Below are 72,089 nucleotides of genomic sequence, written 5' to 3' on the forward strand. Positions count from 1 at the left end.
CCCGAGCTACCCGTTTCAGTTACACTTTCCACTCTCTATAAATCCTCTGCACCAATCATTGCCGAAGAGGGAATAATTTTTCACACAATCACAATCATTACATAAATCACATTCAATTAGAACCTAACAGAAATCTCAGAGTCTCTAAATTTCTCTCACTCTGCACTCATCTCCCACTCTCATTGAATTCTCTCTCAAATTCATTCCTTTCAATCTCTCAAATTTTCTGCAAGTCACTCATATACACGAGCAAAAAGAAAAACCATGCACAAAGCTCAAGCATTGCCTACAAACTACTTGGAGGAGAAGAAGAAGTAGATCACTGAAGAAAAATCAAAGATCAAAGTAATCAAAGTCAAATCTTTCAGGTTGTGTCACGTACACATCCTCAAGAAGATTCCCATTAAGGAAAGCAGTTTTGACATCCATCTGCCATATTTCATAATCATGATATGCAGCGATAGCAAGTAAAATCCGAACAGATTTAAGCATTGCAACTGGTGAAAAGGTTTCATCATAGTCAACCCCATGAATTTGTTTATATCCTTTTGCAACCAGTCTTGCCTTATAGTTATGTACCTTACCATCCATGTCAGTCTTCTTTTTGAAGACCCACTTGCATCCTATAGGGTTAACTCCTATAGGAGGTTCTACCAAGGTCCAAACTTGGTTTGTGTACATGGAATCCATTTTAGATTTCATGGCTTCTAGCCACTTCTTAGACTCGGGACCAATTATGGCCTCTTGGTAGGTCACAGGCTCATCTTGATCCATGAGTAATACATCACCTTGATCAGTTATGAGATATCCATATCTCTCAGGTAGGTGACGTATCCTGCTTGACCTACGATGCTCTTGTTCTACTTGAGCAGGTTGCTCTTCCGCAACTACTTGTGTTTCCTGCTCTAATTCCTCCATAGGTGTATCGATGCTTTGTGATTCTTGAATTTCTTCAAGCTCTACTTTCCTCCCACTAATTCCTTTGGAAATGAAATCCTTGTGAAATAAGGAAAGGAAAAAAGGTTTAAAATTAGTATGCTTATCGAGGATTTGAATCCTCTGTTGGTGTAAGACCTAGAGGCCAATACTTTTGGTACTTGTATCAAATTATTTATTAATAATAAAAGGCTTTTTCTTTATTATGTTTGTCTAATAAAGTTCCTAGAATAGATAGTCCGTTTAATGTATCAAGTGTGACTTAATCATGAGATTACATTAAACATAAGGACACTATTCTTAAAATATCCATAGTCGAGCTTTATTGTGAAGTGGGATAACATTAAAGCATTAAGACTATTCTGTATATAGACTGATGATCACATATCATGGATCATGGATAAGGAGTTATCAAGTCTTAAACATAGGTATGAATATTAAGAGTAATATTTATACTGGATTGACCCGCTATGAGAATGCTATATAGAATGTTATGCAAAGTGTCATAAGTTATTCTCATGGTGATAATGGTGTATACCGCCCTTCGACCTGAAACCACTATGGACTCTAGATGTGGAGTCGAGTGCCTTATTGTTGATCAAACATTGTCCGTAACTGGATAACCATAAAGACAGTTGATGGGTACTCCACGAAGCGTGCTAAGGGACATGAGTGTGTTGGTGTAAGCCCTATAGGCCAATACTTTTGGTACTTGTATCGAATTATTTATTAATAATAAAAGGCTTTTTCTTTATTATGGTTGTTTAATAAAGGCCCTAGAATAGATAGTCCGTTTAATGTATTAAGTGTGACTTGATCATGAGAACACATTAAACATAAGGACACTATTCTTAAAGTATCCGTAGTCGAGCTTTAGTGTGAAGTGGGATAACATTAAAGCATTAAGACTATTATGTTTGTAGACTGATGATCACATCTCATGGATCATGGATAAAGAGTTATCAAGTCTTAAACATAGGTATGGATATTAGGAGTAATATTTATACCGGATTGACCCGCTATGAGAATACTATATAGAAAATTATGCAAAGTGTCATAAGTTATTCTCATGGTGATAATGGTGTATACCACTCTTCGACCTGAAACCACTATGGACCCTAGATGTGGAGTCGAGTGCTTTATTGCTGATCCAACGTTGTCCGTAACTGGATAACCATAAAGACAGTTGATGGGTACTCCACGAAGCATGCTGAGGGACATGAGTGACCTAGATGGAATTTGCCCATCCTGCATAACAGGATAAATGTCTATGGGCCCAATATTGAACTGGACAAGGATGACACGGTCTATGCCTTGTGTTCAATATAGACATAAGGGCAAAAAAGTAATTATACACATAAGTATTATCACAGAAGGAATTGTCAGATCACATGACATTTTCGTGTCTTGGGTAGCAGTGATTGAAGGAGAATTGCGGTCCAAAACGCAGCGGAAATTAAAATTTTCTCCTTTAGAGATCCTTACGAATGGTCATGATCAGTGATAGAATATTTACCTCTTGTGACGATTGAAACCTTTAGTGCAGATCTCTTGTGACGATCAAAACCTTTGATGCGATCCACGGAGCGATCACGAACGTTGAACGATGACAACGTCTCTACTCAGTCCACACGAACGGGTTCCTTCGATCTCAGTGCTAGCTGGTACGAATGAAGACTTTGAGTGAGAGAGAGAGTGAGAGAGAAAACGAAAATAATGCAACCGCAATGAATGCTTCTGCACAAGGGTTCTATTTATAGAACCACTTGTGTGGGCTTCAAGCTAAAAGCCCACTTAAGTGTATTTTGGCCCATATCTTATAATATGCCCAAAATCACTTAAGCCCATGGTACCTTACCATATTTCGTATTCTACTCAAGTACACCGTACCTTACGATGTTCTATAATTCACTTAAGGGCACCGTACCTTACGGTATTCCTTAGTTACTCTATCTCTCATCAATCCGTCCTTTGTGTGTGACCCTGTAGGTTTTCGCGACGTTGGCAATTATATTAAATCACGCATTTAATATAATAAACAGTGAGCGGTATCTAACAACACATCACTGCTACCCAAAACACGAAAATGTCATGTGATCTGACAAAACCATCTGTGATAATAATTATGTGTATAATCACCCTTTTGCCCTTATGTCTATATTGAACACAAGGCATAGACCGTGTCATCCTTGTCCAGTTCAATATTGGGCCCATAGACATTTATCCTGTTATGCAGGATGGGAAAATTCCATCTAGGTCACTCATGTCCCTCAGCATGCTTCGTGGAGTACCCATCAACTGTCTTTATGGTTATCCAGTTACGGACAATGTTGGATCAGCAATAAAGCACTCGACTCCATATCTAGGGTCCATAGTGGTTTCAGGTCGAAGAGTGGTATACACCATTATCACCATGAGAATAACTTATGACACTTTGCATAACTTTCTATATAGTATTCTCATAGCGGGTCAATCCGGTATAAATATTACTCCTAATATTCATACCTATGTTTAAGACTTGATAACTCTTTATCCATGATCCATGAGATGTGATCATCAGTCTACAAACATAATAGTTTTAATGCTTTAATGTTATCCCACTTCACACTAAAGCTCGACTACGGATACTTTAAGAATAGTGTCCTTATGTTTAATGTGTTCTCATGATTAAGTCACACTTAATACATTAAACGGACTATCTATTCCAGGGACTTTATTAATCAACCATAATAAAGAAAATGCCTTTTATTATTAATAAATAATTCGATAAAAGTACCAAAAAGTATTGGCCTCTAGGGCTTACACCAACAGTGATGTGTTGCTAGATACCGCTCACTGTTTATTATGTTAAATGCGTGATTTAATATAATTGCCAACGTCACGAAAACCTACAGGGTCACACACAAAGGACGGATTGATGAGAGATAGAGTAACTAAGGAATACCGTAAGGTACGGTGCCCTTAAGTGAATTATAGAACATCGTAAGGTACGGTGTACTTGAGTAGAATACGAAATATGGTAAGGTACCATGGGCTTAAGTGATTTTGGGCATATTATAAGATATGGGCCAAAATACACTTAAGTGGGCCTTTTAGCTTGAAGCCCACACAAGTGGTTCTATAAATAGAACCCTTGTGCAGAAGCATTCATTGCGGTTGCATTATTTTCGTTTTCTCTCTCTCTCTCTCTCTCTCTCTCTCTCTCTCTCTCTCTCTCTCCCTCTCTCTCTCTCTCATTCAAAGTCTTCATTCGTACCAGCTAGCACTGAGACTGAAGGAATCCGTTCGTGTGGACTGAGTAGAGACGTTGTCATCGTTCAACGTTCGTGATCGCTTCGTGGATCTGCATCAAAGGTTTTGATCGTCACAAGAGATCTGCACCAAAGGTTTCAATCGTCACAAGAGGTAAATATTCTATCGCTGGTCATGACCATTCGTAAGGATCTCTAAAGGAGAAAATTTTAATTTCCGCTGCGTTTTGGACCGCAATTCTCCTTCAGAGTGACCTAGATGGAATTTGTCCATCCTGCGTAACAGGATAAATGTCTATGGGCCCAATATTGAACTGGACAAGGATGACGCGGTCAATGCCTTGTGTTCAATATAGACATAAGGACAAAAGGGTAATTATATATATAAGTATTATCACAAAAGGATTTGTCAGATCACATGACATTTTCGTGTCTTGGGTAGCAGTGATGTGTTGCTAGATACCACTCACTGTTTATTATGTTAAATACGTGATTTAATATAATTGTCAATGCCGCGAAAACCTACAGGGTCACACACAAAAGGACGGATTGATGAGAGATAGAGTAACTAAGGAATACCGTAATGTACAGTGCCCTTAAGTGAATTGTATAACATCGTAAGGTACGGTGTACTTAAGTAGAATACGAAATATGGTAAGGTACCACACACTTAAGTGATTTTGGCATATTATAAGATATGGGCCACATACACTTAAGTGGGCTTTTTAGCTTATAGCCCACATAAGTGGTTCTATAAATAGAACCCTTGTGCAGAAGCATTGGAGAAGTTGCAATTTCGTTTCTCTCTCTCTCTCTCTCTCTCTCTCTCTCTCTCTCTCTCTCTCTCTCTCTCTCTCTCACTCACTCAAAGCCTTCATTCGTAGCAGCTAACACTGAGATTGAAGGAATCCGTTCGTGTGGACTGAGTAGAGGCGTTGTCATCGTTCAACGTTCGTGATCGCTCCGTAGATCTGCATCAAAGGTTTTAATCATCACAAGAGGTAACAATTCTATCACTGATCATGCCCATTTGTAAGGATCACTAAAGGAGAAAATTTTAAATTCCGCTGTGTTTTGGATCGCTATTCTCCTTCAGTGAGGGGTGCTGATACCTCCCCCTTGCATAACCGACTTCCTTACCCTTTTCTCTTCCCCTAAGTTTTATCGATACTTTCCTTTTCCTTCGAGAATAAATAAAGTTCAATGGCGACTCTATTGTATCTTCAAGCGTGCGATGCGCTCAAGTATTTTTTGCGATGCGATACATAGACACTTATTAATTTATTTTATAAGCATTTAATATAAAACTCCCGATTTATCAATGAAAAGTGATAAAAGCACATGTTAGGACTTTTTACTTGCACATTTACCAAAAAGCAGGTGAAAAGGAATGAAAAACCACCAAGCAACACACAAAGACCTTGCTAAGACCTTCAAAGGTGTGTGGTGCACATAGCGAGCTAGGGCGGCTAGAGCTAGTTGCAGGGTGAATTGACATTGCTTAATAAGGAATTGAGTAGGCGCGTTAGGAAAAGATGATTGGTATGCCTAGCGAGCCCACCTTTATCAAGCCTATAAATAGAAGGACCTAACTCAAGTCAAAGAGAGCTTTTAGTTGGTTCAAGGTAGTACAGAAAGTTAGTAGGTTCGCCTTGGTCTCAACAGGATATATGAGAGGAAGATTAAAGGCGGAAGCACTGCTCGAGAGATAGGAGTATATCACATTCCATGTTTGTTTTCTCTGGATTACCTGTACAACTACGATGAGTAAGTGTGGTTAGAGATCTCTTTGTTGGGGGTAAATGTAGTTATTATATACTCATGTTTAATTACAGTCATGACGTTTTATGTAATTCTACTTAAGTCTTGATACTTATGATTCTTAGTTTTTAATACTTTTTTAGATTAGCTATATAAAACATATTTTCATGGTATTACTTGACATATGAGAGATGTTGGTCATTACTAGATCCAAGTATCCATCTATCGGATGCTAATGCCTAGAGAAACAATTATGTTTAATATCCACAAAATAGTGATAATTGATATAAATGTCTTTAATTCACCATTGGAACTTAGTGTTGTTGTATTTATTAGAGCGAGGGGTAGTCTATTATATAGTATAACTAATATCACACAGTTGAGTCAGATATGAGATACAATAAGAGCAACAAGCGGTATTACTAATAGTTGAGTAGAAGTACATATTATTGACTAATGTTTATTCATGAGAATAAATGATGACAAAATCTATCCTAACAAGTTTTCTCATTGTTAATACCAAAATGTCTTTTTTTTTCTGTCATTTAATTTTCCGCTATCAAACAACTATAAACAACCCTTACTTAGAACCATAAAAATTGATGAACCAATCTTTAAATGCAACCAGCCTCTGTGGATACGATAATATTACACTTGCTATTTTCACTGCAACATAAAACACCCATGCTACCTGATATGGTTTTTAAATTGACTACTTAGAAACATGATGTATGATTTATGTATTTGATTCAACAAACTTGCATGAAGTAATCAAATATTTGTCTAAAGCTAGATTTTAAGATCGATCTTATGGTTATTCTTGAATACAAGCCGAATTATGAATTTGTTTCTTTTTCAAAGTATATTCACATTGAAATTGTGAAATTGGTTAAATCATTCATTTTAATATATAAAGTCAAAATTGGTGTGATTGTGTGAATTTTTCATTGTAATTGAAATATGTGTGAAACCATCACATCATGTTCTGATGTTATTTTAATTGATTATGTTGATTTTTTTACTTGTTTGAAAATAATGGAAAAGATCAAGGGATTGTTTTATTATTGGGAGAAAGCCACTTGACTTATAAAGCTAATACATGATAGAATGGTCTCTCATATCCCCTTTAAGTTAAGTGTTGGAAATTGTTTCTTTTTGAAAAATTACAACATTAAACCTGAAAACAAACAAACAAATGATGTGCTATGTCTTTAGGATTAAGAGAGCAATCATTACACAATAACGTTGTAAGCAAGTTGGAAAGAAGTATGATGAATAAGTCAAAGTGTGAGAAAATGAAAAATGAAAACTGATGCAAGAATGAAACATAACAAAATTAGAAAAGAAAAAGCAAATGAAAAATGAGAAGAATGTCAAGAATATATAAAACATTAGAATAAAAAGAAAATAATATGGTAGAAAGGAAATTAAAAAAAAATGAAAAGAGAATGTCTAACAAATGATGAATAATCGCTCTCTTGAATCTAAAGGCTCTTTAAATCAAAGAAAAACAAATGATTTATTATAAGCCCAACCACATTATAATATAAGAAAGACCTTTGTGATTCATGGTTTGATAATTTATTTTCATTAATATAGATGATAATCAATATGATTGAAATGAAAGAAGGTCTATGCCAAGAGAGAAACACTCGTCCTTATGACAGAAACACTTCTAATAGATAAATGGATGACTGGTTGTCATTTGAATGAAATATATGATCGTATCCTTTGTTTTATAACAACTCATTCATAAACATGCTTTATTTTGAATGCTATTATGATTGTATTTAATTTAGATACTGACAAAATCATGCAGATTATTGAAAAAACATGTTAGATTAAAATTTTGAGTTATGTATGAATGTAATGATGAAATCATGTTTGAATGTTTGTCTTAGTTTTGTCCGAGGACACAAAAAAATCAAAGTTTAGAAGAACTGATAGGTGTGTAATTTACCTAATTGTCACTATCATTTTTACACACTTATCAACTTAGACAAAATGTAATGCCAAAAATCCTTAACCCGTGCTTAATTAAGAACTGTCCTAATAAATACGTATTGATCATGTTTAATATCTTTTTGATGATTTTAGGTTGAAAGATGGAAAAGTAAGGGAAAAGGATCAATTGTCAAGTCAGATAAAACATCTGAACCAAAACCTATAAGCCAGAGCCAAGACAAATTCACTATGTGAATTTGGGCTCAAGTTAAAAAGAAGCATGGGTAAAACTTAAGAATAATTGTTGAGAGAATTGAAGTTCGACTAGCAATTATGAGGCAAAATGAAAAGACTTATAAACAATGACAAATTCTATAGTCAAATCTTCACTACGCCTATCAAATTTATGGTAATTAATCAAATCAATTTTTTTAAGAAGACTTTGGCGTGAATTAACTTTAAAAGTAAGATTCGTTGGAGGGATTATATCTCGTCCAACAAATGAGACAAAATTTTAAAAAATCTATAATAAAGAGTTATATTAGTTATTTTCACATGTAAGTTTTATGAAATTTTAGTTAATTTAGTTAGACCAACCAAGAAATACCATATTATCTAAGAGAAATTCTAGAATTTTTTTTAAAAATAACCATGATTTTGAAATTAAATACGATAATAACCGGGTTTTCAAAATATTTTCCAAAATAACCATGTTTTTTAAGGGATGCGCCGGAGGAGTGGGCGCATCCCTTAAAAATTTAAGGAGCCTTAAAGGCAGGCGGCAAAGGGGCAGGCGCCTTAGTTAGAGCCCCCTTAAGGGAGGCGCCCCTAGGGTTGGCGCCCTTGTGTGTGCCCTTAAGGGAGGCGCCCCTAGGGTTGGCGCCTTAGCCTCCCACTAAGGGAGGCGCCCCTAAGGCTGGCGCCTGTGCCCTTTTAATTTTTTTTTTTAATTTTTTTTTAATTATAATTATTTATAGTATATTTTTTTTTAATATTTCATATTAATTATTTAATACGTAATAAATAAAAATAAAAATAAAATGACTTCATTAAATATATAAAAAATGATTACATTAGAATGACCAAAACCCTAATGACCCGCCCGATTATAACGTCCCCCGGTTCCACATCCCGGTGCGTTAGGTTGTCTCCGAGGTCTCCCACGATTTTCTTGAGGTGTTTGTGGTCTTTGGGTGCTGACCTGATCGAGTGATGGCTGGTTGGAAGGTCCGGCAGAGGTTCCGGCGGTATTCGAAAGATGTGTCATCATTTGCTCCCAATACCCGGAGGGGATGTGGCCAATGGCGCTTCCGTAATGGAGTTCGGTGCCCATGTCATCGTAGTTAGGGCGTTGGGGTTGGGTGGATTGGGTGAATTGGGGACGGTATAGTTGCCCAAATTGGGTCATTGAGTCGTTTTGAAAACGAAGCAATGGTTCTTGGGGCGTACTATAGTTAAACAGTGGTTGGGTGTTAAATGGTGGGGGGCTAGGATGACGTGACCCATATGAATCATCGGTGGTATAGACGGTTGTGGTTGCGGGGTTTGGTTCTTGGTTTTGTGTTTGGGTGGGTGGTATGAAGGGATTGCGACGTTGGATGGTTCGTTGTTGGGTGGTTGGCATGAACGGGTTGCGATGTTGGGTGTTTGGTTGGTTTGAGTATGTGGTCGGTTGATGTTGTGTGGTTGGTTGTTGGGTTTGGGTGGGTTCACATTGGTGTTGGGTGGGGAATTGTTGTGGGACGTACGATGACGAAGCAAGTTGGCGCGGATCCATCAAATACCGCGGCTCAGATATGAATTGCTGAGTTGTTACAGACCTAAACCATGCCATATATTGTTGAGTCGGTCTTACACCTTGGATGACTGGTTCGTTGAGGATGTGTTGTCGTCGATTTCTCCATTGACGACACATGTCTTTTGCAAAGTCTCTCCAGTCCGAAAAATCCCACTGTGCATCGACCCTTTTTTGATGCCAAATTCCCAAACATGTGGGAGACTCTGGGATATGTTGTACCATTCCGAACTGCAGTTTGACCCTGTCACTTTGGTGCATTTCAACTGTAGTGAATCGGATAATTGGAGTTTTCGCTGTCCAAACTGCAGCATCGTCATGGTTCACATCATGATCCAGACCCAGATATGGCCTCCATACAAACTGGAAAAAAATAAGAAATCGTTAGATGAGAAATAATTTAATAACTATTTTAAGATTAACTATAGTTTGGTAGGAGTATTACATCGTCATGTCCAATGTGATCCAATAGATTTCGATAGACTACAATAGCGTGTTTCGGACACCTATTGTAGTTCATTCCCCTTACTGGCCACCTAAGATAAAAAAAAAGGAGTGAAAAATATTATTTACTGTTAATTTAAATAATAGATATAATTAACAAAATGGTAAATAGTAAAGTGGTAGACTTACTTGGTTGCAAAGGGGAACGCGAATGGACGTTCATTTTCTGGGGCGAGCGACGGCATCCTAGACCACCCCCAAGCTTGAAGCAAATAAGCACATGAAAAAAAAGTACAGGTATTCTTTTTTGCATTTTTACACAATGCACTATATAGATGGGCCAACACAGCTGAACCCCAACTATAAGTGTTTACCTTATTGATGTTGCGTAATAAAGGTAAATACATTATATTCACAGAATTACCTGTACTTTCTGGAAACAAAAAGTTACCAAATAAAATCATAATATAACACCGAGTTTTTATTATCTTCTCATACTCGGTTGAATCTTCAGACAGTACTATACTGTTATAATATTGTCTAAGGTATTTTAAATTTATACCTTGCCCCCTTGCTTGACTAGATGTGTCTCCCTCAGGTTCGTCGTCTAACAAAGGGGCACCCAGTAATTCATTGCATATGTCGTTGACATGGTTAACTTTCCCATTGACTGCCTTTCCATCTATACGAAGGCCCAACAGCATGTACACGTCCTCAAGTGTGACGGTACACTCACCAATCGGAAGGTGAAATGTGTGGGTCTCGGGTCTCCACCTCTCCAACAAAGCTAGGATGAACTTGTAGTCCACCGAGTACGAAACAATGTTTAGCAGATTTCCAAATCCACATCCTCTAATATATGGTTCTATTAAAGGATCGTGGGGTACATATTCATGTACACGACATCTAAACCGCTTCGGATCCTAATAACAAAAAAACAAAAATACAATTAGTAGAAGAAATACATTCTAAAGAAATATGTACAACATGTAATCCATAAATAGAAACTAAAAAGAAAGAGATTTGTTTGAAAGGTATAACACAAAGAACACAGAGATATTACAAGTAATCCATAAATAGTAACTAAAAGAGAGAGATAACATACAAATGTCGAGATATTCTCGATTGTGCCTCTGTGTTCATCGCCCATAGTTAACAAAGACATGATTCGAGATGACAAAGCTTAAGTTTGTTAGATGAAAGAAATGTGATAGAAGGAAAGAGTGTGATGAAGATGGTTTGATAATGTTGATATGAGAGGGTATTTATAGATGAATAAATGAGTAGGTTTAGAAACTATAATGAATTACTATTGGTTGCATGCAACGGCATAAGAGGTTAAAAACCTAGTGAATGACAAAAGAGGAAAAATCAATGACACAAAGTGAAAGGGAATCTAGCATAGCATGTGTGAATGACAAAACTAGCATAAGGGAATCTAGTAGGCGCATGTGAAGAAATCACATGCAATAGGAGGAGGAGCCTTTCCTAATGGCGCCTACATGTGATTTTTCACATGCAAGAGGTGGCGCCCTTCCTCTAGGCGCCTAAGTGTAAGCCTTAGGAAGAGGCGCCCAAACCATTGGCGCGTATGCATTATTTAAGGAGGAGGCGCCCAAACCATTGGCGCCTATGTTTTTGCCAAGGGAATGGGCGCCTATGTTTAGTGTTAGGTCACTGAATAAATTAGGGCACAGAGATTCCTGATTCCCTCTGTATTGAGTATTCTTTTCACTCTTCCGTCTTCAATCTTTTCACTCTTCCCTCTTTATGTTCAGTCTTTCCTTTGCGTGCAAGTATAGTCAAGTCTGTACAGACTATTATGAATTTATTAATGCATTGGCCAAGTATTTATATTTTGCGTTTGAACAAGATTTACAAATCAGTTAGTTCAATTCCATTCAACACAATGTCTTCCACACAACAATATATGATCAATGCACATGTTGACGGTGAAATATTTGATCATCAGTTGTTCGGTTTTTGTTTTCGAGACACACAAGTGACTCGTTTTACAATAAATCGGCGATCAAATTTTTCACACCTAAAACAAAGAATAGAAAAGAAGTTGCAGTCCAATAATGTCGGTCAGATCATCTATAAAAATCCATTTTGTTTTGCAGATAACCAGGTAAAATTCTATCAAAGGAAGATTCGAGATGATGATGATGTTCAACATATGTTTGGCAGTCACGAACAATCCGGTTATAACGATATAGAGTTGTATATAGCGGCGTGCTCAAAGGTTCGAAGAGATCCATCCTACTTGCTATCTGAAGTTTACAAAGTCGCCAGCCTTTCAAATGTTTATAAAATTAGTTTTTCAGTAGTGGCAAATGAGGATTATTGGCCAGAATATCAAGGGGACATCATCTGGCACAACGAAGTTATGCGAAGGAAGAAAAAGGGTCGCCCTAACAGCACCCGAATTCGAACCGAAATGGATACGGCGAACAAAATGGTTAGACTATGTAGTTCATGCCGTCAACCAGGTCACAATCGTAATAACTGTCCTAGTGTTAGAACTAGCACAACCAGATAAATTCAGATGTACGTCTATTGCTATATATGGAAACTTAAATTTATTTCAAAGTACCTCTGTTGCAATATATGGAAAATTAATTTTACTTCATAGTAGACGGCTTTGACGAAAAGACAGTTGTTCATAAAAAATAACACAAACAATTAAAACAACTAGAATACAAAAACTATGCGATTACAACCATCAAAATAATTTTGAACATGTACTGCATCATCCTACGAGCGTCTTGGTCGGTCTTAATATCCACCCATTCACGCACTTCTCCGCTTTGGTTGAACGTGGACACAAGCCATTGTATTCTTCTAATCCGTTCACCCTCTCCAATTTCGCCCTCTAACCAACTATACAACGTCCGATTAAGACGTTCAAACGTATCTGTGTTCCAAAGTCGAACCTGTATCGGAGCCGCAACGGCAGAAAATATTACATCAGCATTTCGTTTTTGAATATATCTAGACATTGTTAAAACAAAGAAAATCAAAAATGATGGTTGCACTAGACTAGAAGATGAGTTTGAGTGAAAATATAAACTGAGAGATGAATTTGACTGAAAATTTGTATGCAAGGTGATCGTATTTATAGAGGCGATAAATCAGACACAGAAGACACACAGAAGGGCCCCTAAAAAAGACACACAAAAGAAACTAAAAAACCCTAGCGCACACACACACAGGCGCCAGCCTTAGGGGCGCCTCCCTTAGTGGGAGGCTAAGGCGCCAACCCTTGGGGCGCCTCCCTTAAGGGCACACAAGGGCGCCAACCCTAGGGGCGCCTCCCTTAAGGGCACACACAAGGGCGCCAACCCTAGGGGCGCCTCCCTTAAGGGGGCTCTAACTAAGGCGCCTGCCCCTTTGGCGCCTGCCTTTAAGGCTCCTTAAATTTTTAAGGGATGCGCCCACTCCTCCGGCGCATCCCTTAAAAAACATGGTTATTTTGGAAAATATTTTGAAAACCCGGTTATTATCGTATTTAATTTCAAAATCATGGTTATTTTAAAAAAAAATTCGAAATTCTACTTTTACATCTTTCATCTAACTACTGATGTTTTGAGTAGCCAAATTCTCTCTTAAGCGAGGTAGACTTAGAATTGTACTTTATTATATATTTAATTTAATGTATTTGATGTAATCATGATATTGTGTCCAAATTAATTTTAAACAAAAAGTAGAATTTTTTATTGTTAATATTTATTATATTTGTATTATGTTTGTGTATGCCTTGAATTCTCCGAAAGAGTCTCATAAATCTAAACCAATGCTAACCCGTGGTTATGCCTTGAATTCTATCATGCATCATGTGCGACACATTCCTCAATTTTTACTTACGTGGACCCTATAAAATTCCTGTAACACGTCATACTCATAAACACAATGTTCATTGTTTTTTCCACTTAGTGCACAATTAATATAAAAATTTCATGAAATATAAGAAAAATTGTTGGTTTCCTCCTTTTATTCATTTCTTTTGTTAGTTCTATTCTTGTCATCATAACTTTTACGAGAATACTACTACCATACGGTGCGTTTGGAAGCAAGGACATTTAAGTCATTACAACTTATCTGAATAAGCACGTTTTTAATCTATGAAGGACAAGAACACAAACGAAAGAATTGCTGTTTTGACATCACACTTCACTCATTCAACTTCAATGGCTTCTGAGAAAGAAGCTGCCCTTTCTGCCATTCCTCCTGATTCCGATTCCCCCACCATGTATGCTCCAATCTTCTCTTTTTGTTGTTTCTGTTTTCATGGGTATTTCAATTTCTCATAAAGTTTCGATTTTTTTGCGGTTTGATTATTTGGGTTTTTAGTTTGTAGATACAGAAACCCTAAAAAGGTTATATTGCAATTAGGGTTATTGGGTACAGAAAGTTTTTAGTGAGTCAATCTTAATATTGGGAAAAATGAATTTTTTGAAATTGTGTGCTTGATTGATAGGACCCACATTTGAAAACTGGTTGTTTGTTTAATTTTACTTGGATCTGCTTTTGATGGGATTTTGATTAGGGTTTTTGATGTGGTGATGGTGGATACACACATACACCCAAATTTGTTCGTGTTATGATTCTTGATATTATGGAGAATTGCGGTCACATGAGGCCTCAGTTGTGGTTGCAATGCGGTGTCGGCAATACAGAAACCGCAATGTCGCGACCAAGATTGAATACCGTTTTGTTTAGAACCCTAGGTTTTGCCTCCTTGTGTTGGATGTAGAAGATGATATTTTAGTTGTTTTGAGATCTTTAAAGTGCCTATGATTATTATGCTAAATGTTATATTTTGTGATGCACAGATTTGACAAGATCATCAACAAGGAGATTCCTTCTACTGTTGTTTATGAGGATGATAAGGTACTTCATGATGTGTGATTACAAATAGTGGATGCTGTGTTTGGTGTTTTCTTGAAGAACTTAATTTACCGATCCGTTGTGAAAACATTACAAATATAGATTATGTTGAAATTCCTTTGTTTGTATTGTTGTGTTATGTATGCTTATTAATCTCCTGTTTTTTTCAGTTCAATGGAAGTTCTTTATCGTCTAGAGTTAGATTTTGTGTAAACATGCAAACTGTTCAAAAGATTTTCAAGTGCATAATCACATTCAAATGTTAATTAGTTGAAATTATGCTTCAAATCCTTGTTCATTTTGTAGAGAAGTTCACTTTGACGAAGCCTTATCTTACCTAAGTAATGTAGTAACGAATGAGTGCTGAATCGTAAGATCTTAAGTGCTAAGGATGCCTACGAGTGCTACGATAAGAGAAAGATCATTTACGTCGCAGGCGTGGTCAAGGTCAAGCTTTTTGAAGCACGATCGTAAAAAAAAACGTGCTCAGTCTTTTTTTTTGGGCTTGTATTATGATTTTCATGTTTTTGTCTATGTGTATATATATATGTATGCAATTACCCTTTTTCCTTTCGGTAGGATCTTACACGTTGTGCTAACGATTTGAGTTTTACGATCTTTCACAAGCCGATTGATCCTACTTAAGATCTCCTGCTTGACTACATTGTACCTAAGTCTTGAGAATAATTTATATTTTTACCTTTTCTTGTTGTGTTTTTATTAATGTAACTTGATTTTCCCGAATTTCTAAGGTGCTTGCCTTTAGGGACATAAATCCTCAAGCTCCCGTGCACATTCTAATCATTCCTAAAGTCAGAGACGGATTGACTGGTATCTCTAAGGTAATATTTTCCCACTCTTTCATTTTAAAACAAATCTTGCAAATGATTATGCAACTATGCCTACTGTCATCAAGCACAAAAGTTGTTATCCTCTTTAATTTCATTGATATAAGTTTCTATGTAAATTTGTCCTTTCTTGCCTGGAATATGAAGAAAATCATAGATTTTGTTTAGTACAGTTTGTCGAAACTGTTAAAAGTTGTTTGGATACAAAGATTGTTCGGCTTGTCTCATCCTGCAAGAACAGTGATGCCTTTTGAACTTTGAAGTGTTATTCTCAAGCTCATTTTATGTGCAATGTTTCTTCAGGCTGAGGAGAGGCACTTCGACATTCTTGGCCGACTTCTCTACACTGCAAAGCTGGTTGCGAAGCAAGAAGGTCTTGACGAAGGCTACCGGGTTGTAATTAACGACGGGCCACAAGGATGTAAGTGTTATTATCCATACAAGAACTTGAACTTTGATGAATAGCATCACTTTTTTTTAGAGTTGTTGATTCTTGAGTGATTTTGATTTTAACAGGCCAATCGGTTTACCACATTCATGTGCACGTTATTGGTGGTCGTCAGTTGAACTGGCCACCGGGCTAAAATGAAGGAAACGATTTGCGGCGAGCCGTCAGGAATGGTAGGCAATAATACTCTGATTGTTGTGCTGTGTTTCAACAATGGTTTAAGTGACTAATAATTTGATTTGATACCTGACATTTGAAGCTACTATGGTTCTTTATTACTTTATATATGTTATTGAATGTGTTTAAACTGATGTTGAATTTAGGTTAAAAGTGAGTTGCAAAGTTGTTTTTACAGACTTTGATTGCTGTTGGTTGATTGTTAAAGGGCTCATTTGTTATGGATTATTAGAAAAAAATTGATTATCAAAGCAACTTATTTGAAATAAGTTAATTTCTTATTATTTTTTGTTTTAATTTTTTATCATTGGGCCATTGTGTTTGCATTCTAATGGAGTGGAAGTCAATACCTACTAAACGACTATTACAATTTACTTGTATTCAAGAGTACCAATTTCTCACATTTTAAGCTAGTTAAATGACTCATAGTCCAAAACATGTTGCCTAATAAATGAGAGGGGACACCAAGTTACTAAAAATAATAAGTTAATAATTGATGTTGATTCTTTGGTAAGTGTTTGTTGAGCAATCCATGTTTTTTTTTTATAAAAAAGATTAATATTTTCTTGGATATTTTTGTATTTAAATAGTTTTAAAGTTTTAACAATTGACATAATTACATTGAATTAGCTTACAAATTTGATTAATTGAATACAATTATTTCTCCCAAACTAAAAAGAAAGTGAAAGCATAAGTTTGATTAATTTTAAAGGATTTTTTAATACACCCATATTTTCTTAAGCATCATACCAAAATATTAAAATGTTTTTAATTTTTGGAGCATCTCATGACATATTTCAATACATGTGCTTTTAGGTACGGGTGGCAAAACGGGTTTGGCCCGTTGGGCATGCCCGTTTTGCCGCAACTTTTGTGTGGGGTGGGCCAAGGATTTAGGCCCTCACCCTCAAATGTGTCTGCCCCGTCCCACTCCGTTTTTTTCGCGGGCTTTTGCGGGTACGTGTATTTACATAATTTTTTGCATTTTTAGGCTTAAATAGTGTAGTGCCCGCGGGCTTTCCCCGCCCCGTCCTCACTTTTTTGCGGGGCGGGTCTAAGTTTTAGGCCCACATCCTCAACTATGACGGTCCCGCCCCGCCCCATTTTTTTGCGGACTTTTGCGGGGCGGACCTAAATGGGGTGGGCATGCCCGTTTGCCACCCCTACTTTTAGGGATGTATCTGGGTTGAGTTGAATTGGATTTGGTTTAACATGTGTTTTTAGGGATGTATGCGGGTTGAGTTGGATTGGATTTGGTTTAACCCGTTATCCAACCCGTTCAAATTTTAATGGATTGAGTTTGTCGTCCAATCCGAACCAACCCGTTCATTAATGGGTTGAGTTGGATTGAGTTCGTGGGTTGTATTTTAAATTTAAAATATATTTTTTATGATTCTTTTTGTCGATTTAAAAAAAATACAACTCCATACAATCATATTCATTTATAATACTCAAATTCAATGAAACATATCATATAATATTTAATAAAATTCATCTATACGATATAACATTTTATAATAGTATAAAATTAAAAAAAACACGTTATTTCCATAAAATATATAATTTAAAAATATATAAAATAAAATAAAAAATAATATTTAATTTTAGAATTACGTAACTTCATTGGTCTAATAGTATTATCGGTGGAGAATAATTTTATTTTGAAAAATTATAGTTATTAGTGAGATATTAATTATATATTTTTATTTAAAGTAATAATAAAAATAATAATAAATTATTAACGCCACAAAAATGAGTTGAATCAACGGATTGCAAAAATCAAATCCGATACCCGAACCAAAACTATGCGGATTGTTATGGATTTGATTGAGTATATCCAGAAATGAATGAGTTCGAATAATTTATAGGTTAAATTAGTTTGAATCATTCGTGAGTCGATCCACATCCATAAATACCCTTTATGCTTCATTCGATTTTCGACTTCATATTTCAATTTTATGAATACATTTATTTTGAAATGTACATTCGAAAATTATTTGAAATGTATTTTTAGAGTCTATTAAACTTAACTAAGTACGTCCCTAAAAAAAGTTGAATTAGTACTACACATCTATCAACATGTCCCAATTAAAAAAAGTTGAATTAATATCCATCAATATTTTCGAAAATACATTTTTGAAATAAATTTATTCGAGTGTGATTCAAAAACGAATGAAGTGTATATATTAGATATTTCTGGAGATGCATCTTCGGGATTTGAAGAGTATTTTTGAATTTCCACATAGTGCCTAAGTAATATATAATATGGTACATTAAAAGATCCCCTATTTTTATTATGAGGAAAATAATATTAAGATGAATGATCATAACTTAAGTTGAAGGAATGACTGTGTTTCAGGATGCAAATGTCCAATCACAAGAGTCTAATCCAGAAAGTCACCACAAAAGACAAGGAAACAAAATAAGTAAATAGGGAGAGCATCGTAAAAGAGTCAGACACCTGATCCAAATGCTACATTGGCTGGCAATCCTCTGTATTAGAAGAAGATAATTTTAACTACATATCATATTGTTAGCTTAGAAATTTCAAAAGGAATTCGACAAGGAAGTCAGTTGGAATTTTGTTAAGTGTAGGGTAAAATCAAATTGTTTTTCGACCGAAGGATTTGTCACAGGAGCAATAGGAGTTGAAGAGCCAGGCTAAGGACTTAGAAAAATTATAAAGAAGTTCAATGAGGTGTGAAGTTTGAAAATCGTTTCTCTCTTATGTGCACGTACTTTGAGTATAATCGAAGTTTACAATGTTTTTGCCATCCCTTGATCCTAATGCTAGAATCTCTATTATAATGTTATAAACTAACTATCTTCCATCGGTCAAATGATCCTCCGTCCAACACGTCATTGTTGAGTGTAACTGTCGCTCGATTCGATCTCCACGTGTCTCTGCTAATTTGGATAAGACCAAAAAACAGTTACTTCAGTTTGAGTATAGTTAGTTTATAGCATTATAAATAGGGATTCTAGCATTAGGATCAAGGAGTGGCAAAAACATTGTAAACTTCGATTATACTCAAAGTTCACACACGTAAGAGAGAAATGATTTTCCTGAAAAAAAATGTACTTGTCTACCACTTTTATAGCTATGCAAATATACCTTTTTTCCATTTAAATTTCTTTATTGTTTGTTTATCTCTTAGCATTCAAAGACTAAGTTCGACATAGTCGAAATCAACATGTCAGTTATATTTCATAAGCATAGTTATTTTATTGAAAATACTCAATATTCCTTGCAAGAAATCCAACAAAATCGAATACATACTTCCTTTTCTTAGAAACTTAACACGAACTTTCCCTAGGATTTACTAGTTTGGTTCTTCAAGTAATTAACTCAAAATTAAGTGATTATTTACCAAGAACACGAATGAACAAATTGGCATGTCCAGTGGGACCTGTTTGTGCAAAAGTTGAGTTTAATTTAAAAAGTGTTTGTCTTTCGTATTTGTTGAAATCTTTCTTTCATATTTAAAAATGATTTATGCATCCGAATTTGTATGCGTTTGAGGAGTGATAAAACTCTAGTTGAAATGGTCCATCCTAGAAACAACCTGCTTCCCTAAAACAATGCTCCAAGAAATGAAAACTTGTCTCTTTGACGGTTGAAACAACATAGAAAACTAATCCCATAACGATTAATCAACCTGTTATTGACCGGTAGTAAGTATGACACCAATGCCAGGGGTGATGGTTGTTTTTCCCGCAACAACAAGTATGTTGACTACTCCAAGGCCAACAAGTATTCCCTTGTTTGACCCTAGGCCTTCGTACATATCAAATTTCACGATGCCACAAGTGTAGAGAGATTTTTCCTATGGTATGCCAACTGTAGTGATGCGATGTTACAAAGCAACACTTAGACATTTGCGGATAATAACGTGAAAATGGCGTCCCCTTCGAATAAATACATGGCTTTGGGGTTTGCCATTAGTCACCCTAGTCGAGCAATGCATCAGGGAGAGATTACATTTGCGCCCTTGAATGTGTCTACTCTTACGATAAACTCCATCTTGTTAATAAGAAAACAAATGGATGAGAGTAACCACGAGATAGTTAATATGCTAACTTAACAAATTGGTACGGTGTTCAACCCTCTAATTCAAAGTTAATATGTGAAGTGTTGACTGCTTATTCAAAATGAACAAATATCACGTATGATTGAAAAGTGTTTTATATAAGGAAATCAATACACAATGGTTTAAATCTATCGAATATTATGGTACCAAAATCCTTCACAAATAAGTCCTACGGGCTTAGCCATATCCTAATTATCTATGTGTTGTGCTTAAAATAGAAAGTTGGGAGGAAAGTAATTAGTTTGCACCATAATTTGCACCATTTGAGTGATAACTTGCCACTACAAAAATTTAATTGGTAAACAATATAAGTTAACATATTAATGAAAGATTCAAATACCAATCATCACAAGTACTTTACCATTTCTTTAACGGTCTCTTGTCTAGGGATTATAGTTCTTTTATCAAAGCCAAGATCCAAATGATCTAAAATATGGTCTTGGACAGAGGAAAATTTTACTTCATACCCCTACGTTTAGTCTCATACTCCTACAATTTTTAAAAATACTAATTTTACCCTTAACTGATTTTAATCAATTTACCATTTCATTTTTACCATTCAGTTGATACTTCCAAAAATTACACATTCCACCCTCGCACCGGAACTCTTGAAAAAAGACTTCTGGTATGTATTTTTTCCAAACCGGAAGACTTCACAAAAGACATCCGGAACACACCAAGTAGTAAACCGGAAGACTTCAAGAAAGAGTTCCGGTTCTTTAATAAAAAAGAAATGTTCCAGAACACTTATTGAAAGAATTCTGGTAAACAAAGTGACACATACCAGAACTCTTTGAAGAAGTCTTCCGGTTTGTTTTTTATGTATTCCGGAACTCTTCTTTGAAGACTTTCGGTTTGCAATTTTTTTAAATTTTTTTTATTGTGCAGGAATGGAAAATCTTCCCCAAATATGTGTAGATACTTCTGATGCGTTTATAACGACTGAAAGATTTGGTACGCGAGAATAGGTGATCAGATGGATTAAAGAGGTTGGAATCGATAATAAAGTATGTTATTATCAGTCATTCAGATACTGAAACAAGCAAGAGAGGGAGAAGTAACAAATTAATATTTGGTTGTGATAAAGGTGGGAAACACAAGAGTACTGATAGTGGAACCCAAAGTGCGTCCAAGAAATGTGGATACCCATTTAAAATCAGGTCGACTCTGGCGAAAGATGGGTCTGGTTGGAAGATTGATGTAAAATGTGGGTTACATAATCATGGTTTACCTGATAGATTAGAAGGTCATTCCTTTATTGGTAGGTTGACCACAGATGAGAAGCAACATGTCGCTGATTTGACAAAGAAACATGTACCACCTAGATACATATTGTTTTCCTTGCAAGACCGAGATCCTGAAAATGTCACTTGGATTACACAAGTATACAAACATAAGAGTGTGATACAAAAAGAGATAAGAGGTCCTAGAAGTGAGATACAACATTTGTTTAAGCTTATTGATGATGCAGGCTATGTGTATTGGAGTAGAAAAAAGGATGACTCGGAAGTTGTGAGAGAGATATTTTGGGCCCATCCTGATTCAGTTAAGTTGTTGAATATTTTTTCGATTGTGTTAGTTATGGATATCACCTACAAGACAAAAAATATAGACAACCTTTGTTTGAAATTGTTGGCATGACATCAACCAAGTTGACTTTTGCTGTTGCATTTGCGTATATGGAGTATGAGCAGACAGAGAATTTTTGCTGGGTATTAGAGAAACTAAAAGAATTATTTGTGAAGAAAGATTTGTGTCCACAAGTGATTTTGACAGATAAAGATCTTGCTTTGATGAAAGAAATTGAAATTGTGTTTCCCAGATCGATTAATTTGTTATGTAGATTTCACATTAACAAAAACGTTGGTGCCAAATGCAAACAACATGTGGTGAATGACCTGCAAAAGACGATAAATACATTATGGATGGAAGTTGTTTGGGCTAGTGATGAGGTTGAGTATGGTCAACGGTTGCATCAACTTGAGCAAGCATGTGTTGATTATAGTGGATTTATTAATTATGTGAAAGACACATGGTTGACTCCACATAGACATAGATTTGTTGGAGCATGGATTAATCGAGTTCTACATTTAGGTAACACAACGACTAATCAGTACGTGTTATAATTTTTTATGTGTTATTTTTATATGTGATATTTTTTCTATGTGTTATTTTCAATATTTGTAGGGTTGAATCTGCTCATTGGAAGTTAAAGCAGATGTTAGGAAACAGTATATGTGACATGGTCAAATGTTGGGAAACTATGAATAACAACTTGAGGTTACAACTGAGAAACATTAGAGCTTCTTTTCAAAAGAGTTTTTACGAAATTGAGCACGCGCACATAAGTCCCTTTTATGGTTATTTGCGTGGTTCCGTATCTCGAGTTTCTTTGAGACGTATTGCTGAAGAGTTATTGAGAGTTGATCATGTTGAAATTAACAGGCAAATATGTGGTTGTACTCTTAGAACATCTTATGGGTTACCTTGTGCTTGTGAGTTAGGAAGATACGCACTAGGTGGTATACCGATATCCATAGATGTTGTTCATGTTCATTGGAGGAAACTAACTATGGAAGTTGAGTTAGAGGTAGGTGCAAATGAAAGAGGGGTTTCCGTTGCCACCTGCCATATTAGATTGGAAGAAGTTTCGTTCTCATACAACAACGTCTTGGATGTTAGGATTTGCAGGACGTCTACAACATTGGCAATTACTTACACCTATATTAGCATGAATATGTACTCAAAACATGAATATGTAATAAAAACATGAATTTTATATTATGTCTATTATATTCAGTTCTAAAACTTAATACATAAATCAGTGTGAACGAGACATGTGATTGTGCCTCACCCTGTGAATAAATCGTATAACCACTCCAATTTATAATATGAACCCCTGCAACTACGAACATGTGATTGTGCCTCACCCTGTGACACTCATAAGTAGTCAACAACAAGTTCAACATCAACCTCTTCCGTGACATCCTGAGGACTCCAGAAGACACCCCTGATGGGCAAGTGAAGCAGACATGAGACGTCATCCAAAGTAATGCTCATTTCACCAAACGACATGTGAAATGAAGATGTCTCTAGATGCCATCTTTCCACAAATGCAGAGACCAGATTTGTGTCTATCTTGTTCAGACTAGTTCTCTGAAGTGAAGATAAACCAGATCTAGATACCTAACTCTCCACCTGTTGTGGAAGAGCTAGTGGAACCCTAGATGTCAGCTTTAGTCTGTGTCCAACAACCTTTAACTCTTTCTTTGGACCTCTTTCCTAAAAACAATTAAAACACATATTAGAAAACACAATATAAAATATTCAAATATTATTCATTTTCAAATATATCCCGTTTATTTACCTCACCAAACCATAAATGACGAGCAACATGATGCTCATACTTCACCAAAAGAGACGTATCGTACGACCCTCTTGGATATCCAGCCGGCTTTGCTGCAGATGAAGATGTGCCCCAACCTAAACTGCGGTCTGGAATCCTACCATCTGCACCTCGTCTTCGAACCACTACAAAAAAATATTATAACAAAATAATAAAAAATACAAAAAATTAAAAAAATTAAAAATTAAAAAAAAATTAAAAAAAATGCACCGGAACACTTCAAAGAAGAGTTCCGGTGTGGAAAAAAACAAGGTTGACTACCGGAACACTTCTTAAAAGAGTTTCGGTTTAGTTCATCCAAACCGGAAGTCTTTAAGAAAGAGTTCCGGTACACAGACTTACAAACCGGAAGACATTCTAAAAGACTTCCGGTTCAATGCCCAAAAATACAGCGAACCAGAAGACTTTGGATAAGTGTTCCGGTATACATTTTCTGAACCGGAAGACTTACTCTTAGTATTCCGGTTTACGATGTCAAAAAATGCCAAAATATTCTCTTCCGGAAGTCTTCTAGCGCAAATGAAAAAACTTCCATTTCTGAAAAATATATCCTATTTATATGAGGATATTTTGATAAAAAAGATTTATTTGTAAGGATATAGATACAATTGTAGAGATACGAGATAAAATTTTCTGACCAACACAATCCTCAATTGATAGATAAATCTAACAAAATTAAAGTACTAGTAAGAAAGTCAAATGGCTTTAGAGTCTATTTAGAGTAAATTTAATACTTTATGTTACCAAACTCATACATGCTTTAGTATTTTTGACCTATATGACATTTTTGTTTATATATATAAATCAAATTTGTAATATAATTTATGTAAAAAAATATGAAATTAATAGAGTTTTTCTTAAAAATTAGTTAAATATATTTTCTCTCTCTTCTTCATCTTCAACTTTATATACTAAATTAGAGAAGTGATCATATAGATGAGAATGCAACATTCCTCTCGATCAATCCAAGCTGTCTTAAGAGACATGATGTGAATGATCTACGATCAATTAACAAAATTATTTCATGAATGCAAATAATTATTTTAAAATTTTGATAAGGCTGCAATAATTTAAAGTACCTCAGTGTCAATTATCCTTCCCGGACACAGTTTGAAAATTCTTTCTTAAGCATGTTAGAGTTTCAATCTTGAACAATTCCTCACTAAATGCATAAAAAATATTAAAATATGTATAGGTTGGTGTCATTAAATGTTACTCTCGAATTAAAAAATGATTACTTTTTCAAAAATAATACTTGGGATCATTCTTAGCATGAAAAACATAATATGATAATATGAAACATGTTCTTCTATAGGTTGGAGTTTACCAAGTTTTCTTGGATATTTTTGTATTTAAATAATTTTAAAGTTTTAACAATTGACATAATTACATTCATATTAAAATAAGTTTGATTAATTTTAGACAATTTTTTAATACACCCGTATTAAAATAAGTTTCAGTATAATAGAATCTCTATTTAAGTTGCAGAAAAATAAGGGAAGTTGGATGCAATGGATATGGTGGATTAATGGATATTACCGTAACAAAAATATATATAAATAAATGTAGGATTATAAATATATAATGAATGATATGATAGCACATTGGTTGGCATAACATCTAGAATTCTAGAGGGATAGTGTTCAAACCTTATGGCTTTCTGATCTGATATATATATTTTTTGAAATTATATTTTAATTAATTTATGGCTAACATTTTTGTTTTTATCTTTTTTTATAATTATATTTTAATTAATTTTTTCACCCTGAATTAATTCTTATAAATCGTGATTTTTATAATATATATGTCTTGAACTCCACTCTGGATTATTTTTTTTATAATAATTTTTTAATAAAATTTAAATTATTATATCATATTTTGATAAAGATAGACTAAATTCGATTCAAAAATACTAATTTCATTGACTTAGATGTCCAGTCTTACCTAATTACATCGAGTACAATTTAAAAATTAAGAATTTCATAATTCATAGGTTCAATTTTACTAAATTATATTTAGTAAAAGAATTTCAATTTGGATGGTCCATGTGTCAACGGTTATCTAACTAGAGTGTCACTAAAGAATTTTATTTTGATTATACATATGTTAAGTCTTACCTAATTAGAGAAATTATTGCTTAAGAATTATAATCAGAAAGATTTAGATATCCAATATTATCTATTTAGATTAAGTAGAATTTAAGAATTTTAATTTCAACTATTCATATGATTATTGTTACCTAATTAGACTAAGTACAATTTAATAATCCTAATTATGATGATTTCTATGTCAAATCTTACCTAATTAGACAAAGTAGGTCTTATAAGTTGACAATTATGATTTGATGGTCCATATATCAAGTCTGACCTAACAGTCCAATCTTGCATAATTGGACTGAATAGGTCTTATGAATTGTGATTTTGATGATACATATGTTTCGGACTCCGTCCTGAATTATTTTTGTACAATTTTTTCATAAAATTAACAATAAATGTATTATATTTTGATAAATATAAACTAATTCGATTCAAGAGTACTAATTTCAATGACTTAGATGTTCACTCTTACCTAATTAGACCAAGTACAGTTTAAGAATTAAGAATTTCATAATTCATATGTCAATTTTATTTAATAATATTTAGTAAAAGAATTTCAATTTTGATGATCCATATGTCACGGTTTATCTAACTTAAGTACCACTAAAAAATTATAATTTTGAGAGGTTTAATTTTACCTAGTTAGACTAAATATGACTTTAGAATTTTGATTTTGATGATACATATGTAAAGTTTTACCTAATTAGACAATTTACGGCTTAATAACTATAATTAGAATGATTAATGTAACACCCTTCTAAAATACCCCAAATATTTAATGAAAAATAATAAACATATAACAATTCAGAGTAATTATGCCATTCAAGGGTGTCACACAATTATTCACACCATTCAACAATATAACGGTCATGCTCTTTTATTAATTCAAACATAAACATTTGCATAAAACGCAACGGATAGAGATCTCCTCAATCATGTAAAACATGTAACATTCACATGTAAAATATTCAACAAGGTAAATATCCCATCCCGATGTTACATCTATCAGAGCACGACCCACTAAGGAGACTACACTAGACTCCAAGCATTCGCTTCTACTCAACTCATTTCTCGTTACCTGAAAAATAGTTGTAAGGGTGAGTTCCTCAATCAATATAATAAGCATTATAAAATATCATGCAATGTTAAGTAATTTAACACATTAATCACCCTAATCACAACATACAATCAGTGACAGCACATCAGCTCACATCATACTCAACATTCCATAACACACAAGTATAACCTCAAATCATACTCTACAACAACACAAACACACGTATCATATTGGAATACATCCATTCATATTATACGCCATACATACATTATGCAATGAGACTCCACACATGCGGTACCGACTATTCTTGAACATATAGTTCAAGCTCACCGATCCCCCAGATACGGCTACTAAGCTCACTAGTCCCACTCATTTGAGACCTAGTGACTCACTCACTAATTCCTCACCATGGGAATTAGCTACAGCCCCGAAGGCTAGACTATGCACACTAATCATCTAGCATGCAAACATCAACAACAAACCCACAATGGTTCACTCACTAATTCCTCACCATGGGAATTAGCTACAGCCCCACAGGCTATGCTATGCACGCTAATCATCTAGCAATGCAGCATCAACAACAATTCACAACGGACATATGCTCACACTCTAAGCCATACAACAGTCCATTCACACATACATGCATAATACATACATTCACATCATTATGCATACCATCATACATCATCAACACATGTATCAACACATCATTATCATGTAAATCAATTAAACACAGTATTAGCACGCTCTACTAATACCTATACTGCTCAAAACAGCGGGAAATAATCCCTATTACATCATACGCTAACATAGGCCAACTCTCAATTATGTACACAACATTAAAAAGCCAATTTTTCCACTCTGTAACAGTGTTAACCGGTTAACGCCCTGGGTTAACCGGTTAACGCAGGCAAAACACGTTTTCTGGCAAAACGCAACAGTGTTAACCGGTTAACGCCCTGGGTTAACCGGTTAACGCAGGCAAAACAGTACATTTTCACAATTCAAAACAGTGTTAACCGGTTAACACCCTGGGTTAACCGGTTAACGCAGACAAAACAGCAGTTCCTGCGCTAACACAAGGCAGAATGCAGAATTCTCCGCATTTTCCGCCGTTGGAGGACTTCCGGACCTCCGATTCCGATTCCGTAAAAAGCTATACGTTCGGAATTTCACAACTAACCCAAACACAGATTCAATTACAGCCTAAACACAGTTTCATCCAACGAAATTTTCCAGCATTCATAATCCCAATTAGGGTCAATTCAACGGCTTATCACTACCCATGACATGTTAATCTATAATACCCATTAAAGGACGATAAACCCCCCTTACCTGATTAATCCGGCAAATCTTTGAGCTCCAAGCTTTTCTCTCTTCAACCTTCAGCCCTTGCTCTGTCTCTTTGCCCTTTTCCTCTTTCACGATCGTTCCTCTGTTTTCACGTGAAACTTTCTTTTTACCAAATGGGATTCTTTCTCTTATTTCCAACATATATATATTTTCCGAATAATAATAATAATCCAAAAATAATAATAATAAAATTTCCAATTATTTAATTAAATTAATAAATAAATTATTAACTCAATTTAAATAATTATTTTATTATTATCGGGGTGTTACAACTCTCCCCCACTAAAAGAGTTTTCGTCCTCGAAAACATACCTCAAGCGAACAACTCTGGGTAAGACTCCTTCATCTTACTCTCCAGTTCCCAAGTCACGTTGCCACCTGCTGGTCCTCCCCAAGCTACTTTCACCAAGGCAATCTCTTTACCCCGCAACTGCTTCAACTCTCGATCCTCAATCCTCATAGGTGATGTTTCAACAGTCAGGTTATCTCTCACCTGTACATCATCTACTTGGACTACATGCGACGGATCATGGATGTACCTCCTCAACTGAGACACATGAAAAACCTCATGCAAATTCGCAAGCGACGGCGGTAAAGCGACACGATAGGCTACCTCCCCTATCCTCTCCAAAATCTGATAAGGACCAATAAATCGAGGTGTCAACTTCTTCGACTTCAAAGCTCGACCAACACCAGTTATCGGAGTAACACGAAGGAACACATGATCTCCCTCTTGGAACTCAAGTGACTTCCTCCTCTTATCATGATAACTCTTCTGACGACTCTGAGCAATTCTCATCTTCTCCTGAATCATCTTAATCTTTTCTGTAGTCTGTTGAACAATCTCCGGTCCAACCACAACACTCTCACCGGACTCATACCAACATAAAGGTGTCCGACATCTCCTACCATACAAAGCTTCAAACGGTGCCATACCAATGCTTGAATGAAAACTATTATTGTAGGTAAACTCAATCAAAGGCAAATAACAATCCCAAGCGCCTCCCTTTTCCAAAACACAAGCTCTCAAAAGATCCTCTAATGACTGAATGGTCCTCTCAGTCTGACCATCAGTCTGCGGATGATATGCAGAACTCAATCTCAGCTTAGTTCCCAAAGCTCTCTGCAAACCTTCCCAGAACTTCGATGTAAATCTAGGATCTCTGTCCGAAACAATACTCGACGGAATACCATGCAAACTTACAACCTTCTCAATATACAACTCAGCTAATCTCTCTAACGGATAATCCATTCTGATCGGAATAAAATGAGCCGATTTTGTCAGTCTGTCAACAATCACCCAAATAGCTTCAAAATTCTTATTTGTCCTCGGCAACCCAGAAACAAAATCCATACTGATACTATCCCACTTCCACTCTGGAATAGCCAACGGTTGCATTAGCCCAGACGGCCTCTGATGTTCAATCTTTGACTTCTGACAAGTCAAACAGGAATAAACAAAACTCGCAATTTCTCTTTTCATTCCCGGCCACCAAAATAACTTCTTCAAATCATGATACATCTTCGTAGCTCCAGGATGAATACTCAAGCCACTACGATGTCCTTCTTCAAGGATACTCTTCTTAAGTTCGGTAACATCCGGAATACACACCCGATTACCAAACTTCAAAACACCATTCTCATCAACTCTAAATTCACCACCTTGACCTTGATTCACTAAAGTCAACTTATCAACCAAAACACATCGGATTTCTGACCCGCTCTGATCTCATCCAGAATACCACTCGTTAATTTCAACATTCCCAGTTTAACACTATTGTGAGTACTCTCACACACCAAACTCAAATCTCTAAACTGCTCAATTAAATCCAATTCCCTAACCATTAACATAGACATATGCAATGATTTCCGACTCAACGCATCAGCCACTACGTTTGCTTTACCCGGATGGTAATTCAAACCAAAGTCATAATCCTTCAGAAACTCTAACCATCTTCTCTGTCTCATATTCAGCTCTTTCTGATCAAACAAATACTTTAAACTTTTATGGTCACTGAAAACCTCAAATCTTGACCCATACAAGTAATGCCTCCATAACTTCAGAACAAACACCACAGCTGCCAACTCTAAATCGTGTGTCGGATAGTTCCTCTCATGAACCCTTAGCTGTCTTGAAGCATAAGCTATAACCTGCTTATTCTGCATCAACACACCACCCAAACCCAACAATGAAGCATCACAGTAAACCTCAAATGGTTCTGACGGACTCGGTAATATCAGAATAGGAGCACTAGTTAACCTTCTCTTTAACTCTTGGAAACCTTCTTCACATTTTGAGTCCCAAACCAACGCTTGCCCCTTTCTAGTCAACATCGTCAACGGTAACGCCAACTTAGAAAATCCCTCAATGAACTTCCTATAATAACCAGCCAAACCAAGAAAACTTCGAATCTCAGCAACAGACTTCGGAGCTTCCCACTTAGATACCGCTTCTATCTTAGAAGGATCAACAGCAACACCACCTCTTGAAATCACATGACCAAGAAAACTAACCTCTTCTAACCAGAATTCACACTTGGATAGTTTAGCAAATAACTTCTTTTCTCGGAGAACTTCTAAAACCACTCTCAAATGCTCAGCATGCTCTTCTTCAGATTTCGAATACACCAAAATGTCATCAATGAACACCACAACAAACTTATCTAGGAACGGATGGAAAATCCTATTCATGTACTCCATAAATACTCCAGGCGCATTAGTCACACCAAAAGGCATTACAGAATACTCATAATGTCAATACCTCGTTCTGAAAGCAGTCTTCTGAATATCCTCAGTTTTCACACGTATCTGATGATACCCAGATCTCAAATCTATCTTGCTGAACACACTCGCACCAACCAACTGATCCATCAAATCATCAATCCTCGGCAAAGGATACCGATTCTTGATCGTCACTTTATTCAGTTGCCTGTAGTCCACACACAACCTCATAGTACCTTCTTTCTTCTTAACCAATAACACTGGTGCACCCCACGGTGACACACTCGGACGAATAAACTTCTTATCCAACAGATCTTCCAGCTGACTCTTCAATTCAGCTAACTCAACAGCAGACATACGATACGGAGCCATCGATATCGGTCTAGTACCAGGTACCAAATCAATCGAGAACTCAACTTCACGCTCTGGCGGTAATTCATTCACTTCTTCTGGAAACACATCAGGAAAATCACACACCACTGCTAGATCGCCAATTACCAGTTTATCTTTAGCCTCCAAAGTCGCTAACAGCATAAACAACTCTGCCCCATCTGCGACTTCCTCATTCACCTGTCTGGCTGATAGAAACAAACTCTTTCCTTCTTCAATCTCAGGAAATATCACAGTCTTATCAAAACAATTGATAGAAACTCGGTTAAACACCAACCAGTTCATACCCAAGATAACGTCAATCTGCACTAGTGGAAGACACACAAGGTCTATCCCAAAATCTCTACCAAAAATACTCAAGGGACAATTCAAACAAACTGAAGTAGTAGTCACTGAACCCTTCGCAGGAGTATCAATCAACATACTTCCAAGCATTTCAGATATCTCTAACTTAAGTTTCACAGCACAATCCAAAGATATAAAGGAATGAGTAGCACCGGTGTCAATAATATCTACAAGAGGAAAGCCATTAATATAACACGTACCTCGGATCAAACGATCATCTGCAGAAGTCTCAGAACCTGATAAAGCAAAGACTTTTCCTCCCGACTGATTCTCTTTCTTCGGCTTAGGACACTGTGGACTGATATGACCCACCTCTCCACAGTTGAAACAAGTTACAGTCTTCAACCGGCACTCTGCAGCCAAATGACCACCTTTGCCACACTTGAAACACTTCATCTCAACACTGGTACACTCATGGACACGATGTCCAGCCCGACCACATCTATAACACTTAACAGGAGCACTAGAGTCTCCCCCACTAGGCCTCTTCATCCCACTCTGCTTCTGGAAACCTTTGCCAGCTGCATACGGTTTCCCACGATCATTCTGATTCTTGCCTTTCCTATCAACCCTCTGCTGATAGCTCTCTGCTCTGGCTTTGGAATCCTGTTCAAAAATCCTGCAACAGTCAACCAAGTCAGAAAACACTCTGATCCGCTGATATCCAATAGCCTGTTTGATCTCAGGACGCAACCCGTTCTCAAACTTCACACATTTCGAAAATTCTCCAGCAGCCTCATTATAGGGAGTGTAATACTTTGACAGCTCTGTGAACTTAGCAGCATACTCCGTAACAGACTTGTTACCCTGCTTCAATTCCAAGAACTCTATCTCTTTCTTTCCTCTGACATCCTCTGGAAAATACTTCCTCAGGAATCTCTCTCTGAACACAGCCCAAGTGATCTCAGCATTTCCAGCAGATTCCAACTCAGTGCGGGTAGCAACCCACCAATCATCGGCTTCCTCTGACAGCATATGCGTACCGAACCTGACCTTCTGGTTATCGGCACACTCAGTTACTCGGAAGATTCTCTCGATCTCCTTCAACCACTTCTGAGCACCATCTGGATCGTATGCTCCCTTGAACATTGGAGGATTGTTCTTCTGGAACTCACTCAGTTGACGAGCAGCTCCCATTCCCACAACATTCGGATTTCCTCCAAGTACTCCAGCTAGCATACCCAGAGCCTCAGCAATCGCAGCATCATCTCTACCTCTTCCAGCCATCTCTATTCTGAAAACCCAACAAGCTAAAACAATAAGTACTGATAGGGTTACACAACACCTATCCCGTACAGGGAAAACAGAATAATTACGACTCGACTCGACCGACTATGCTCTGATACCACTAATGTAACACCCTTCTAAAATACCCCAAATATTTAATTAAAATTAATAAACATATAACAATTCAGAGTAATTATGCCATTCAAGGGTGTCACACATAATATTCACACCATTCAACAATATAACGGTCATGCTCTTTTATTAATTCAAACATAAACATTTGCATAAAACGCAACGGATAGAGATCTCCTCAATCATGTAAAACATGTAACATTCACATGTAAAATATTCAACAAGGTAAATATCCCATCCCGATGTTACATCTATCAGAGCACGACCCACTAAGGAGACTACACTAGACTCCAAGCATTCGCTTCTACTCAACTCATTTCTCGTTACCTGAAAAATAGTTGTAAGGGTGAGTTCCTCAATCAATATAATAAGCATTATAAAATATCATGCAATGTTAAGTAATTTAACACATTAATCACCCTAATCACAACATACAATCAGTGACAGCACATCAGCTCACATCATACTCAACATTCCATAACACACAAGTATAACCTCAAATCATACTCTACAACAACACAAACACACGTATAATATTGGAATACATCCATTCATATTATACGCCATACATACATTATGCAATGAGACTCCACACATGCGGTACCGACTATTCTTGAACATATAGTTCAAGCTCACCGATCCCCCAGATACGGCTACTAAGCTCACTAGTCCCACTCATTTGAGACCTAGTGACTCACTCACTAATTCCTCACCATGGGAATTAGCTACAGCCCCGAAGGCTAGACTATGCACACTAATCATCTAGCATGCAAACATCAACAACAAACCCACAATGGTTCACTCACTAATTCCTCACCATGGGAATTAGCTACAGCCCCACAGGCTATGCTATGCACGCTAATCATCTAGCAATGCAGCATCAACAACAATTCACAACGGACATATGCTCACACTCTAAGCCATACAACAGTCCATTCACACATACATGCATAATACATACATTCACATCATTATGCATACCATCATACATCATCAACACATGTATCAACACATCATTATCATGTAAATCAATTAAACACAGTATTAGCACGCTCTACTAATACCTATACTGCTCAAAACAGCGGGAAATAATCCCTATTACATCATACGCTAACATAGGCCAACTCTCAATTATGTACACAACATTAAAAAGCCAATTTTTCCACTCTGTAACAGTGTTAACCGGTTAACGCCCTGGGTTAACCGGTTAACGCAGGCAAAACACGTTTTCTGGCAAAACGCAACAGTGTTAACCGGTTAACGCCCTGGGTTAACCGGTTAACGCAGGCAAAACAGTACATTTTCACAATTCAAAACAGTGTTAACCGGTTAACACCCTGGGTTAACCGGTTAACGCAGACAAAACAGCAGTTCCTGCGCTAACACAAGGCAGAATGCAGAATTCTCCGCATTTTCCGCCGTTGGAGGACTTCCGGACCTCCGATTCCGATTCCGTAAAAAGCTATACGTTCGGAATTTCACAACTAACCCAAACACAGATTCAATTACAGCCTAAACACAGTTTCATCCAACGAAATTTTCCAGCATTCATAATCCCAATTAGGGTCAATTCAACGGCTTATCACTACCCATGACATGTTAATCTATAATACCCATTAAAGGACGATAAACCCCCCTTACCTGATTAATCCGGCAAATCTTTGAGCTCCAAGCTTTTCTCTCTTCAACCTTCAGCCCTTGCTCTGTCTCTTTGCCCTTTTCCTCTTTCACGATCGTTCCTCTGTTTTCACGTGAAACTTTCTTTTTACCAAATGGGATTCTTTCTCTTATTTCCAACATATATATATTTTCCGAATAATAATAATAATCCAAAAATAATAATAATAAAATTTCCAATTATTTAATTAAATTAATAAATAAATTATTAACTCAATTTAAATAATTATTTTATTATTATCGGGGTGTTACAATTAAGATATCCAATATTGTCTATTCAGATTAAGTAAGATTTAAAAAATTTAATTTCAATGATTCATATGTTTATTGTTACCTAATTAGACTAATTACAATTCAATAATCCTAATTTTGATGATTCATATGTTAAATCTTATCTAATTAGACAAAATAAGTCTTATAATTTGACAAATTATGATTTTGATGATCCATATGTCAAGTTTGACCTAACGAGACCATGTACGACTTAATAATCCTTATTCCAACGATCTATATGCCCACTCTTGTCTGTTTAATTGGATTAAGTAGGTCTTATGAATCGTGATTTTGATGATAGATATGACTTGAACTCCACCCTGAATTATTTTTGTACATTTTTTCATATGATTAAAATTAATATATTATATTTTGATAAATATATACTAAATTCGACTCAAGATTACTAATTTCATTGACTTAGATGTTCAGTTTTACTTAAGTAGACGGAATAAGATTTTAGAATTAAGAATTTCATAATTTCGGTTCGAATTTCGACACAAATTAATAATTTCATAATTCCGGTTCATTTATCATATTTTCTTAATCTATATGAAAGTGTCTATTATAACACTTATTTTGAGACGGAGATAGTATAACAAAATTTTGACACATGAAATAAATATAATACAACTTGATTTTTTTTATTGAGTATTGGAATAAAACTCCTATCCACTCACTACTAAGAAATAGTACATAGCATATTTAAATTTCCACTCTTCACATCAAATATTTCTCCAAAAGAAAGAGAAAAAAGAGCAATATATGAAATGTATAAATAAAGAATAAGAAAATAATTTAATAGAAGATGAGAGATTGTGAAGAACACATGTTCATCCTTTTTAATTTTATTTTGATAAAGACAAATCTTAGAAGAAAGATCAAAAAAGAAAAAAAAAATTGAAATAAAGTATCAAGATTGCACGAGCTTTGGAATTCAAAAGATTAGATGATTGGTCAAAGTACTTTAATAACAATTCATATGTTTATATAATCTTTAGATGCTCAAGAAACTCTATCTCATATTCTCTGAAAATTTCTCAATCATTCATATTGCATGCTCTTTCAAATCATGCATTTTAAAAGGCATATTTTCAAAAAAATATTATATTAGTGCAACGAGTTACATAATTGTGCAACCGGTTGTATTTTGGGTATGTCCAAGTCTTTTCAAGGTATTTTTCAAAAGTGCAACCGATTGAATATAATGTGCAACCAGTTGCATAGTCTGCAATGTTCATTTTCCAAAGCATTTTTAAAAGTGCATCCAATTAAGCTTTTTATGCAACTGATTACACCAGACACTTTTTGAAAATTCTGAAACTTTTGCGTTGATTCATCATACATTTTCCAAATCATTATCAAATGAATCATGAATATTTTTCAATCATTGCTACTCATTCAAGAGGCACCTTGCATTGTATTTAAAGGAAGAAAATTCAGATTTCAAATAACCTTTTTCACTCAAATTTTCACATCAATTAAAATCGATTTTATTAGTTTTTCTTTTTGCATTATGTCATATCAATTGTGAAAAGTTTATGAGCATGAGCAATCTAATTGTATTATATTTGAATTGTTCATTGGAAGGAAAAATCAATCTCTATACAGAAATTGATTCAAGTGCAACAACTCTTTTTCATATATTCATATTTGTTCAAAAGTTGAACTTAATCACTACGTGTGTGGTGACTTGTTTTGTAAACACAAAATGATGTGCTTTCTGATTTTTGTAATCATCAAAATGTTTTGGTGATTGTTGTAAAAGGTTCTTTGAATCGGGGTGATTCAAAGTCCACCATAATTTTGGTGTTTTGTGAAATCAAGAAAGTGATGTGCTTCTTTGTTATTGTTAGAAGATTGTAAGAGAAGTCTTAGCGGCAGGCTTGTCCAAAAATTTAACAAAAATGATATTTCTCACAAAGTATGAGAGAACTAAAGTACTCTTGTTTGGAAAGAAGAAACAATATATATCTTTGTGTTATTTATATTTTAACATTTATTTCTCTGCACTTTTCTTTTTAAAGTTCATCAAAAAATCAAGAAAAATAAAGAACACAAAAACCGTCATCTAAAAACGAGAAAAGACTATTAAACCTAATTTATCCCCTCCCCCATCTTAGATGCACTCTAATACTTACATAATTTATTATTTCTCTCATCTTACATTTATGATAGTTAAAATACATTGATGATTAATAAGAATAATTTGGTAGAATCGTTATCCTCTCATTCTTTTATCATATTTTTTAATTTATTTAAAAATGTCTACTATGACACTTATTTTAAAATATGAGTAATATAATAGAATTGTGAGAGATGAAATAAATATAATACAACTTAATTTTTTTTATTGAGTACTGTAATAAAACTCTTACCAACTAACTACTAAGAAATAGTGTATAACATATTTATACTTCCACCTCTTCATATCAAGTTTATCTCCAAAAGAAAAAAGAGAGATAAATGAAATGTATAAATAAAGAATAAGGAAATAATTTATTAGAAGATGATTTAACCAACAAAGAAAATTAACATTTGAATTTTAACTAAGAAAATTATACATATTTCTTGTCGACAATTTTCGAATAAGATACTTTCTAATATAGGAAACTTATGAAGAAAAAATAAAAGTAGAATGCACCATAGGAATGAATGTTGTATTTTGTTTCATAAGTGAAAACTTATAATAAATAACCCACAATACAAATATCTCTATGTCATGTCACATTCCCTCTTAATAATTGTTTTATTTAATTAAAATAAATTATAAAGAGTATTAAATTTTAGTTAAAATAATAAGTATAAAAGTGGAATAAGCTATAAGCTATAAATTAAAATATTATTTATAATAACATCTATAAAATAAATTATAAATAAATAAAATAAATTATAAATTCATAATAAAAAAGATTTTTATCAAACAATTTTTTTATTATCATATAACCTTAAATATCTTGTCAAAGAGAAGTTCAGAGACAATTTCACAAAATCTATGATTATGTCATTTAACTATTTTATTTTTATTTGTAAAAAGGTACCATCATTTTGTGATGAAAAACAAAAAATATTAAATATCATAAAGCGGTAGTATATACTGTCCAAATTTTATTTTAATTGACAAATTTGTTATAATCTATGTATTTTAAATAAATGTATTAATTATTAAATTTTTTCACACAAATTTTATATTCACATTTTTATAAAGTTAAATCATTTTAATGGTTTTTCTCAATGAATACATATTTTCATACATGACACAAGGATATTTATATTAGTTTATTAATAAACAAAACTTTAAAAATATATAATTTATATCACCTTAAAATTTGAAAGTGACAATCAGAACATTTATTTTTGAAAAATAAGTCATTGGATTCAAGACCAAGCAAAAATTAGTGACATTGTTTTTTTTTTTACTTTTCATAAAATAATAAAAGGATGAGGTATTAAGTTTCCCAACAACCACAACTACTTTGGCAACACCATAGCCAAATTTTCTCTACTAATAATGAAACCCACAAGAAAAACTAAATATGCAACAACTTGTCTTTTTCTATGCATCATTAATTTCTCAACACATATATAGCCATAACCTTATTTAAACACATTGAACTTTCCATTTCAAATTAAGTTAAACCTATAATAGTTTCATTCTTTATGCTTATGGCTTCTCTCGTACTTCTTCTATCTTTCCTAATAAGAACAAAAAAAATTGAACACCAAGATTCATTTGTTTCTTCTACATCCTTTGACACTGATGAAGATGATTCATGTTTGAATGCAAGATTCTCACATAACCATGAAAGTGAGTTGGAGAAGAATATGGGAGTGAGTATTCTTCTACATGAGTCAAGAGTTTGTATCGAACTTGTTTAGTTATAAGTTTGAGAAATGTGAGTTATTGGTTTATGAAAAAATAATGTGTAAGTTTTTATAATTTTAATTTTATTATTGTAGTTATGTATCTAGTGATTACTTTAGGTCACCTGTTTACCTATCCAGTGTCACTTTTTTCTTCTTGTTTCATATTTGTATTAAGATAGTAACTCTTTTATCTTCATAAGTATGTATTTGTAACTGTTTTTATTTTACGATTAGTCATTGTTAGTTGTAGTAGTTAGGTTATTTACTCTATACTATTTATACAGAAAGTTATATATTTGGTGATTTATATGGTGACATATTTCTAATGTATTTGTTCGTATAAAGGTGGTAAAATGAATTTATCTATTATATATATATATATATATATATATATATATATATATATATATATATATATATATATATATATATATATATATATATATATATATATATATATATATATATATATATATATATATATATATATATATATATATATATATATATATATATATATATATATATATATATAGTCTATATTTCTTTTAGTGTGAATCAAAGTTTTAGTAGTGCATTCTCTAATATATTTATCTTTCATCCTTTTCTTTTGGGGGGCAGAGGCATTATTAATATTTGTTTTCAACTTCTAACTTTTCAAAGTACAAATCTTGCATGTGGGTAATGGCGTTATATTTTTTTTTTTTTTGGATAAATCAAAATTTTAAATTTGCTATATTTTTTTTTGGACAAATCAAAATTTTAAATTCGCATCTTCAATATACTCACCTCATCCATTTTATTTACGAGTTTTTGTGAAAGAAAGCTAAATATAAGAAATATACTGATTTGTCACCCTAATTCAAGATATGTGTAATCTTGGCATCTCCCCTATTTTTGTATTTTTGTAAATTGTGTACTTTTTAAAAAATAAAAATGATTTTAGATTACAATTTTGATAACATCATATTAATGCAAATTAAGATAAAAAATTTAAAAATATAATAAATTATGCAAAAATACTAAAAAATTGTAGAAAATTTGTAAAACTATAAAGAAATATTTTGGATTTTTTAAAAGATGTTATGTTTTTATCAGAAAATCTTCATATTGAGTTATATTAGTTCCCAAGCTCTAATATATAGTACTTCATTCGTTCTTAAATATAAGAAAAACAATATATTTTTTTACATTTCTAAATTATAAGAAAAAAATTAACATTTATTTTTTAACATAAAATTAATTATAAAGTGCATTAAATTTTATTTTTTTTATAATTGTTATGGCAGACACATATCCAAAAGTTAAGGCTCATACCAATGTTGATCCACTCTAAAATAACCCAAAATATAAAAGCCATCACACGAGGTACTCTATGGATACTTTATGATCTCAATTTTTTACTACACTTATTTTGAATCAAGAACTAACTTGAGCGTTAAAGTGTTAACCTTGCAGGTTCACCCCTGCACCACAGTGTCAAAGATCAACATCACCTAACCAGGGTTCTTCACCATCAACATACACCTAATTTTAGTTCTAGAGCTGAACAATGGCGTAGTATGTGGGAAATGACTCCTAATTCCTGCAAAATCCCTTGAGTAGATAATCTTTTATCCAAAATTAGATCTATCGGAAGCATTGGAGATGGAAACAATAACTCCATTCGCTACGCCAAAGAGATCCGTCAAATCTTCTAATTCAGTCATATGCCAATTATCATCCATCGATGAGATTCATAATGAAACACCCAGTGTAGATCTGCCACTAGAATGCCTTTCCCGAACTACAATCACGGTCGAACAATGAAGAAGAGGCCGATCGGTGATAGGATTCCTAGATTGGGAAAAAATCAATAGATCTCTGAACTAAGACCTACCACTAATCTTAGCAATCACTGTCGCAAATCGTTTTCTAACAAGATTTACTGCAGATGATGGAAGCTCTTGCAACATCGTCTACACCAACACTCTAGAGCAATTGGGCTTCCAACAACCAGATCCGAGTCTGTATCACGACAGAGATGTGCGGGCCTTCAATGATTCGATAACTCGCCCTTGCGGAATGATCGATTTAATATTATTATCGGGAGAAGAAGTGTGTAGGAGAATGATAACTCTCAGTTTACTTGTATTATCGTGTAAAAGTATCTTTAAGGGTATCCTTAGGAGATCCTTCTTGGCAAAGCTAGATGCGACAATATACTCGGTCCACCTGAAGATAGTATATCAGATATGGAAGGAAAGCTGACTGTTATTAGCATCGATATTGAAGAAGTAAGGTGTATCACAAAATTTATCCTTAAGGACATCCTCGCATTGTTGGCAATAATAGAGTAAGGTCTCGAGAATGTCAATATGGTTGACCTTGACACGCATGAAAACGAAGTTAGGCTCGTCCTAGACGGTGAGTTCAAGGTTGTTCAAGTCGGCGACAATCCTACTTGGTAGGTGAAGATAGGGTTAGTGATCCCCTTTGAGTTAAGATCGACAATATTCATGAAATGTTTAAACTTATGGATGAGGAGACAAGCAAATGGATACAAGTGTGAGTATTATGTAATTAAACACATGTTAAACATTGTCTCTGCCAGCATTGTTGATCCTTCGGAGCAGGTATATATTATGTCATGAAATGTTTACAATGTATAACATATTAGTGTTTAAGTTTGCTATTATATTTCAAATCATGTGATATTAAATTTTTTTCACTTTTTTATATAGACGTTTAACGACAGGACACCTTTCTCCCCCGGCGACTTAAGAGACATTCGTAGACGTTGGGCGTTTATTTTCAATGCGCTACTTGAAAAGGGCGCTAATGTGTGAATTTGGATTTGATGTTTGTAAATATATGATTTTAGCTTAATTTGATGTTTGTAATATATGACAATGGTGTATATATATATATATGTTTGTAAATAATATTTTTGGCTTTGATGTAAAAAATATTTAGGTAATATATGTATAAATACAGGTACAAAAAAGCATAGGTTTGTAATATATGGAACAATTAAATAAAATTAAAAAAATAAAGTATTTCACCGCAGTTATTTACAATAACTATTGTGACAGGTCGCACGCCAAATATTATATACCATACAATCGTTGGAAATCAAACTCATGACCTTTATATATTGCACAATAGTTAATTACTACAACCATTGTGATAGGTAACACACTACCTAGTTTATCACAATGGTCACACACCCATGGTGAAAAATAACATACTTACAACCACACCCTACATCACAACGGTTGATCAACCTTGATGGTATCCCTTTACCAACCATTGTGAAATGTGTTTTTTGTAGTAGTGACGACACAAGAGGAGGAATAAATAGGGGATGACCATGTTGTAGATGTACTGCCAACATGTCATTGTATAGTTGCTATTAAGATAAAGGTCGTAGTTAGAGGCGATTTTCAGGAAGGAATTCTCAAGAGGGTCACTCTATAGGCAATCTTATCAAAGTCATGACATGTGTTGCAATAAAGGTGGTAGGGGAGAAACATGAGTGTTATATATACTCATTCGTAAAATTTTAATTTGTGTTTTGATATTAACATTTTGTGAAGTTGTATGGTTTGTTGTATTTTATTATGATTTACCAATATTTTGTTTGAAACTTCGATCTTATTAGTGAATGGCTAATGTGTATGGTTTATTGTGAGAATGACTTAAAAATGACTTATTAATGAATGACTAATATGTTGGTGCACAAGGTGATAAAGATGAACAATGGAAATAAGAGAGAGAAGAAAGAATAATAACAAACTTCCACTACTATTAAAATGATAACAAAATGGGTGCACACAAACACGCGCGCACACACACACACACACACACACAACTGCAGAATGAAAAAGGAATAAAAGATGATATTTGTTTATACCACTCACTTGCTTAAATACAAGTGGGACTTTAGGAGAAGTACTAAAATACCCTCTAAAAAAACTTTGTCTATAAGTTTATGAAAATATGAATTAATTCTAACATTATCCCTTAATTCATACTTAACTTAACCAAAACTAACAACACCAATTCCATCCCTCAAGCGGAGAAATTGACCAGTCTTGATCGCCTTCGTTAGAACATCTACAACTGCTTCTGGGTGCTACAGTGCACAACTTCTAGCATTTCATTTTGAACCTGGTTTCTCAGAAAGTGATACTTAGTCTCTATATGCTTACTTCTCCCATGCAACACTGGGTTCTTGGCAAGATTGATTGCAGACTTGTTATCAATCATCAACCTCAGAGACTTGTTTAATTTGATCTTTAGATCCTGCAGTAATATCAGAAGCCACACAGCTTGACATGCAGTCACAACACCTGGAATATATTATGTTTCACAGGTTGACAAAGAAACAACTGGTTGCTTCTTGGAACACCAAGAAATATGACTTCCCAGAAACTTAAACAAGTATCCATAAGTACTTATTTTGTCAACTCTATCTTCAGACCAATCAGAATCTAAGTAAATCAAAAGTTCTTAGTCAATTTCAGCACCAAAAGGGAACAAAATTCCATACTTCAGAGTTCATTTTATATACCCTAGAATTCTGACAACAGCTTGGTAATGAGACCACTTCGGTTTACTCATAAACCTAATCACCATTCCAACCGCATATCAAATATCTCAAAGAACCTACCAACTACTTGAACGTTGTCGCATCTACACCATCACCATCAGAATCAGAATCCAATTTCTGATTTGTATCAGCATGTGTGATAACAACTTTATAATTCAATAGTTCAAACCTCTTCAGAAGCTCAAGTTCATATTTCAGATGATGTAAAATTATGCCTTTCTCAGAGTACATAATCTTCACCCCTAGAAAATAAACCATGTTTCCTAGATCAGTCATCTCAAACTCAATCATAAGCTCTTTCTTCAACTTAGTTATCTCATGTTCACAACTTCCTGTTAGCCATATGTCATCAACATACAGACACACCAGAATCATATTGTCTTTAGAAGTATGTTGAACATAGACACCATACTCCATCTCACATTTTTGAAATCCCTGCTTCTTGAAAAATGAATTAATTTTCATATTTCAAGCTCTAGGGGCTTGCTCCAGTCCATACAAAGCTTTGTGTAATCTGTACACCATCCCTTCCTGATTTCCCCCCCTCAAATTCAGGAGGTTGTGACACATAAACCTCTTCTTTTAATGGACTGTTATGTAGATTTCACGTCTAAATGCATCAGAGGCCAATTCCTGTTAGCAGCTATTGCAATCACCAACCTGATTGTTTCATGTCTTGCTATAGGTGCAAACACATCAAAGTAATCTAACCCAGGTTTCTGCAGAAAACCTCTCACAACTATTCTTGCTTTATGTTTGCCAATTGATCTATCTGGCTTTAGCTTCACCTTATAAACACATCTCACACTGATGGCTTTCTTGTTCTTCGGAAGTTCTGTCAGCTTCCAAGTCTTGTTTCTCTCTCTATGGAATCATGTCCCACCCAGCTCCGCTTTAAGGCCGCCAAGTGAAATTTTTTAGACGGTGTGGCTAGTGATCGAGAGGGGGGGGGGGTGAATAGATCACCTTTTTAAAATTGAACGGATTTAAAATTTTATCAGAGTTTTTAAACTTGGCGGAAAATTTCAGTCCCGAATCGACTTCCGTCTATTCTGAACCGCTACTAGAAAATCGGACACGCGAGTTTAATGTTGGATTTGGATAAGAATGACAGAAATTATTAACACCAGAATCTTAGCTAGTTGAATGCACTTATCATTAAAGTCTATTTCCAATGAATAAAACCTGGCTAACAATTTTGTCAAACAGTTGGTGTGTATGTGCTTAATGATGAACAATGGTGGACTTTAGTTTGAAAGTTTTCTTGCCACTATTGTATCGTAAAGAGTTCAGCTACAACACACAAACTGATATTGCAAAACTGATGAAAATGTAAAGAAGAGTAAGGAAAGAATACGATACGCAGAGATTTGGTAAGGAAGTTCCCCACGTCGTCCTTGCGTGTGGGTACGTCTCCCTCTCAATTTCAAATGAAATTGAGAACTTTGATTATCAATTATGCCGAATTTGTAGATACAAGGTTACGATACAAAGACAGAATTCTAAATTCCAAGAACTTCTTCTTGTATGAAACCTCCACTTGATCTGAGCTCGATCAAGAATTTCCTGCACGAAATTGCAAACAATTCACCGGTTCCACGACCTGTTTGCGAAATCCCCCGATCTCCAAACGCAACGCTGCGGCTGAATCTGTTCTGCAAACGTGACTAACAAACCCTCAAGAACACTCCAGTTCTTGAAGGACAAACCAATTGGTTTTTCCTCGAAACCCCCTTCAATCTTCAACTCAGCTAGATCCTCGATCGTTCCACTGAAAAACTCAGCTAGATCCTTGATCGTACCACTGAACGTTATCTCGTTGATCCTTTAATCCAAAGAACAAGAATGATTATGTGTTGATGTTGTTGAAGAAAAGTGATTGAGAAGATGAAGAAGATGAAGTCTCTTTCAGGTTTCTGATTGCTCCAAAAACAATTGCTGCTACACTCTTTTGATCTTGTGTTCAACTGTTTTTCTTCTCAGAATTCGTAGTTTCCCTTGTTGTCACAACATTTCTTATATATGCAAAAACAGAAGCTGTTAGAACATAAAACAGACTTATGCATTGATACATGAGGGTATGCATCGATGCATACTGTAAGATAAATGAGTTTTTGGTGAATTTAAGTGAGCATGGATCGATGCATAATTCGCATGCATTGATGCATAGGACATTTCAACTAGTCATGTATCGATGCAAGGCTCGTATGGATCGATCCATAGAGCATTTTGCCTGTCCATGTATCGATACATGACTCGTATGTATCGATGCATACTGAACAAAAGAATTTTGTGATTTACAACATACTGTATGGATCGATGCATAGGATTATGGGTTGATGCATACTGACACAAAATGGATTTTATGAGTTCTTTTAAGAGATGTATCTATGTAGGTCTTTATGTACAGTCACGCAACAAAAAAAAACACAATAAAAACTCAAATGTATCATGTAAGGTAATGCACAGCCAACATTTGGATGATAATCACACAATTTGCTATCATTCAAAATTTATTCAAAGTAAAGAATTTTCTCACAAACTCCCCCTTTTTGATGATGTCAAATTTTGGCAAGATGTGTGATACTCCCCCTGAGTTTGTGCATATCTGCATATCTGCATTTCTCCCCCTTTGTCAACATCAAAAAGAGGAAGAAACATGTTTATCAAGGCAACATAAAAAGAGTTTGTAGCAGAACATGGCAAAAAATTGATAAAAAAGCTAGCAATCACAAAGAAGGAAGCTTCAAGGTAAAGAATCACTCACAAAGAATGACAAATAAGGGCAATAACAGTAGAAGTAAACAGAAAGTGAAAAGCATTTGAGGATTCGAACGAGTTTAAGAATTACATAAGCTAAACCATATATTGTGCAACAAAATAAGACTTGAGCAATATGAGATGAAATACAGTGAAATGAAATGATGATGGGTTAATGGGGATTGTGGCCACCACATGACTCCTCATCATCTCTATCATGATCTCTGTAGCTTGGCGGAGGCGGAGGAGGAGGCATTGTGTCTGGATTTTGGCCCATGAAGGAGTAGTGCCTAAATCGGTCCTGAACTTCAATACTTCTAAATATGTCCATAATACCAGGATTTTCACGGCAATCGTCCATAAAGCCAGACATTTCATTGTAGAAAACTTGGTGCCACTTAACCAAGTCTTGGTGCCAAGAGTGTTGATTCTGATACATCCGTGTATGCTCATCATGCCATTCACGATGCTCCTTATGCCACTCATTTTGTTGGACATGCCAATACCGTGCCTCTTCATGACGTTCCTTGTTAGCAAGTTCCATTTGTTGAAGCATATGAGTGATGTCCGCGGTAGGTATTGAAGATGAAGTACCACCGGTGAACGGAGGAGCAGTAGGTTCAGGCACATAGTTGGTTGGAGACCACCTTCGTGGCACCCAATCACCCCAACCAGCATTGGCCTCAGCTGGAGGCACATCTGCTTCAGGCGCATCCTGCATTTCTTCATCAGGCTGATCTTCAACAACATGGATTCGTTCCGAAGGCACATCAAAGTTGTAGATTCTTGTTTTGGATTTTCTTTCAAAGAAGTAGAAGCATTTACGGTCCTTGTCCCACCGATATCCCATATGCGATAAAGTGGAAGAGTCAAACTCTTGAGCAACAGATGGAGATAGGAGAGGAACTAGAGGGATTGCAACCTTCCAAAACTTAAGAATTTTCATTATTTGAAAGGCATAACCTAGAGCAACATTCTTGGAGCTGTTGCGCGCGAAAAATAGACGTTTTACAAAGTAGTTTGCCCAATTTAAGAGAACCTTATTTTGCAGAATGTAGAGAAGGTGTATGCTTGCCCTGTCCAACCGAGAATGTCCACTGTTTGTTGGACGCAGAATGTGTGAGATAATCCAATGAAGAATACACGGAGTTTTCTTAATCATACCAGACGTGACGTGTTCATCCTCACTCAACGGTCTGTCTATCTTTAAGATAGATGTAGTAAAGTCCTTCATGTCAAATTCAGTATCAAAATGCAGGTCATGCCAGGACTTGAATTTAGCGACGGAGGCGGAATTTGAAACACCGTTTCCCAATCAGAAGCTTCAAAAGTATATATTCTGACACCGATAGAACACCTAAACATATAGCCTCTACCAGTTTGTAAACCAGCATAAAAGGCCCGGATGAAATCCTCATGGTAGTCATCCTTTGTAGACAAGAATGACCCGAGTCTTTGTGCATCTAGGAGTTCAACCACATCATGGAGATGCAGATGAATAACATCAATTTTATCAAAGACATGGGGTTTCATAACTAACCTTGTCTTGAAGGAATCCTCAAATTCAGTAGCGATTGTTGGATGAAGCAAGTCTAAGGCATTTGGAGGAATGTCCGGTGACTGTTGAGAAGTACCAACTGGTTCCTTTCCTTTTCCTTTTCCCTTTGCTCTGGCTGGAATGGTACGTGGAGGCATGGTGATGAGAGATTTAGGGTTTTAGAGTGAGTGATGATGAGGAAGATTAGGGTTAGCCGCTGGTTTTGGGGTTTATGAGTATTGATGATATGAAGTCTTGAGATAGGAAGTGATAAGGGTGGCTGATGTGTCGATGCATGAGAGAGAGAAAATATGCATTTAATTCAAATAGCATCAGTATGTATCGATGCATGTGGCCATGGGTCGATGCATATCAGGCATTTTTGTTTTTAACAGGTCCATGTATCGATGCATGCGACGGATGGATCGATGCATCCTGAACTAGTTTAAAAAAAATTGAAATGCAGAAGATATGAATCGATGCATACATGTTTGGATCGATGCATACTGATGCCAAAGCAGATTTTAATGAATTTTTAATGTGCAGACAGTATAGGCAAACAATATATGCATCCAAATTTACATCAATGGGAGTAAGAACTTTTGTTCTAACATACACAACCACTTAGTAGTAAAAGAAGTGTAGAAAGGAGTGATATTACCTCTGTTGACGTAATCTTGTGATGGATAAATGACATCTAAAACGAATCTCATCAACCAAGGTGAGGCATAATATAATTAAGAACCAACATGCTTAAGACATCAAATGAGAAAGATCTAAGATCCCTAATTCACGACGAATGTTGAAGAAAGGTTCCGTTGCCAACGGTTTAGTGAATATATCAGCAAGCTGATTTTTGGAGTCAACATGCTCAAATACAACGTCTTCTTTTTCAACATGGTCGCGAAGAAAGTGATGTCTAATCTCTATGTGTTTAGTGCGTGATTGTAAAACAGGGTTTTTAGTAAGGTTTATGGCACTAGTGTTGTCACATTTTATAGGAATACGTTTGAGTTGAATGTTAAAGTCTTGTAGTTGCTGCTTTAGCCATAAAATCTGAGCGCAACAACTACCGGCTGCAACGTATTCTGCCTCTGCAGTTGACAAAGCCACAGAAACCTGCTTTTTGCTATGCCAACTTACCAAGGAATTTGAAAACAGGTGACATGTACCACTTGTGTTTTTCCTATCTGATTTGCAGCCAGCAAAATCAGAATCGGAGTACCCTACTAAACTACAATCACTTCCTTTGGAATACCAAAGCCCATATTTAGGTGTTCCGTGAAGATATCTAAATATGCGCTTAACAGCTTTTAGGTGTGATTCCTTAGGATTTGATTGATAGCGTGCACACATGCAAACACTAAACATGATGTCAGGTCTAGAAGCAGAGAGATACAAGAGAGATCCAATCATACCTCTGAACTTTTTGACATCTACACACTTACCATGCTCATCCTTATCTAGATTTCCGTTGGTAGACATAGGTGTGTCAATCGATTTTGAGTCATTCATTCCAAAGGGCTTGAGTAGTTCTTTGCAGTATTTTGTTTGACATACTGCTGTACCCTCATCAAGTTGCTTAATTTGCAGTCCTAGGAAGTAATTCAGCTCCCCCATGAGACTCATCTCAAATTCACCCTGCATAACCTCAGAGAATTCTTCGACCAAGTGTATGTTAGTTGAACCAAAAATTATATCGTCTACATAGACTTGGACTAGAAGTATGTGCTTTCCCTTGTGTTTAATAAAGAGAGTATTGTCCACCTTACCTCTTGAATATCCATGATCAATTAGAAATTTGCTAAGCCTTTCATACCAAACCCGAGGGGCTTGTTTAAGACCATACAAAGCTCGTTTTAATTTGTAAACATAATCTGGATTTTCAGCATTTTCAAAACCAGGAGGTTGTGAGACATATACCTCTTCATTTATGACACCATTAAGAAAAGCACTCTTTACGTCCATTTGGTAAAGCTTAAAATCGTTAGAACACGCATAGGCAAGCAAGAGACGTATAGCTTCAAGGCGAGCAACTGGAGCATAAGTTTCCTCATAGTCTATGCCCTTCTCTTGGTTATACCCTTGTGCTACTAAACGTGCCTTGTTCCTAGTTATCACTCCGTTTTCATCAAGCTTATTTTTAAAAACCCATTTAGTACCTATGATATGATGATCTCGCGGACGAGGGACAAGTTCCCAAACGTCATTTCTTTTAAATTGATTAAGCTCTTCTTGCATGGCCATTAGCCAAAATTCATCAATCAAGGCCTCTTTGGCATTTTTAGGCTCTACTTGTGAAACAAAAGCGAAGTGAGAACAGAAATTACTTATCTTAGAACGAGTCATTACTCCCTTTGAAATGTCTCCCAAGATGTTGTCAATAGGATGGTCTTTTGAGGATTTCCAAGTTGTTGGAAGATCATTCACTTCAGCTGTCTTTTCTTCCTCATTTTCTTCATGACTAGTATCTTCCTCCTTCTCATGGGCAGCTGTTTTGGACTGATCAGTTTCCTCAACAACTTCCTTGAGTATGTCTTCTGTAGATACACCTGCGTCATCAAAAGAAATACCTTTTCTGACATTTTTCGGATAAGACTCATCAAAAGAAACATGGACAGATTCTTCAACAGTAAGTAAACGCTTATTATACACTCTATAAGCTTTACTTGATAGTGAGTATCCAAGAAAGATACCTTCATCTGCTTTTGCATCAAACTTCCCAATATTTTCCTTACCGTTATTCAAAACAAAACACTTACAACCGAATACGTGAAGATGTGACAAGTTTGGCTTTCTTCCTTTTAAAAGTTCATAAGGAGTTTTATTTAAAATAGGGCGAATTAAGATTCTGTTTAAAACATAACAAGCTGTGCTAACAGCATCGGCCCAAAAGTATTTTGGTAATCCACCCTCATTTAGCATTGTTCTTGCCAACTCCTCTAAAACACGATTTTTACGCTCCACAACGCCATTTTGTTGTGGAGTTCGAGGAGCTGAAAAGTTATGCTCAATACCATACTTGTCACAGTACTTCTCAAAGTGATAGTTTTGAAATTCACCACCATGATCGCTACGAATTGTAACTATTTTGGAATTCATTTTGTTTTGGGACAGATTTGCAAAATTCTTAAAAGCAGAAAAAGTTTCATCTTTGCTATGAAGGAATATAGTCCAAGTAAATCTAGAGTAGTCATCAACTATTACAAAGCCATAGTAATTTCCACCTAGGCTCTTTGTCCTAGAAGGTCCAAAGAGATCCATATGGAGAAGCTCAAGGGGTCGTGAAGTTGAAATTATATTTTTAGATTTAAAAGAGACCCTCGTTTGCTTTCCCATTTGGCACGCGTCACATAGGTGGTCTTTTGAAAATTTCATTTTTGGAAGACCGACTACTAGATCCTTAGATATAACCTTGTTAAGCAAATCGAAATTAACATGCGTTAGACGTCTATGCCAAAGCCAAGAATCATCATTCAAGGTGACTAGACATTTAGTACTTGTTAAAGATACATCAAAAAGGTCAAGCATATAGATATTGTTTACTCTTATTCCCTTAAACACAACGTTCTGTTCAGCATGTTCAATTATGCAGCAAGTTTTTGTGAAAGAAACTTTATAGCCCATGTCACACAATTGACTTATGCTTAACAAATTATGTTTAAGTCCCTCTACTAGGTGGACATTAGAAATAGTAGTGGTGGAGGGATTACCTACACTACCTTTGCCGAGTATAGCTCCTTTGTTATTGTCTCCATAAGTAACATATCCCTTCTTCTTTGCTTTGAAGTCTATGAAAAGCGATATGTCACCGGTCATGTGCCTTGAGCAACCGCTGTCAAGAAACCATCTTCTATCTACGGAAGCAAGACACTCATCCTACAATATCAAAAGAGAGAAGTTGGTATCCAATTTTCATTGGGTCCAAGTGGGTAAGTGCTAACATGGTTGCCTTTTGGCTTCCATTGATAAATACCTTTAGGAACAAGAAATCTCCTAAACTTGCATTTCTCAATGGTATGGCCAGCATGACAACAATAATGACATAAACCATGATGATGTGTTTGTTGTTTCTTGTTCATTAAATCCTTTGGAATAAAAGAGTATTTTGCATATGGTGGATTTAATGACTTCTTAAACAACCTAGAGTCAACGACATAAGTAACTTTAGGTTGTAAGGCTTTTTCCAATTTGACCTTGAGAGTGTTTACCTCTCTTTGCCAAATGTGACAAGCTTCACAGTACCTAACTTTACTACATCCGTCAATGTCAATAACTTTTGAATTTTCTGCAATACTAGCTTTTAACCTTTCTAAATCTGTTTCAGCTTTGTATACTTTACCTTCCAAAAATGAAAAAATCTGTTTATCGGAAGATAGTCTTTTAAAAGCATCTACAACTTCGTTATGCAGTTTTTCAAAAGCTATTTTCAATTCGGAAAAAGACATAGAAGAGAAATTATTATAATAGGCTTGTTTTACCTTTTTGTCATTGATTTTCTTCTTGTGGTAGGACAGATTTTTTGTGTGAGCCATAAGACACAGATTTGCGGCTTCATCACCATCACTTGAGCTTTGTGTACTTGATGAATCACTATCACTTTCCCATGCAATGTACGCTCTTCTTTGTTTGCTGTACCCTTTTGGTGAAGCTTTTCTTTGATCCTTATACTTCATAGGGCAGTCCGTTTTATAATGTCCAGATTTACCACAACTAAAACAAGATCCCCTTCCTCTACTCTTCTTGTTCTCTTCCTGTTTCGAATCTGTAGATTGTCTTCGAAACTTCATGAGGTTTTTGTCGGAATGCTTGACTCCATTCTTTCGAATGAATCTATTATATCTCCTTACAAACAGTCCCATTTCCTCATCATCCGAATCTTTGTCACTACTTGAATCATTGTCGCTTTGCTCTTTTCGTGAGGACTTAGAGCTAGAGGCCACAAGAGCTATTGGCTTCTTCTCTCCCTCTTTGTCTCTTTTCTTCTCCTTTTCTTTCTTACTCTTGTTCTCAAACTTTTCAAGACTTTCTAATGCTTGCTAATGTTCTTCCAGCTTTCCAAACAGAGTTGTGATTGTAAGTCTCGTTAGGTCGTTGGCTTCCTTAATTGCTGTTACTTTAGGTTGCCACTCCCTACTAAGACACCTCAGAATTTTATTAGTAGCAATTTCATTGGAAACAGGTTTTCCAAGAGCATTCAACCTATTAGTGAGATGAGTGAATCTCTTTTGCATGTCGGAGATAGATTCTCCTTGTTTCATGCGAAAGAGCTCAAACTCTTGATTGAGTGTGTTAATGCGGGATTGTTTTACTTCAGTAGTACCCTCATGGGCAACTTCTAAGGCATCCCACATTTCTTTAGCTGTCGTGCAATGGGATACCCGATAATACTCATCAACACCAAGTGCTGAAATTAGCATGTTTCGAGCTCTCCAATCACACGACCACTTTTTCTCATCTTTCTCATTCCAATCATCTTCTGGTTTAGGAACTATGGCGCCAGCCGCATTTGTCATAGTAATTTGAAAAGGACCATTTTCAATGGCAGCCCATACTAGCCTATCCACAGAATTTATATGAACTCGCATGCAGTCTTTCCAGTAGCCATAATTTTCACCGTTGAAAATAGGCGCTCTATTATACGCCCCCTTTGGTTCAGAATCCATACTGTTACAGGCAGCCACAGAGCACCAGCGAACCAGCGCTCTGATACCACTTGTTAGACGGTGTGGCTAGTGATCGAGAGGGGGGGGGGTGAATAGATCACCTTTTTAAAATTGAACGGATTTAAAATTTTATCAGAGTTTTTAAACTTGGCGGAAAATTTCAGTCCCGAATCGACTTCCGTCTATTCTGAACCGCTACTAGAAAACCGGACACGCGAGTTTAATGTTGGATTTGGATAAGAATGACAGAAATTATTAACACCAGAATCTTAGCTAGTTGAATGCACTTATCATTAAAGTCTATTTCCAATGAATAAAACCTGGCTAACAATTTTGTCAAACAGTTGGTGTGTATGTGCTTAATGATGAACAATGGTGGACTTTAGTTTGAAAGTTTTCTTGCCACTATTGTATCGTAAAGAGTTCAGCCACAACACACAAACTGATATTGCAAAACTGATGAAAACGTAAAGAAGAGTAAGGAAAGAATACGATACGCAGAGATTTGGTAAGGAAGTTCCCCACGTCGTCCTCGCGTGTGGGTACGTCTCCCTCTCAATTTCAAATGAAATTGAGAACTTTGATTATCAATTATGCCGAATTTGTAGATACAAGGTTACGATACAAAGACAGAATTCTAAATTCCAAGAACTTCTTCTTGTATGAAACCTCCACTTGATCTGAGCTTGATCAAGAATTTCCTGCACAAAATTGCAAACAATTCACCGGTTCCACGACCTGTTTGCGAAATCCCCCGATCTCCAAACGCAACGCTGCGGCTGAATTTGTTCTACAAACATGACTAACAAACCCTCAAGAACACTCCAGTTCTTGAAGGACAAACCAATTGGTTTTTCCTCGAAACCCCCTTCAATCTTCAACTCAGCTAGATCCTCGATCGTTCCACTGAAAAACTCAGCTAGATCCTTGATCGTACCACTGAACGTTATCTCGTTGATCCTTTAATCCAAAGAACAAGAATGATTATGTGTTGATGTTCTTGAAGAAAAGTGATTGAGAAGATGAAGAAGATGAAGTCTCTTTCAGGTTTCTGATTGCTCCAAAAACAATTGCTGCTACACTCTTTTGATCTTGTGTTCAACTGTTTTTCTTCTCAGAATTCGTAGTTTCCCTTGCTGTCACAACATTTCTTATATATGCAAAAACAGAAGCTGTTAGAACATAAAACAGACTTATGCATTGATACATGAGGGTATGCATCGATGCATACTGTAAGATAAATGAGTTTTTGGTGAATTTAAGTGAGCATGGATCGATGCATAATTCGCATGCATTGATGCATAGGACATTTCAACTAGTCATGGATCGATGCAAGGCTCGTATGGATCGATCCATAGAGCATTTTGCCTGTCCATGTATCGATACATGACTCGTATGCATCGATGCATACTGAACAAAAGAATTTTGTGATTTACAACATACTGTATGGATCGATGCATAGGATTATGTGTTGATGCATACTGACACAAAATGGATTTTATGAGTTCTTTTAAGAGATGTATCTATGTAGGTCTTTATGTACAGTCACGCAACAAAAAAAACACAATAAAAACTCAAATGTATCATGTAAGGTAATGCACAGCCAACATTTGGATGATAATCACACAATTTGCTATCATTCAAAATTTATTCAAAGTAAAGAATTTTCTCACAAAATTGAGCATAAAAATCTAGCATTCTCCTCCAAGGTGACGAGTTGGCGGGCGGAGGACTTGCCCGCCTAGTATTTTCAATTTTTTTCTTCACCTTTTTTAATAGATTAATTTTTTTTTTACATTTCAATTAGAAAGAATCAAACAAACAATTAGAAAACATAAAATGGAAAATAAAAGTCTAAAATCATCAAAAAAATTCACCTAAAATAGAATCATCAACAAGAGTTTCAAAATTATAGTTTAAGTATTAACCTTCAAGCAACCAAAATAAATATTTTGAGTGTTTGATAACTAGGTTGGCGGACATACCCATCACTTTTTTTGACAGACTTAAGGCAGAGCGGATTGAACGGATAAACGGACATAAAATTTCAATTCAATACGTTACTTTTTTTCGGGTGTGCCGACCATATATATATATATATATATATATATAGATATATATATATATATATATATATATATATATATATATATATATATATATATATATATATATATATATATATATATATATATATATATATATATTTGTTCATAATATCTATATTGCACCATCACTTGATATCATATTTACAAAAAAAATCAGATTTATAATTGTTTTGACATGATGATATTGTTGAATAAACTTAAATGCTAGAGTTAGTGGGGTTTTAATAATAAGTTAATGGAGAGTTTTGGAAGGTTAAGAGACAATGGGAAAATTAAGAGTATTTACTATTTATTTTAATTAGTAGAATAGCTAAAGTTTTCTGTATGTATAAAAGTCCAAAATTGCATTCTAATAAAACACAGAAGTTTGCAAACAAAAATCGATTCTTCTGACAAATTGGCATCAGAGCTAATGGCAAATATGATGAATCAAATGCCGTTACCACGGCTAACGAAGTTGAATTATGAAAACTGGAGTATCCAGATGAAAGCTCTTCTCGGATCTCTAGACGCGTGGGAGGTGACCAAAGATGGGTTTGAAGAACCAACAGATACTGAGGGATATACGTCAGCTCAAAATAAGGCGTTGAAAGAGACGCGATCGAAGGATAAAACGGCACTTTACATGCTGTTTAGGGCTGTTGATGAATCAGGCTTCGAAAAGATTGCCGGTTCGACTACGTCGAAAGAAGCGTGGGACACACTGGAGAAAGTGTTCAAAGGAGCAGATCGAGTAAAGCAAGTTCGACTCCAAACACTTCGTGGCGAATTGGAGAGGATGCAGATGAAGGAGTCAGAAAATGTATCTGACTACATCACGCGTGTACAAAAAGTGGTGAACCAACTCAGCAGAAATGGCGAAACAGTAACTGATGCACGAGTTGTCGAAAAGATTTTGAGATCTTTAACAGATAAGTTTGAGAATATTGTGTGTGCAATAGAAGAGTCGAAGGACCTTTCGACGCTTGCAGTCGAAGAGCTCGCAGGTTCCCTCGAAGCACACGAACAACGTAAGATGAAAAAGAAGGAAGAAGGAGTAGAGGACGCAAATCAAACCAAGGAGCAAATCAAAGACGAAAAGGTACTCTTTTCTCAAAACTTTCGAGGAAGAGGACGTGGTCGTGGAGGACGTGACAATGGTCGAAGTGGTAGAGGCAGCAGCTTCGACAGAGGACAGTCGATCCAGCAAAATTGGCGTGGCAGAGGACGTGGTCAAAGAGGTGGTAGGTCGAACCATTCCAACTTTGAGTGCTACAAATGTGGGAAGTATGGTCATTATGCGAAGGATTGTAACTCATTCAAATGCTATAACTGTGATAAAGTGGGACATCTTGCAAAAGATTGTCGAATCGAAAAGAAGGTAGAAGAAACAACCAATCTAACCTTGGAAGCTGAAGCAAATGAAGGTTTTCTGTTGATGGCTCAAAATGAGATCAACACAAATGACAATGTTTGGTACCTTGACTCAGGAGCAAGTAACCATATGTGTGGTCACAAACACCTGTTTAAAGAAATGAGAAAGATTGAAGATGGCAATGTGTCTTTCGGAGATGCATCGAAAGTGAAGGTCGAAGGCAAGGGAACGATTCGTTACCTGCAGAAAGATGGGTTGATTGGATCAATTCAAGATGTTTATTATGTACCAAATCTTAAGACCAACATCTTGAGTTTGGGACAACTTACAGAAAAAGGTTATTCGATACTGATGGAAGAACGGATACTGTATTTGAAGGACAAGCTGGGACATCTGATTGCTCGTGTCGAAATGGAGAGAAATCGAATGTACAAACTGAATCTGATAAACGTTCGAGAAAAATGTTTACAAGTAAGTGTCGAAGACAAAGCGTCACTATGGCATCTACGCTTTGGTCATCTACATCATGCTGGTTTAAGAAGGTTGGCGAAAAAGAACATGGTGCATGGACTACCAGATATGGATTATGAAGGAAAGTTCTGTGAAGAATGTGTGCTGAGCAAACAAACAAGAACTTCATTCCAAAAGAAGGCAGAATATCAAGCTAAGCATATCCTTGATTTGATTCACACCGACATATGTGGGCCAATCACGCCAGAATCTTTCAGTGGCAAAAGGTACTTTATTTCCTTTATCGACGATTACTCACGGAAGACATGGGTTTATTTCTTGAAAGAAAAGTCTGAAGCATTCGAGGTGTTCAAAAGGTTCAAAGTAATGGTGGAGAAGGAGACCGACAGACACATTAAAGCAGTTCGATCAGATAGAGGTGGTGAGTATACTTCGACAGCTTTTATGAAGTATTGTGAAGAGCAGGGTATAAGGAGATTTCTAACTGCAGCATACTCACCTCAACAAAATGGGGTGGCTGAAAGAAAGAATCGAACAGTCCTTGACATGGTTCGATCAATGCTTAAAAGCAAGAACATGCCAAAGGAATTTTGGGCAGAAGCTGTACAATGTGCCATTTATGTTCAAAATCGATGTCCACATTCGAAGTTAGAAGATGAACCTACACAACCCAGAATGCGAAGTTTGCAAGATCTGTATGATTCGACAAGTGAAGTGCACCTTGTATGTCTCCTGGCAGATGCTGAAAACATCAGTTTTGAAGAAGCAGTACGAGACAAGAAGTGGAAAAGTGCCATGGACGAAGAGATGAGGGCGATTATCCATAACAACACTTGGGAGTTAGTTGAATTGCCAAAAGGTAGTCAACCCATTGGTGTAAAGTGGGTATTCAAGAAAAAGATGAACGCTCAAGGAGAAATTGAAAGATACAAAGCGAGACTTGTTGCGAAGGGATACAAACAGAAAGCAGGAGTTGATTATGACGAAGTATTTGCACCTGTTGCAAGAATGGAGACAATTCGACTACTCATATCTCAAGCTGCTCAATTCAAATGGCCAATATTCCAAATGGATGTCAAAACAGCTTTTCTGAATGGTGTACTAGAAGAAGAAGTTTATGTCGAACAACCACTCGGTTACATGAAAGCTGGAGAAGAGAAGAAGGTACTGAAATTGAAGAAAGCGCTATATGGGCTGAAGCAAGCACCGCGGGCATGGAACACACGTATCGACACATATTTCAAGGAGAATGGGTTCGAGCAATGTCCGTACGAACATGCCCTCTATGTGAAGAAAAAAGGAATGAATGTATTACTTGTTGCTCTCTATGTTGATGATCTTATTTTTCTGGGCAGTAATGATGAGATGATAGAAGAATTCAAAAGCACAATGACACGTGAATTCGAGATGACAGATTTAGGCCTGATGAGATTCTTTCTTGGTCTGGAAGTTCGACAAGAAGAAACAGGAATTTTCATTTCACAAGAAAAATATGCAAAAGAAATTTTGAAAAGATATAAGATGGAAAGCTGTAATCCGGCTTCGACGCCAATGGAACCAGGAACAAAATTGTCGAAATTTGATGGAGGAGAACGTGTCGAAGCAGGCAAATATCGAAGTTTGGTAGGAAGTCTTCGCTATCTCACATGTACAAGACCAGATATCTCATTGAGTGTAGGCATTGTAAGTCGATTCATGGAGGAGCCAGTTTACACACATTGGAAGGCATTGAAGCGAATTCTGAGGTACATCCAAGGAACAGTGTCACTTGGGATGTTTTATTCGAATTCAGAGAAATACAAGTTGGTTGGTTACTCTGACAGTGATTGGTGCGGAGACATAGATGATCGAAAAAGCACTTCTGGATATGTGTTTTTCATGGGAAATACTGCATTTACTTGGCTTTCTAAAAAGCAGCCAATAGTAACACTTTCGACATGTGAAGCAGAATATGTAGCAGCATCCTGGTGTGTTTGTCATGCAATATGGCTCAGAAGATTGATGAGTAAAATGGAGATAGAACATAAAGATGCTACAATAATACAAGTTGACAACAGGTCAGCAATTGAGTTAGCAAAGAATCCAGTAAATCATGAAAGGAGCAAACACATTGACGTTCGTTTTCACTTTATTCGAGAACACGTGAAGGAAGGAAGTGTCGAATTGAAGCATGTAGCAAGTAAGGACCAAGCAGCAGATATTTTCACAAAACCACTATCAAAGGAAATTTTCGACAGAGGCAAGAAGTTGATAGGGATGATGAATAGAAGAAATATTTAAGTTTACAGAGGAGTTTTGTTGAATAAACTTAAATGCTAGAGTTAGTGGGGTTTTAATAATAAGTTAATGGAGAGTTTTGGAAGGTTAAGAGACAATGGGAAAATTAAGAGTATTTACTATTTATTTTAATTAGTAGAATAGCTAAAGTTTTCTGTATGTATAAAAGTCCAAAATTGCATTCTAATAAAACACAGAAGTTTGCAAACAAAATCGATTCTTCTGACAGATATATACGCCGTTCATGATCATATGCACGATGCATTATAATTTAAGAATTTAACTTTTGAATAAGAAAAACAAAATCTAAGTATCACATAAAACATTTGAAGTGGAAGTCTCATGGCACACTATCATAGTAGGTCTTATAGGGTATGCTTGTGTGGACTCTATCTCAAAAAGATCAGAACTTGCATCACTAACTACATCTTCATCTTCTTTTTCATGTACATGATCATCATCTATTTTCAACTTGCCTTTTGATGTTGTTTTGTGACTCTCTGGCTTTCTAGTAATTTGGTTTTGTGAGAGAGTTTGAACTTGAGGTGTTGGTGATGAAGTAGTTGAAGTTGAGGCTTTTGGTGTTGGAGTGTTGTTTTCTTTGACTTGCAAAGAATTTTTATCAAAACAAGAACATTGTTTTCTTAGAAGAGCTATTGGTTTTGACAATGAAGCTTTGATGCTCTTGTAAAGACCAACAAAAATGTTAAAATGAGATTTAGAACAAGATTTTGAAGGTATTGTTGAAGTTGTTGCATGAAATGATGATGAAACATAACATGATTTGTTCTTGTTGGTAACTTCATTGAAATTGGAATCATGATGATGAGATATGCATCCACTAGTAGATTCTTTAGCACTTTTCTTTATATTCATGTTTTCTTGAATTCCTCTTTCCATTTTTCTCACTTTTTTTAGGGATTTCAAACTAAAGATTGGAGCAAATGCATTTAATTGATACTTGTTGTGCTTCTATATATTTGTATATGTGTAGGGTCGTCCCAAAGTTTTTGTGCATGTGTGAACTAAGAAAATAATACTACTGAGTTATAAAAATATAATACTATTTACCACCCATAATTTGTTCAACAATGTTTTTTTTTAAAATTCAACGAATCTCTATTTAATTTAGGATCTTGCTAATTAGTGTCTTAAAAATATTTATTAAAAAAATTAAATAAAATTTTCTTTTCCAAAAAATTAAATATTTTAATTTTCAATGTATCAAATATAAAAATTTACTTTTTCGGCCTTTAAAAATGTCTTTAAGATACTTGTTAATATTTTATTTTATTTATTATGTAGGGTGTTAGTTTATTGCAGCAAGAGTTACTTTATAACTTTAAAATTTTCAATTCGAATTTAAAACTAATATTTTAAATATTAGAATAAACTCGTATGTTTAATTGTTTCAACAAATTATTTTGACTAATTTATTGATTTAATTTCAATTACATTTTAATTTAATTAAATAGAGTTCAACTACATTTAGCTCAATCAATTTTTATTTCTTATATTTATTTTACCTTTTAATACTTTACACAATTTTATTTATTATTAGTCCTGTTAACCTCTGGATGAGTTGATTAAACATGCCAAATTATTCATTAATCATTAACCAAAACACATGAGGGCCACCACTAATGTTAGGTATGTTCTACTTAAGCTTAGTGTTAATGGTTGAAATTTTTCTAAACACTCATTTTTTACTTTTTTTTAATGACTTTTGTCTCTCTTTCTTCTATTATCCATCTAAATATACATAATATTACTAGCTATTTATAAGTATTATTTTAATCAGTTTTAGTGGTTTCTAAACTTGTGAGATGTGACCAAATAGGTTCATGAATTTGTTGAAATTACTAACAAATTGACAAAAACGTCTCTAAAGTTATAAATTATTAGTCATTTTAGTTCATATGTCACCTTCTTCTTCTGCTAGTAAAGCTTTCAGATTATTTCCTAAAAGTATTCCTAATTTTATGGCAAAAGATGGATAAAGATTATTACTCATTTTAATTCTTTTGTCACTGCATGGACTTAAAGGCTTTAGGAAGGGTCCAATGTCCATTTCATTAGGGAAGTTGTTAGGTCTCAATTGTTTGAGAAATAAGACCACAAAAGGAAGGTTTTCATAGTAACAAAATTAAAGATTTGGAACCAATCAAGGGTATGGTAGGGGCTAACAATCCTAACATGCATTGTTTCTAGACAACTCATGTAATACTCCTTTTTAGCTGTTTTGGATTTTGCTTTTCAATAATATTCTTTCCATTAAATTATACAATACCTTTTTATCTATACTCATTATTCTTCATTATAATTGTTTTCTTATCCAAGATTATGTGTATCTCAATGTTTTCGGTTAAGGACTAATTATTATTAGGCAAATCAATTTACTATTCAGATTTTGAATTGACTACAAAGGGTTCATCTCTATTTTTCGCTTAAATATTTTGGAGTTTTAAATGATTGAAAATTAATTTTTTTATAAATATTACCTAGAACTGATCATATAACAAAAGATGGATAGAGAAAAGAAAATTAGACTGATACTAGATCAACTTTTTTTGACATAATATTAGATCAAGGTTAGATATACAAAAAGTGTCTTAAATCAATATTTTAAAATAAGTTCCATCTATTAGGCAAGGTCACAAAGTTATGAAATTAAAGATTTAAGGGCTAAATTGAGAATAATAAGTGGGAATAGTGCGGGAAAATTTCACATTTGTTAGAAATGTGGAGATTTAGCATTTAATCAAATAAGTTTACATGTTGTCATTGTCATGACCTTATACTCTACCTCGGCGTTTGATCTTGTAACTACATTTTATTTCTTATTTTTCCAAAATATAAGGTTTCCTCCAACAAGTACACAATACTCATAGGTGGATTGTTTATACCCTACTCAATCAACATCGGAGTATCCAACTATTTGAATATGTACTTTATCTTCATACGCAAGGCCTTTTTCTATAGCACATTTAATGTATATCAGAATCCAGAAAACAACATCCCTGTGTTCTTGGCAGAAGAGTTTAAGTAATGTATTACCACACTAACCGCAAAAGAAATGTTCGGACGAGTCACTGTGACATGATTCAATTTTCCAACCAATCTTCTATACATTTCTGAGTCAGATGAAGGTTCCTCCTTATTGGGTGGGAGTTTGACACTTTGATCCATAGGAGCATCAGCTAGTTTAGCATTTAACAAACACGTTTCTTCAAAAATATCCATAGCATATTTCCATTGAGAGACCACCAAACCAGTTTTAGATTGAGCTACCTCAATACCAAAAAATACCGGAGTTTACCAAGGTCTTTTATTTAAAATTTATTCGATAGATATTGTTTCAGCTGGAGTATTCCTTGTTGATCAGTATCAATTATGACAATATTATCTACATGCATAATAAGATAAATAAACCCTTCGTCTGAGTGACGATTAAAACACAAAATGACCAAGTTCACTACGAATGATACCAAACTGTTGTACTACAGTATTGAATATGCTAAACCAAGCTCTCGAAGATTGCTTAAGACCATAAACATACATGTGTGGCCTACAAACCATAGTCGATGAATCCCCCTGAGCAACAAACCCATGTGGTTGCTCCATATATACTTCCTCTTCAAGATCACCATGTAAAAATACATTTTTTATGTCAAGTTGATGAAGAGGCCAATGTCAAATGGCTGCGATGGCGAGAAGAAGTCGAACTGATGCCATCTTGGCTACAAGCTAGAAAGTATCACTATAGTCTAATCCAAAAATCTGACTGTACCCTTTGGCTACTAAGCGAGCTTTGAACTGATCAATCTTACCATCTGGGTCAACCTTCACTGTATAAAGCCAACGACAACCTACCAAATATTTCCCAGGGGGAAGATAAACTAATTCCCATGTACCATTGCTTTAAAGAGTACACATCTCATCAATCATTACTTTCCTCCACTCAGAGTGAGATAACACATCACCTGAAGTCTTAGGAATGGAAACAGAAGACAAAGTAGATAAGCAAGTATAACGCACATGGAAAAGACGACGATAACATAAATCAATATAATGTGGAGAATGATTTCATGTTTGACGTATACATTTTAAAAGGGCAATCAGAACATTGGATTCAGGTGACAAGATCGGATCCGGTGTTGACTGGGGCATCGAAGGAGAGTCTGCAATGACCTTAGGGACATGGACGATAGACGTTGGGTGACGATGCTGATATGTTTGAAGTGGTCTAAAAGTGGGTGGGATCATGAGCTATAGGCTCGTGGAGAATAATGATAGGCGGGACATTAATAACTACCGGAAAAGGTGTGAGAGTACTTTCCTGAAAGGATTCCGGAGTTACGTGGCTTGATTCAAAATATGGAATATACTTGAATAAGGTAACATCGATCGATATGAGGTATTGTTGTATAGTATGTGAATATCAACAATAATATTTTTGTGATCGATGATAACCAAGAAAGACACACTTTAGAGATCTAGCTGATAGTTTATCAAGACCAGGAGAGAGATTGTGTACAAAACATGTGGATCCGAAGACTCAGGAGGAATTGGATGAAGTGAGGAATTGGGAAAAAGGATTGAATGGTTTTTTTAAGGACATATGAGGGCGTCTGATTTATAAGGTAACATGTCGTTAGGACAACATCCCCCCAAAACCGAAGTGGAACATTACCATGAAGAAGTAGGGCCCGAGTAGTTTCTACGAGATGTCGATTTTTATGTCCGGCTACCCCATTTTATTGAGGTGTGTGAGGGCAAGATGTTTGATGGAGAATACTATTGTGTGACATAAAATTTTGAAATTGTTTGGATAAATATTCACGGGCATTGTCACTTCTTAAGGTACGGATAAACACAGCGAATTGAGTTTTTATTTCTCGATAAAATTGTTCAAAAATAGAAAATAATTAAGATATATTCTTATTTAAAAATAACCACATACAATGTGAAAAATCATCAATAAAGGTTATAAAATACCTAGACTCAAAAGTAGAGACAATACGTGAGGGTCCCCAAACATCGGAGTGAACTAAAACAAAAGGGAACAAAGTCCGTTTATTGACTCGAATAGGAAAATGACTACAAGTATGTGAAGGTGATAGGTGATAAGTGTAACACCTCAAAATTTGCCCTCCTCTCTTGGGACTAGCATTAACATATTGCATATCATTTGTTAGGTCATTAGGCATTGCATATTGCATATCATGGGGTTGCATTGTGCAAGCCATTATCCCAAGTCTTGATAAGAAGATGAGGAAGTCAAAGTGCAAGCCTAGGGTTTTATTGACTGATCATTGGCCATCTGAGGATTGGGCTGTGAATTAGGGTTTTATGATTCTCAAAGGATATTGGTCTTCATCTTGATTGAAGTGATACATCATCATCATCATGGTTTGATTTCATCAAGTGTTGGATCAGATTCATTGAGATTAGGGTTTTGACCACTGGTCAACCCTAATTAGTTGCATTGGGCCAGTCAGGGCATAGCAAGGAGATGAGGTCTATGATGGATATGGGGTTCATTCTTTGGTTATATTGTGCTTATTGAGACTAGGGTGTCACCCTCGAGCCATTTCATCAGGAGATTGGAGCTCAGATTGATCTATGCATGGCCAAATTCATCTATCAGCAGAAAAGTCAACTGTGGTCAACTGTACATGATCTGATGGATTTGGAGGTGGAAATGAGTTGGATGCACTTCATTCATGTTGGAACAAGTGTTATTTGACATTTCAAAGCTTAAAAATGAAGAAAATCAAGTCAGGACAAAAACTGCCAAAAATAGAAAGTGACTTGTAATTGAAGTTTCCAAAAATGGAAAGTTTTTGACCTCAAAGCCACGTGTCCAAGAATGCTTCAAATGAAAATTTGTTCAACATGAAAGTTGTAGATCTTGTTCTCACCTTTCCAAAAAGTCCAAGAACTTGAAAATCCCATGTATGGTTGGAAAATTATGGCTCAGTGAAATTCAAAAATGACCCATAATCAGGAGGCCATAATTTCCACATGGAGCATCCAAATTGCAAGTTCTTTATATGCACAAACTCCATTTGACATGTACTTTCATGGTGCATAATTGGATTTTCTCAAAAGTGGCCAATGCAAAAAGTCAAATTTCAACTGGACAGTTAAAATGGACCAGGGGCAAAATTGTCCAACTTGTGAAATAATTGGAATTTTTGAGTGGGGATTTTTGCTACACCTCATAAATGGTATTTGAAACTTGTTGGAATCATCATTACATGCCTAGGCCTTGTGGTTTGGAATTTGACTTGTAAAATGAAATGGCAAAATTGGATGCATAACCATCACATAGTGAATTTCTAAAATACACATCCAATGAGAGTGAAACAAGTTGCAACAACTCACACATGTCATTTGGAGAGTGTGTGAGCTGTCCATGAGGTGGCAATGAGCTGGCTTTGGAAAGTACCATTTTGCCCTTACTTGAAAATTAGCCATTTCACTAATCAATTCAATTTGGCTAATGAGTGTGATTAAGCTTGGATTAAGCAGGAGTATATAAACATAATCATCCACTAATCATAACAGAATCATCATTCACCAAAAATCAGATCTGAAAACCTCTTCATTCTCTCAAATTCCTTCAAGAACACAAAACCTAAAAATCCATCAAACTTCATCCATTCTTGCTCAATCTTCGAATTTCTTTTTGATTTGATCTCCTCTCATCATCATCTCCATCTGTTTGTGAAGATTGGAAGGAAAGAAGTGGTGAATCGTGACTGCACATACAAGCATCATCAATGGCAAATCGAGATTGTGTGCACTAGGAGCAAAGGCAAGTGGACCTGAACGCATCAATCATCTTCCTTATCACTCTAGTTCATCTGTTTGTGGAAATCGAAGCACAAGAACACCAATTCCAGCGCTGTCATCTCCAGGTGAGTGAATTTCGAATTTCATGAAATGCTTAATGGTTATATGCGTTTGAAAGCTCGTGCCATGTAGAATCCAATGATATGCGTAGCTTTGATTATGATGCAACGTAGGATAAGAAATCTGGATTGGAAGTTTTGAAATGAAACCCTAACTTCGTCGATTTGAAGAACATAGGAAGAATTGGACAAAACTAGGTTGATATTCGTACTCTAGGTTAGAAGACGGTTCCAACGAGTATTAATTTGTTCATTTTGGTGTTGGTTCATGGATCATGTGTTCTTGAGGTGCCTGGGTTGAAGAAGACGAGTTTCTGGAAATTTCATGTGTTTGATCCTTAATTTCGTTTGAAAGTTCAAATAAGGCGTTTACCGCCCCCGCGTTTCCATATTTACAACTCTGCCACTGGATATTTTAATTAATTATAATTTAATTCTAAAAAATTCTAAAAAATCATTAACACTTTAAAAAATTCATAAAAAATCAATAAAAAATCAGAAAAATGTAGGAATTTTTGTGTTGACTTCCTTGTTGACTGTAGAATTTATTTGACCTATTGATGGAAGTTGTGTATGGTAATATTTAGGTGTGACCTAGGGTTCTTTAACATGTGCTACATTTTGATACCTTGTGCCAAATCCAATGTGAAATTCTCATGCTTACAAATAAATGTCTGAAAATTTTTGTGGTGATTCTAGACACATCAATGGAGATTTACATGTGCATTTCATGAATTTTGGATTCCTGGTGTTTGAGTTATGAATTTTGGAATCTAGGTGTGACAATGTGTGTCACACCTCATTATGTCAACTTGCTGGATTTGTTTGAATGACCTAGACTTGGTGAAATGATGTGAAATTTTGCAGGAATGTTCATTAACATGTTAAGATGCTATGTGAATTTTTGTGGAATTTTATGTGGCATTTTCAAATTGATTGCTATTTTCCATCTCTGTTGGTCAAATGTGCAAGTTCATGTGATACATGTTGGTAGATTTAATGTGAAATGCTCATATGGTATTGAATGATCATGAAATTTGGTAGGAATGTTATAGACACATTGTATGACATCCCTGTTTTGGTCTCATCCATTTCTTTATTGTCTTCATTGACTTATGAATTTTTGAAGTGGCTGCATGTGTTGATGTTGTGATTTGGAGCATATAATTGTGTCTGTTTTTGTTGATTTTCATTGACATGGTTCCATTTGTCCAATTAAGCTAAAATTTGACATGCTAGACCTTGAACATGTGCTGTTTAGGTATAAATTATTTGAGGATTTTTGGATTTGTTTTGATATGGATTTGAATGCAATAGTTCTGTTTGGATGTTTGATGTTCCATTTGGACTAGTTTGATTTGTTTTGTGCATAAAATGAACATGATGAATGATATGGACATGGGACTAATTGTGTTGGCTCTTGTTTGACATTAATTTGAGTTTGGTTGAATATACCTTGCTGTTTAGGATTTTTTCTTGCCTTTGGACCCTAGGCTTGGCCTAGTGGTCTAGTTTCTAACATTTGATTGATTTTTCAGGATGAAAAGGTGCAATGTTTATGGAGAATGATCCAAGTCAATTCAATTGATGTTGTTTGATGTTTGTACACTAACATAACTTTGTTTTGTAGGTTGTGAAGTTTGGGTTTGAGCTCATAGCTTGCCTTTGTTGTGCATTAGTTTGTATAGTCTGACTGATTAATACTTGCTGTTTATTTTTGTCTGTCTGAGTACTAACTGTGTTTGACTGTTTCCAGGTACTTTTAGTTGCTCAGTTCCTTGTGAACTTTTGCTTTGCTTTGCTTAAGCAACTTGCATTGAGGTATAACTTCCTAACTTCATGTAGTCTGGAGACCCGGTCTGTTATTTGGCCGGGCAAATAAATGTCTGAAGTCCTCCTTAAGAGGCGATGCTTGTGTGTGTTTACATTTGTCCCAAGCAGGAAAAGTCCTTTAAATAAGGCAATTGGTGGAAGGTAGGGATATGCAATCTATCCCCCACTAGTCTGTGAGTCTTCTCCTTGCTCCCATTACATGGTTGTAGCATGGAGATCACAAGCCCAAGATCTTGTGCAGTGCACATTGTGTCAGAGTCTCTGAGTATAGAAGGGTTCCCCCATTCTGGACCCATGCTCATTTGTCAGAAGCTCTCCCTGGTCAGGGATAAGAGCTGTGAGGTCTGATCCTCACTTCACCTTTCATCTGCTTCACCTTAGCCTCGTAATGGCAAGGTTAAGAGCGAACACAGCCCGTACAGATGACTTGCTGAGGCAGTCAAACCTATTGTGTGAGCCCACTTGTTTGGTTATAGTGCGTGCTATGTGGATATCTGTTTGAGATGCTTGTTCTCATTTGATGTATGCTTGAATTATTTTGTATGCTTGTATGCTTGCTTCTTTCCTGGATAGGAGTAGTTTGCTTATGCAAGTAGGATAGAAACCTGAACTTAGGGCGATTTTGCATGACAACATCTAGGCTCGAGTCGTAGTCTCCCTAGTGTTGTGTCTCCCTCTGTTGTCTGGTTAGGCTAGAGTTTCTCCCCTGTTAAGGGGAACTACATCGCCCTGATCCTTGTTCCAGACGAGGTATGTAGGCAGGAGGTCGTGCGAGACCTCTCCGGGCGCCTTTTTCTTTTTTTGTGTGTGTTGTTTGACACTTGCTAGGCTCGAGTCCCCGACTCCGTAGCAAGTTGTTGTTTGTTTGTTTGCTTGTTATGTGCTGTTTGTCTTGTTTTGGGTTCGGATGCCGACGTAAGCCCAGTGAGTGGTTGTCGGGCTCCACGTTTGCCCTTTTGAGTGTGTTTTGGTTCGGATGCCGACGTAAGTCCAGTGATTGGCTGTCGGGCTCCACGTTTGCCCTTTTGAGTATGTTTTGGTTCGGATGCTGACGTAATTCCATCGAGTGGTTATCAGGCTCCATGTTTGCCATCTTGTTTGTGCGTTTTGTGTTGTTTGGCGTGCGTAAGCCGAACTACAGTGGCTCTGATTCTCGTTCCAGACGAGATATGTAGGCATAGGATGCGATGTCCTATCGAGCTCCCTTCTCTTAACCCCACCTGCGTTCCCTGTGTGTGTGTGTGATGTTTAGCAACCTATTCTTTATTTTAGAACGTGGATCCCGTCGAGTACGACGAACGTGAGGGGTGCTAATACCTTCCCCTTGCGTAACCGACTCCCTTACCCTTTCTCTTTGGTCGCAAGACCATTTCCTTTCCAGGTTTCTCTGAGCGTTTCCTTTCCCTATCTTAGGATAAATAACGCGCAGTGGCGGCTCTGTGTTGTGTTTTTATTTGAGCTTCGCCGGTTGTTTTTCGCAGGATGCGACAATAAGACAATCAAAAGAACGTGTTAAACGAATAACTGAAAGTAAATTAAATGGACAATTAGGTACTTAGAGAACAAAAGTACAAAGAGGAAAGGTATAATTTAAATAGTACCAATTCCTTCGGATCGAGTTTGAGAACCATTGACAGAAGTTATAGTGGGTAAGAAACTTGAGATAGAGAGGGAAGAGAAAATACCTTTATTATCGGTAACAAGATTAGATGCACCGGAATCAAGGACCCAAGGGTTATGGGAAGATGATTGAGAGAGCAAAACAAATTAATTACCAGTGTGTGCAATTGAAGCAGTAGAGCTAGAGTTCTAATTATTTTGACACCACCTGAAATCATCATAGCTTGGCGTAAAGCTATGAGTTGAAGATGATACCTGAAGAGTGATCGAAAGGTTAATTTGAATTGCATTCACCTGGCGTGGAGGTTGAAGTTTGCCATGTAGTTTCATACAACGATCAATAGTATGCCCAAGCCGGTTACAATGTTCACACTTGTGATTAGGTTTGGAGTTGGATGACCCTCATCGAATGATATTCTGATAGTTGAAAAGGGACACAAGAGCAACATTATCACCTGGTGTAGGGGCACCAAGAGATGGAGGGGGACCGGTCCAAAAGCATGAGGTGTAGCCAAGCGCAACAGTTGTTCACTAATTGCATCATAGTTAGGAACATTAGAGCCTGATAAAATCTAGTTACAAACGAACTCGAGTTCTGGTGGTAATTCAATTAGTGTCATGATCATGAAAAAATTACTTTGTTGTTCGGCATGAGATGTTGAATCTTTTGCGAGAGGCATCAAGGTTGCGAAATTTTCTTTCAAGGCATCAAACTTACACAGATAGGCTTACATATTCATATTCTCCAATTTTAGAGAGTTGAGTTTGAAGATGACACTATATAGACAATGAACATCGTTGGAGAATACTTTCCTGTCCTTTTCCCTAACCTCGTAGCAAGTGGAGAATGTTTGCTGTTGCACTTGTTGATTAGACGTTATGGAAAACCATAATATAGTGCATTCTCCAATTTTAGAGTTGAGTTTCAACATGACACTATATAGACAATGAACATCGTCGAAGAATACTTTCTTATCCTTTTCCCTAACCTCATAGCAAGTGGAGAATGCTTGCTACTGTGCTTGTTGATTAGGTGTTATGGAAAATCATAATACAATGCATAGAGAGGCATCAATTTTGTTCCATTTTACGAGTTTGACGGCGGACACATCAACCAATTTTGTGGTTAGGAGATCTTTAAATCCCTGGCCGTGGAACCACATCTTGACGGCACCTGCCCATATGTTGTAGTTGGATGTCTCAGTTAGTTTTTCACACGGGACACGTAGAACTTCGGTAAATGAGACATAATCGATGTCTCCCATGACTTTAAAAAATTGAGACTTTTTGAACTAGAGCATGGTTTTTCATGAATCAAAATTAAAAATTGAGGCCGGATATGGGACCGGTGGAGGGAGGCGAGTGTGGCGATGCCGATCACGTGCAGGATGTGCGGCGGCGCATGGTGCGGTTTCTGACGACGGAATTTTTGGGATCGACCTATCGGAGGCGATGATTCGTCAAGTAGGGTTGGTTCACCGAAATACCATCAAAAAAAGTAGCGACGACAACGGCAGTGCGGTGGTTACCGGAAAAATTTAAAATGTGAGAGACAAACCAGAGTGATAATACGATTTGAAAAAGAAAAAAAATCTCATCAGAAAACAATGGATCAACCGGATAAAATAGAGTGAAAAGGCGGAAGATATATTATATATTACAGTATACGTAAACAGTGTATCTAAAAGATATTTGAGTAAACAATGTGTCTAAAATGTATACATTTGGTTGCAATTACATTCCATCATGAATTATTGATTTATGTGACTCAATTTCTGCGATATTAAAAATAAAAAGTATACATTCTTTCTCTTTCGATA

At 35.7% G+C, this 72,089-nt stretch overlaps 2 protein-coding genes across 5 annotated transcripts in view; one reads left to right on the top strand and one right to left on the bottom strand.

The window, feature by feature from the left end:
• Positions 1–14,020: 14,020 nt before the first annotated feature.
• LOC127124979 (14 kDa zinc-binding protein) lies at positions 14,021–16,778 on the top strand. Its single transcript, XM_051054182.1, has 5 exons — positions 14,021–14,383; positions 14,967–15,024; positions 15,774–15,863; positions 16,173–16,290; positions 16,386–16,778. Exons 1-5 carry the CDS (start codon positions 14,256–14,258, stop codon positions 16,451–16,453), a joined length of 462 nt encoding a protein of 153 aa, XP_050910139.1. The 5' UTR covers positions 14,021–14,255; the 3' UTR covers positions 16,454–16,778.
• Positions 16,779–71,949: 55,171 nt separating this feature from the next.
• The window catches only part of LOC127124995 (probable vacuolar amino acid transporter YPQ3), a 4,480-nt gene continuing 4,340 nt past the window's right edge, over positions 71,950–72,089 (bottom strand). For all 4 annotated transcript variants that reach the window (XM_051054185.1, XM_051054187.1, XM_051054183.1 and 1 more), the window contains one exon: positions 71,950–72,089. This exon is cut by the window's right edge. The gene's annotated coding sequence lies outside the window, so the exon portion shown is untranslated.

This window comes from Lathyrus oleraceus, chromosome 1 (assembly GCF_024323335.1).
Source record: "Lathyrus oleraceus cultivar Zhongwan6 chromosome 1, CAAS_Psat_ZW6_1.0, whole genome shotgun sequence".
Taxonomy (NCBI): domain Eukaryota; kingdom Viridiplantae; phylum Streptophyta; class Magnoliopsida; order Fabales; family Fabaceae; genus Lathyrus; species Lathyrus oleraceus.

What these genes read in the sequence shown, in the direction of transcription:
- LOC127124979 (XM_051054182.1), top strand. Translation starts at nt 14,256, where the DNA reads ATGAAGGACAAGAACACAAACGAAAGAATTGCTGTTTTGACATCACAC. An exon ending in GATTCCGATTCCCCCACCAT is followed by an intron (nt 14,384 to 14,966) that starts GTATGCTCCAAT and finishes TGTGATGCACAG; the next exon opens with ATTTGACAAGATCATCAACA. An exon ending in TAACGACGGGCCACAAGGAT is followed by an intron (nt 16,291 to 16,385) that starts GTAAGTGTTATT and finishes TGATTTTAACAG; the next exon opens with GCCAATCGGTTTACCACATT.